This window comes from Triturus cristatus, chromosome 10 (assembly GCF_964204655.1).
Source record: "Triturus cristatus chromosome 10, aTriCri1.1, whole genome shotgun sequence".
Taxonomy (NCBI): Eukaryota; Metazoa; Chordata; class Amphibia; order Caudata; family Salamandridae; genus Triturus; species Triturus cristatus.
The window spans coordinates 836,351,239-836,423,327 of record NC_140593.1 but is presented as its reverse complement, the minus strand read 5'-3'; the positions used below and the strand labels follow the sequence as shown (position 1 = coordinate 836,423,327).

Sequence of the window (72,089 nt, the reverse complement as noted above, 5' to 3'; positions counted from 1 at the left end):
CGAAGTCCCGATGTCCAGAGGGTCCGATGTCCGCAGTCGTCGAGTCCAGTCCATTCTCCGAGGCCTTCCGTTTCAAGGAGCTACCCGGTGAGTACCATCGCCGGGGAGGCGTGTTGACGCGCACATAGGTTGTGCCGGTCAAGACGGATTTGGGTACACAAATCCGGTCTGCACTGTTTAGCAGTGTATATGTACTGTTTAGCAGTATATCAAGTATTCCGAAGTATTCAGTTATTGTCAAGAATTCAGCTTGGTGATTAGTTATGCAGACTGTCATCATCGTCGGTCATTTTTAAAATGTTTAATGTTTAATGTTTAAAGTGTTCAAATGTCTTGCATATTGTGGTATGAATGATTGTTCATTGTTCACCGTTCATTATTGTGTTTTCCGTATTAAGTGAATTCAAGAGTAAGTATCAAATCAGTTGTCGAGATGCCGCTCTTCTCGAAGTTAAGACAGATTACTACCAGAAAAGGGGTGCTCGAAGAAGCAGTTCCTATTCCTCCTAGGGACACCCCAGGGCATTTTATGTATCACAAGCATGGCTTAGATGCCATATTGTTTCTTGATCTATGGGTAGATTATACCAAGGGATTGCCGGAAAGTCAAAGGTGGCCCGCAGCGGGAACCTGGGATGCAGAGTGCATCATGAAAGTGGAAGAAGAGTTATGGAAAAGAAAAGTCAGACAGTCACAGAAAGACGCCGTTGAATTATGGCGTAAAGAATCTCATAGACGTACAGAAAAAGCACGTAGACAAAAGGAGAGGAGTAAAGAGAGTTCAAAGGAAGTTCAAGAAAATATATTAATTGAGGAAGGTATCCGAGTGAAATCAGAACAAGTAGATAGACAAAGAAACGCTCTTATGAGTGGTATGTACCCCCTCCTAGCCGAAGGACTACCTAAGGCTGTTCCAGAGATGCCAAAAGACTTGCCACCCCCATTATTTCCAATTAAGGTACATCCAAAAGGGCATCCCAGAACCGCAGAAGATGTTTTTCTTTCCTCATATCTAGATGACGCAGCTCCCGAGTATGCTAACCCCACACCACATAGACCGTCTGGCGGAGGGGTTCAACGTCAGGATCAGGTATCTGTCCCCGTGCAACAACAAGTCCCGACACGAGCTCCGGCAAGCACATCTGTTTCCGCATCTGTCCCCGCAATCGATTCTACAGTGGTATCGACACCTATAGTTGCTGTATCACGTTCAACGAATCCATTCACACCCGACGCCCCTGAAGGGGCCACGGGAGGTGCAAGCAATACTTTTACGCCACCTAGAATAAATAAACTTGTTTTTCAAGAATCAGCGCATTCACGTACACCCAAATTCGTAAGTGAACGTACGCTTAAGGAACTCCTTATAGATTGTAGATATGACCCGGTGGTCGGTAAAGAGGACGAAATGGTCCTGGCATCCTTACGTATCAGACGAGCTGCAGAGTATTTAGCAAGGTTACCAGGAATGATTACGCATCTAGATAAAATATATCATTTTGTCCAAACAGGGCGAGACCCAGAATGTATTAACAGAGCTATGGAATTCCAGAAAGTAGAGATACAGGGGGAACTGTTACGTTTCCTCATAAACTGTGTGATCAGAAATCAAGACCGACCGGGGGTAGACCCGAATACAATGCTTACTCTTACAAGATGGAGCCAGAATATATCAGAAGGGAGACACGATAAGAAAAACTGTATAATAGCCATGTGCCGAAAAATCCGTAGAGAAATAGAACGTATTCACGAAGAAAGATTGGAAACAGACGAGTTCGAGCAAGATGAAGTATCCGAATCAGGGAATTCCACAAGACAGTCAGAAACCATAGCATACGTAGGCAGAGGAAGATCCTGTGATAATACTAGATGTTTTTCTGATCCCATACACTCAGAATGTCCAAACAATAGCAGAACGTATCCGACGCCTGTAATAAATTTAAAGTCTCCTGAACATTTGTTCCAAGCCGCAGATAAAATACTACGAGGACGAAGGGGTTACCATCTCCTCGATTCCCTGGATGAGCAAGAATTAGCCAAATCAGCCGTTCACTGGATTGACAGTCCTGAAAAATACGGTGATGAGACCGTAGCACACACGTTTTTTAACCTTAGTGCAGATGAACAACGTCTAGCTGGAATCTATATGATTCAGCAACTCCTTATACTGTATAAAAGCCAACATGCTGACCCTGGTCCTTTACCTGATATATTAACGGAACTACTCACGAACAGATGGAGAGGTTCTAGTAACAAGTTAATTAAAGAAATATTAGTGTCACGTAAACAGTATGTCCTTTTTGTAAGTCCGGATTCTTTCTCGCTGCCCCGCAGAGAAAGAACGCCGTATTATATGGATAGACAAAATCCCTTACGAGAAGTGCACCCAATAAAAGGCGAAGACAATGAGTTTCACCGTGTATTTGTATACACACCCATATCAAAAATTGAATTGTTAGAAATGAAGAAAGTAGTACCAAGTCATGACAAAGACCCAGCGGGTTTCCACCGAGAAATTAAGGACATGTTGCTGATGGGAGAGTATACCTATCCTGATATTATGACGATATTAAAGGTGCTCTTACCTGCTGGCATTTATGAAAAACTGAAAGAAAAAGAGTGGGAAGTGGGAGACCAAAAGATAGATTGGACAGCATTAGAAACGGAAGAAAAGGCCCGAGCTGCAGGTTCAGGGCTCGGGGATAAAGTCAAAGCATTACCAGGTTTACTAGTACAAGTACTGCCACGTTTATTAACTACGAAAAAGGAAGATTGGGGTGCAATCACGGCCTGTAAACAAAAGCATGATGAAGACACAAGTGACTATTATGCCCGATTTGAAAAATGTTTTGGAATAAATAGTGGTATAAAAACAAGTAGTGAGTCGTATCCACATTTATTTGTGACAAAATTAGTAGAAAATGCTTTACCTCCAGTAAAGAATAGAATATTGAAATTCGAGAGTACCTGGCAAAGTAACACTCCGTCACAAATGCTACAAATGTTACAGTATCATCACAATAGAATTAGAGATGAAGAACACGAACAAAGACGTATGAAAGATACAAAAATGAAAATGCTAGTGTCTCAGACAGTACCGGCTGAAGGACATAAAAAGGGTATGACACAGTCCGATTCAGCAGGACCGGTAAAAGGAACATGCAATTATTGCAAAAAGCCAGGTCATTACGTACACGATTGTCCAGTTTTAAAACATAATATCGCCATAGGTAAAACACAAGAAAGATCACGGCCACACAGACAAGATCAGAATGAACAAGGAGCTATGCCGCATTCCCAGGCCATGCCAGCCGCACAACAGCCAATACAGTTTGTGCCAGCTGCACCACCGTTGCCTGTTACTGCCACACAAACCACAACACGACAAATGTATCAGACTGCACAGTATGAATATCCTGAGTATCAGCGTTACGCATGAACCAGCCTAGAGAGGGAAGTTGACTTACCGCTTATCGAGATTCCTGTAGATCAAGAAGGACCTTATGTACATAGTGAATTATTAGGTCAAGATAGAAAATTCTTACTCGATACAGGGGCAAGTCGAACAACTATAAAACGTAGTGAAGTTCCAGGGGCACCCCTCTCAGGCTCTCAAAATGTTTCCCTTGGTTTTTCAGGAAAACCTATTGTTAATGAAGTATCACAGCCTCTTCCACTTACGATAGGACCTTTGACACGAACCACAGATTTATTGCTTACTAAATCATGCCCAGAAAATCTGTTAGGAATTAAAACTCTGAAAGCCCTAGGAGCCATAATATGTTGTTCTCCGGAAGGAGTAAGATTGTTTTTACGTGATTTTAAAGGTCACTATGTATCTAGAGACATGGATCCCCGACTACAGACTTTACCAGCACATCTATGGGCACAAGGCCCTACTGATGTTGGTTGCATGAACATTACACCATACCGAGTTACACTCAAGGCAGGAGTGGTATTACCACGAATGCGACAATACAAGTTACCGCAAGATGCTGTAGTGGCTTTGTTGAAAATCATTGATGAGCTAATTGCCCAAGGAGTAGTTGTAGAAACAGACTCCAATGTATGTAATTCGCCGATAATTCCGATTCTTAAACGAACTGACCCTACTGCTCCGCCAGTATACCGATTGGTTATTGATTTGCGTGAACTAAACAAGTGCATTGTGCCACAATTTCCTGTGGTCCCCGATATATCATCATTATTGACAGCAATTGATTCCGAAGCAACATTCTTTACTGTAATTGATCTCAAGAATGCCTTCTTCAGCGTCCCAATAGATCCGGAAAGCCAATATTTGTTCGGATTCAGTTTAAATGGGCGCAGCTTTAAATTCTCACGCGCTCCCCAAGGATTCACAGAAAGCCCCAGCATCTACAGCCAAGCACTGAAACGAGAACTTGACAGTATCCACATGCCAGTCAACACTGCACTGTTTCAATATGTCGATGATCTGCTGATCACCGCCCGAAGCGAACCTGAATGTGAAAAGGCTTCTCTGACAGTTTTACATTTTCTAGCCGACAAGGGGCACAAAGTGTCTCCTTCTAAGCTGCAATTCTGTGTCCAGCGAGTTATTTATCTTGGTCACTCGCTGTCCAAGGAGGGAAGGCAGCTTACACCAGATCGCATCCAGTTAATTGCTAACATGTCAATACCCCAGACACAAAAGGAGGTGCGGGCTTTCATAGGCCTCACTTCATATTGTAGGCAGTGGATCCCTCAGTACGCATTTCTAGCAAAACCTCTCATTCAGTTAACCACACAGGAGGCAGCCACATCGACTGTTCTCCCTTGGACTCAGGAACATACACAAGCTTTTGAAAGCCTAAAGGAAGCTTTATGCCAAGCACCTGTTTTAGCAACACCATGTTATAGCAAACATTTCACACTCTTCGTTACAGAACGCGAAGGTACTGCTTTGTCAGTACTCACTCAGGATCAAGCAGGATCACACAAACCATGTGCTTATTTTTCCAGTACATTAGATCCCGTAGCTCAGGCTTTGCCCGCGTGCCTGAAATCAGTGGCAGCAACAGCTTTAGCAATCAGACAAAGCGATGCCATAGTGTTAGGACATCCATTGACAGTACAAGTACCACATGCAGTAGAAGTTCTTGTGAACCGAACACAAACACAACACTTGACCATAGCAAGACTTACCGGTTATGAACTGACATTGTTTCAGCCACACATAGAGATCCGACGGTGTAACACATTGAATCCTGCTACACTATTACCTGTAATTGGAACAGACCCACTAGCTCATGATTGTGTTGAAATTATTGAAATAAAGACGAAACCTAGACAAGACTTGACAGACGTTCCATTGTTAGATCCAGACCTGACGTTGTATGTAGACGGATCATGCATGAGAGCAAGTACAGGAGACTTAGTGGCCGCGTATGCAGTCACAACAGACACTGAAGTTATTGAGACAAATTGTATAGATACTTTGTCAGCCCAAGCAGCAGAACTTATTGCTCTAACACAAGCCTGTATTCAAGCCACAAATAAGAAAGTTAATGTATACACTGACTCACGTTATGCATTCGGAGTTGTACACGACTTCGGCGTGCTGTGGCGAGAGAGAGGTTATTTAACCTCCCATGGTACCCACATTCAGCACGGAACCCTCATTCATGCCTTGTTAGACGCAATACATCTACCAACTGCCATATCGATTATGAAATGTAAAGCACACACGAAGGTTACTGATATCATTTCTCAAGGCAATGATTTAGCTGACAGAACAGCTAAACAGACTGCTCAGAATCGCACATTAGACATGACAAAGCCAATAGTTCAGACACCAACACAGTGTATGACAATTAAGGATCCCGCACTTGACGTGATTGACATACAGACACATGCTACTGCAGAAGAATTAAAGAAATGGACTGAACTAGGAGGGATCCAGACAGATCAGGGATGGATGACGAAGGAGAAATCTGTATGGTTTCTTCCTGACTCTATGGTCCAAGCCATTATAGGTACAATTCACAGCCCAGCGCATTTAGGAGAGAAAGCTATGCTAGATAGCATTCAACACATTTGGTTCAACAAACATTTACGAGCAGCAGCTAAACAAAAAGTCCGTACCTGTATGATATGTTGTCAGTTCAACCCAGGAAAAAGTGTTCCCGTAGAACAGGGTGGATTCCAGACTCCTGATCATCCTTTTGAAGTGCTCCAAATGGATTATATCCAGATGGAACGATGTCGAGGATTCAAATATGTTCTGGTAGTTGTCTGCGCTCTCTCCCGATGGACTGAGGCGTACCCAGTATCAGATTACACGGCCCCGACTACTGCCAAACAGTTAGTTCGAGAATTCTTCCCGCGGTACGGTTTACCACGTGTTGTATATTCAGATAACGGCCAGCCTTTCTCATCCGAATTAATGAAACATGTCTCACTTTTGTTGGGATATCAGTGGAAATTCCACTGTGTCCGACACCCCGAGGCAGCAGGTCTCGTGGAACGACATAACCAAATTTTGAAAATCAGATTGTCTAAAATATGTAAGGAGAAAGGTGTTGACTGGATAGTAGCATTACCAGTTGCACTATTTTACATAAGAATGGTAGCACACTCTCGAACAGGGCTATCCCCGTATGAGGTGATCTTCGGAAGGCCACCAAATATGTGGGGGACGCCTATACCACGTAAAATAACTGATGTTAATTGTAATATGCTGACAGATTATTTGGCTTCCTTGATGTCTGCACTACAATCTTGTCGTTCACAGGTAGCTGCAGCTTTTCCTGACAACACTGAGGTGAAACCCCATGACGTTGCTCCGGGGGATCTGGTGTTTATAAGAAATTTTGATCGGAAGACCCAGTTGGAGCCCAGGTGGAAAGCACCGAAGCTAGTCCTGCTGACCACAAGAACAGCCGTGAAAGTTGAGGGCCGCAAGGGCTGGATACATTCCAGCCATATTAAGAAATTTCATGGACTATCCTCGGATATAGACACTGTGCCCTGCACTCCCTCACAGACTGATTCAAAACTTCCTTTTGTTGAACAGAATGACTCTCAGTGCTATAAATTAAAGCTTAGGCCCAAACAGTCGAGCAATTTGATTGTTTAAGTCCTCTCCAAGGTGAAGCGGTTGAATTGTCTCCGACATGTATCCCTTGGACCTGAGTAGAGAAAATACCCGAGAAATGTTGAAACGACAGGCGTATTGTAAATCACTGCGTAGCTACTGTATGAGGACATTATTAATTTTGTTTTTATTGAGTGTTTTAATAATTATTACGAGTGTGATTTTGCACATATATCATCCTATCTCTAGACATGTTTATAATGTTGCTGCAGAACATTCTTTTAGTGACCTACCGCCACATGAATTATCTTATAGACTTGCGCTGCGCAATAACACTTTCATTAGTATGTTACATCATTCCCATCAGACTAGTAATGCCACCAATTGTTGGGTGTGTGGCCGACTCCCTCCCTATCAGAATAACAAAGGAGTTCTGCCTTTCTTTCCACATCCGTTCACACACAATGGCTCCTGTGGAGCATGGTTTAGTTTACTAAATTCCATAGACCCAGACACAGCAGTTTATCAACAACATTGGATATGGGGAAATCTGAATCTAGTTTTATTCAAAGTCTGTCATCCTAATAAGGAGGGTCGCCCCAGTAGAACAGGAACTGATCTAGAAAATGAAGTGTATAAATTAGGTAATTTTACACCTAATCTTATGATTCTGAATGTCAAATCCGAAGTTGAACTAATTCTGCCCACTATGTCAGTATTTCCAGTTAAGGGTGAATTATGTGTAAGAAAAGTTGGTTCCATACATATGGGCCATAGCCAATGCGTTACTACAATAGAATATAGTGATCAAGGTAAATCGTCATTTAGAGCTTCTCGCCATTCTTACTTTATATGTGGTCAGACGGCATATATGCGTCTGCCTCTAGATTGGGATGGTACCTGTTACATAGCATTCCTTCTGCCACCTGTTTTCCTAGCTCCCCCTGATTATTATCGGAATGTTCATTTAGTACACAATAGAGAGCGAAGAGATCTCCCAGTTGTCGATTATACTGAGACGGCATGGGACAAGTATGTAGATTTCAATAAAGGCATCTTTCCCTATATAGGTACAATATCAAATAGTAAGCTGATACGTAGACTAACCAAGACTCTCGAAGCTGTAGTAAACGAGACTATAGCCGCCCTAGGCAATCTGACAGAGGAACAATCAGTGATGAGAATTGTTGTTCTCCAGAATCGTCTTGTCCTTGACGTCATCCTGGCCGATAGGGGCGGAGCTTGCAGGGTCATCGGATCCAGCTGCTGCATATTCATACCAGAAAATTCGCCATCTGTATATAAAGCTATAACACGCCTTCATAAGATTGTGAGCCAGATACACGAAAATCCAGGCACTTGGACGTGGTCCGGGTGGTTTTGGAGTGTGATATCAGCCTGGGGATGGAGAGTTCTATCCTTCCTAGGTATTGGCCTTCTTATGCTCTTCAGTTGTTGTTTATGCCTGCAATGTGGACCAGCGATTTGTGGTCTGTGTGCCACATCATGCATTCCATATCAAGGTTCTCGTTCAAAATGCCGGAAGAAGAAGGAAGAAGAAATGATGCTCCATGAGCAAATCGATGGAATGATGAAGATTGATATCTCGTGAAGGGCAAGTAGGGGACAAGGAGGGAATGTGGAAATGTGGATTTTCCTGATCAGTTATGTCCCCTATCTTGGACCCCAACGGTTCTATGTGCATGTCACAAGTACATGTATGTTCTCTCCAGTTCCAGTTTCCAAAACGCAAACATATGTGCGTCCACCGTCAACATGTTCTCTGTCAGATCCGCCATCAATGGGCTGGATATTCGATTCCTAAGTATGAAAGGCCACCGACTTTATATGGCTAAGTTACTCTATTTTTACAGTTCAGGCAAGTAGGCCCGATTCTGTCCTCAAAGCCTTCCCTGCTCTCTGTCTCTGACAGCTTCAGCTTGAGCTCGCATCTGTATCCATGAACTTTGTCCTACTCCCTGTGCAGCTAACGGTGCCTGCCTCGGCCAGTTTTGCCTGCCTGCCAAGAAGCTGTATTTCACCTTCGAATTATCTACTTTGCTCTTCAGCCGATGCATTCCTGTCCAGTGATTTAGGTAAACATTTCCTTTAACTCACAAGCAAAGGACTCGGCCTTTCCGTCCTCCTGCAAGTAATTCATAGCCCTGTTGCCGTGGAAAGTTTTCTGCCCCTCGCATCTCATATAGACACTTAGACGCTTGTACACGCACACAGTCAGTATAGAATAGATTCTGTCCGAGAGTCTCTTCTTGTGGATAACATAGTTCTCTAAACATAGGATGTTAGATATGATTTGGGATTAGGTTGACTTGACCCCCCAGACTTCTCGTCTCCACATGTAGAGCTAAATGTCAAGTCCCCTTCACCCCCTAGTTGCACGTCAATCACACGTCATGCTGCTGCGCGCGCATCTATGTTAAGTATTATCTTATAGATCCACCTATGTATTACATCATAGCCAATCATGTTCCTTTTTACTCATTATTACACCCATTTTCGGCTACGCACACCAAACGTCAATGTCCTTATCAATTGTTACGCCTACTGTATTCACTTCATTGTGATGTATGTATTATAAAAGTTACTGCTTGTCAATAAAGTATTGTACTTCACTTCCTGAACCCTCGTGGTGACGGAACCTGAAGGCCGCCACTCGAGTCGGCCATTTTGGAATAAAGCCCATTCAGAAAATCTCTTATACCACGGATTCTGCCTCTTGTTATTCTGAGCTATTTTACTTTACTTTAGATTCCGTATGAAATTCAGTCAAGGTAAAAAAGAATATTTACCACAGTGGGTGCAAGAGTCTCTGGGTCTGAGTGGGTGCAAGAGTCTCTGGGTCTGAGTGGGTGCAAGAGTCTCTGGGTCTGAGTGGGTGCAAGAGTCTCTGGGTCTGAGTGGGTGCAAGAGTCTCTGGGTCTGAGTGGGTGCAAGAGTCTCTGGGTCTGAGTGGGTGCAAGAGTCTCTGGGTCTGAGTGGGTGCAAGAGTCTCTGGGTCTGAGTGGGTGCAAGAGTCTCTGGGTCTGAGTGGGTGCAAGAGTCTCTGGGTCTGAGTGGGTGCAAGAGTCTGGGTCTGAGTGGGTGCAAGGGTCTGAGTGGGTGCAAGAGTCTGGGTCTGAGTGGGTGCAAGAGTCTGGGTCTGAGTGGGTGCAAGAGTCTGGGTCTGAGTGGGTGCAAGAGTCTGGGTCTGAGTGGGTGCAAGAGTCTGGGTCTGAGTGGGTGCAAGAGTCTGGGTCTGAGTGGGTGCAAGAGTCTGGGTCTGAGTGGGTGCAAGAGTCTGGGTCTGAGTGGGTGCAAGAGTCTGGGTCTGAGTGGGTGCAAGAGTCTCTGGGTCTGAGTGGGTGCAAGAGTCTCTGGGTCTGAGTGGGTGCAAGAGTCTCTGGGTCTGAGTGGGTGCAAGAGTCTCTGGGTCTGAGTGGGTGCAAGAGTCTCTGGGTCTGAGTGGGTGCAAGAGTCTCTGGGTCTGAGTGGGTGCAAGAGAGTCTGGGTCTGAGTGGGTGCAAGAGTCTCTGGGTCTGAGTGGGTGCAAGAGTCTCTGGGTCTGAGTGGGTGCAAGAGTCTCTGGGTCTGAGTGGGTGCAAGAGTCTCTGGGTCTGAGTGGGTGCAAGAGTCTCTGGGTCTGAGTGGGTGCAAGAGTCTCTGGGTCTGAGTGGGTGCAAGAGTCTCTGGGTCTGAGTGGGTGCAAGAGTCTCTGGGTCTGAGTGGGTGCAAGAGTCTCTGGGTCTGAGTGGGTGCAAGAGTCTCTGGGTCTGAGTGGGTGCAAGAGTCTCTGGGTCTGAGTGGGTGCAAGAGTCTCTGGGTCTGAGTGGGTGCAAGAGTCTCTGGGTCTGAGTGGGTGCAAGAGTCTCTGGGTCTGAGTGGGTGCAAGAGTCTCTGGGTCTGAGTGGGTGCAAGAGTCTCTGGGTCTGAGTGGGTGCAAGAGTCTCTGGGTCTGAGTGGGTGCAAGAGTCTCTGGGTCTGAGTGGGTGCAAGAGTCTCTGGGTCTGAGTGGGTGCAAGAGTCTCTGGGTCTGAGTGGGTGCAAGAGTCTCTGGGTCTGAGTGGGTGCAAGAGTCTCTGGGTCTGAGTGGGTGCAAGAGTCTCTGGGTCTGAGTGGGTGCAAGAGTCTCTGGGTCTGAGAGTGAGTGTATGTGCATGTGTGTATGTATGTATGGGGGTGCGTGTGAGTGGGTACATGTGTGGGTGCATGCGTGTCTCAGTGTGGGTCTGCCAGTGGGTGCGTGAAAAAAAAAAAAATAGGGGATGGGGTCACAAGGGAGCAGGTCCTCGTGCCAGCTACCCCGTGACGGTCCTCCTGTCCAGCTTGCCCGCAGTCCACTACCCTCTGCTGCCTTCGGTTTTGTGCCTCCTCTGCTCGTTTTCAACTTGTTTTTCTGCCTCCTCTCTACTCACTCATGTCCTCTATTTTTCTCATTCTGCCCGCAATTGTGCCTCTTCCCGATAGATCCTTACTATTTTCTGCCCCTAGCTGCTGGTTTCTGGCCTCTGTTTCGCCTCCTTCTGCTAGTTTCTCACTTTTATTTCACCTCTTTCTGCTTCTCACATTTATTTTGACCCTTTCTGCTCGTTTCTCACCTTAATTTTCGGGGCTGCGTGGTAAACTCAGCTCTGCAAGCGCCAAGAGGACTTAATCCCCCAACCAGTAATGCCAGGAGGTGCGTTTGCAGAGTGGTTAATAAAGGGGGCAGGGCCTCTGACGAGGTCTCAGCAATCTCATTGTGTGGGACTTACTGGTCGTAACAGTAGGGATTCTTGGCGCCATATGACCGTCAGCAGCCAAGGGGACTTGATCCCCCAACCGGTAGTGCGCCAGGAGGCCCATTTGCAGAGAGGCAGAGAAAGAGGGTGGGGCCTCTGATGAGGTCTCAGCAGTCCCGCCGTGTGTGACTTACTGATGTAACAATAGGGGCTATAGGTCCCCAATGACCCGCAGCATCCAAGAGGACTTCTTACCCTAGCGAGTAGCACTTTTTGCCGCAAATTTGCGGCTGAATGTATTTTTATTTTGCCCTGCCGGGATGCCTCTGGAACCCCAGGAGCAAAGCTAGGGGGTTAGGGTATTCATACCCTGCCCCCTTTTCTTTTATGTTTTTTTTTTTTTTGGAGCTCGGCTGAAGCATAGTCCTAAGACGGCTACCAACACTTTCTGGTTTGAATGTTGGCAGCCAATTAGAACTCTGCATTTCCCTGCATGAGCTTGCTATTATTTTTGAAGTAGCGCAATCCCAGATATCGTTATTCCCACCCCCCCGTAAATTTCTCAACAACTACTGTACGGCTTTATACCAGTTAACTTAAAGTGGGATCTGCGAACCAAAATCTACCTTCCTGACGAATTTGGTGTAATTCTGTCCAGCGGTTCAGGCTGCAGGAGTGTCTAAAGACTATGGGAATTCGCATGGGAAACACTTGTTTTACCCCCATTTTTTTTTCTTCTCAGCCCAGCTGGACAGATCACCCTGAAACTTTCCATGAAGCACTAGATTAACCAAGGCACTTTCTTTTGGGAACACTGAAGATTCATCATATGGCTCCAAAGATATAGGCAAGTCAAAAACCGCTCATCCTATTGAAACGTGGTCCTAACTAGAACTACCTACTGCCGGCCGCCAGTAAGTAATATATTTTCTGTGAATGCAAATCCCTTGGCAATTATATAAAGCCAAATATCATGGGACACTTTTAGACAGAGTGCTTTGTCCCAGCCAGTTTCAGTAGGAAAACATTGTGGTGGCCTGAAAAGATGTGCCCTGGTGCATTCGTACCATTTGCAACACACTTCTGTGCAGAAGCTGCAGAAATATTTGCTATCAGTACACCTTCAGATAATACATGTGCCTCTAGTCAGATTAATAAAGCGTCCGTTGTAAAGTACATCTGCGAGGTAACTGTGTGAAGGTCCTCCATTGTGACACTAACAGATGTGAGATCTTTGTGGCATTCGACTTGAGAATCCCTTTCTTTCTGCCCATCTTCTAGTTGAAGCCGCCTTTCTCAAGGCACGCATTTTGTTAATACCCTTGCTGGCTTTGGCAAGACAAACGGTAAAACTAAGGATCATATTTCACCTACCATATTACAGAGTTACTACACAGGATGTGCAAGTACTTCAAACATGGTTAAGATGTGGTAATGCAAGAGGGGATTTAATGAAGTAATATCCTTTAGAACTGCTGTCTTTCACCCATTGGTTGAGGGCTGGGGAATCACATTGGATGCATTAACCAGGAGTTACTTTGTCCCTTATACATGTGTGACGTCATCTGTAATCATGTAAATGGAAAATAGCTTAATATTCCCCCAACTGGGCAAAGGGAACATATAGTTCTCGCTGAAGCATCAATTACTTGCTAGGAAAGGAAGCACGTCACAGTAACATGTCGCGATACTCCATTACTAGTGATATTTTAACTGCCTGCTCAACAATAAGGGCCGCACTATATTCACCTGTAATAACCCGGGTGCAGCACCTCTAAACTACATGAAATCTCAGCCTGGAGCGCTTGTTCGAAAACAGACGAGGGAAGCGGTAACTTTCTCTGGAGTGTGTTGCGGACACAGGCTCAGGCGAGATGTACATTTCTTGGTCCGTGTCTGCAAGATTTCATAACTGCACGCCCACTGTACTTTTGCGTCCTCATTTTCGTGTTCAAAGCCTGTTCACTTCCAGCGTGGTTTCCCAGAGTCTTCCCTTCGCTAACTTATTACTTCTTAAACGTAAGGGGAGCTTTACATCTCGGACAGTCCCACGACAACAGCATTGTCTGGTGCTTGCTTGGAGAAGGAGGCTGGACAGGATGTATGGCCTGTCTCTGTTGTGGTTTAAGTTGCGTGCTCTGTATTGTTTCTAGAATTGTACAATAGTACAGGCTCCTTCTCCGTTAATCGAGTTTAGTCTTAAAACTTTGCAGCCGCTCTTATAAACTGTTGGCTAGATCCTTCTTAACCAAGCTACGGTTGCATAGCTCTCTTTTCAAGTCTTTAAAGTAGGTGACTGGTCCATAGCGTTCAGTGGCATTAGCGTTTGCAGCATTTGCTCCACGGCCTTTTTTATGGTTTTTGAGATAGCTTTGCTACCCTCCTGTGCAACAATTAATTTGCGTTTTGTGATTGGCCTTCCATAAACCTTCTCTGGTTATAAAGACATCCTGCCAGGAACACAATCTCCACCCCCACTCACTGCACATTGCCTGACTGCAGGCCACAATACTTCCTTTCCACGTTTAATGCTTTATTAGCCATAACTTTAGCAAGAAATTGTAAAAGGATAGCCTTTACTACATTGGATGTTTTGAGGCCAGCACCACCCTGCAATTGTAGAGATAACACTCCTAACAGAAAACTTGACCAAGAGGTCAACTAATGGACATCTTCCAAACAATAAAGCAGCAAAGCTAGTGCTGGGCAGGTTACCTTCGTCATTTCCTGTACAAGTCTCTTACAGCAATATGTCAAAATAGGTTGATGATCATAAATTAAGCTGGCCACTCAAGTGTCTTGAAGACCTCCCACCACCAAAAGAAACCCACATACCCTCATGACGAGCAGCAAGCAGCATGCAAACTGTTGAACACTCATCGGCCAGTGAGACAGGGGTGTGTGGTCGAGGGACACCAAGAAAGCACACATACTAATGCTACAAAACTTTGTTCTGGTTTAGCAGTTCTTAACCAGGGGTCCACAATAACTGTTCTGGGGATCCGTGGCTGTCCAGAAAATTAAAAATTCCCAGATTACTAAAATATATACATAAAAGAGCAAAATGTAAAGCTGAAAACGTTAAGAGGTGGCTAAAAATTAAGTGGATATCCTTAGCTTGATTTGTAGGAGCAGTGCAAGTACAGCAAAGAGAATATAGTATGGATGATTGGTGGCCTTAATTGAAATATTGGAACGTGCCAACAAAAAGAGCATGCGTTAAAAGCAAACGGCTGATTTGCAACAGAATTCTGAAAGGTTAAGACTTGATGTTCTAGGTCGCCTACAAGGTTTCTTCTACTCTACGCGAGACAACTTGGGCAGATTCTGCAATGCCCAAACATTCCCTCTCTGAGCTCTTCAAATGAGCATTCAAACAGAAGATGCCTCTAGAGTACAATAAGACAAAGCGATAACTTGTTTTTTCAAAATGTGTGTCTTCATGCACAATAAACTAGCATTACTGTCATCCAGGGATAGCTGGCCTGGACGGGATTCGAAGCAGACTTGGAGGAAACTGTAGACGTCAACACCAAGTCTTCAACTCGTGGCGCCGTCTTAGTGGCTGCAGACGAGGGCTTCATGTTGGCTAAACCGGTGACTCTAAGAGGACCATACGAGTAAGAATACTGCACACCCGCAGCAACAGAAGGTAAATGTAGGTATTCTTGAGAAGATCAAGATGAACCTTGCAACTCCTTTGCCTAAATTGGCAGCTGCTCCAAGCTTAACAGATACTTACTTTGCCCATTGGATGAGGCCATGGTCTGTCCATCGGCAGCAGTTATCACAAATGACCATCAAGGACACCAGGCATAAGCGCTCCCAACCAATGGCGGAGCATGATGGTTTGGCAGGGGCCTCTTACCGCAGCAAGTTGGCAGTGGCTTTGACAGTGCGCTCTCTTTTTCCCTTCAAGGTAAGAGCACTGCTCGACTGGTAAACCACACAGCTCCAACAACTTTAAAATCTCGAAGCTGGCTGCCACTCCAAAAAGGCAACTTGCACTAAATCAATTCATAGCACACCAGCGAAGTTCTAAAAAACAAAGTACAAACTTTATTTTGTTTCTTTACAAAGGCACCAAGGCCTCACTGGTATTTTTTTGTTTGTTTGTCACTTTCTTTACAAAATATAACAGCTCCTTAATACAGACCAGACTTTGAAAAATCGTAAAAAAACAGAAATTAAACAGAACAAGAGACAAATTGTGGATGTGAATGGGAGCTTGCCGAAGGCAGGCACTGCGCACACTTCAGACCAGGGACCAAACAGAGGGAGTGGAACAGATGATGGGCAGGGAGGGCAGGATGGGGGTTGTTGACGGGAACGGATGGAGGTTAGGACCACAGGACACCAAACGCCATTTTCCAAACCTACATAATACCCCACAAAGAACGGTTTAAGTGCTTAAGAGGACAACAGTGGGGTAGAGGTAGGGATGAGGAGGGTGGATAACATGTTGGGGGAATTTATAGTTCCTATTTTATTTGGAAATGCCACTTTCCGAGCTTTGCTTTCCTGCCACCGTACTAGTGTTAGCATCATGTAGGACACTGTACGAAAGCAGCCTTAAAAATTCAGCTCGTCACCATCTGGAGTTCCAGCAAGTCCCTCCCCTTATTGTGCGTTTTCACCCACAGCAGGCAACGCCGGTTGGCGCACTTTCTCCCTTGACTTACAGTATTGGTCAGGTCATAAAAGAGACCCAAAATCTTACGGATTTTGTTTTCAAATGTTCGGCATATGAGATGTGTGAGGGGTGGAGAGCAGGAGAGTTTCCGCCCGTCCCTAGCTCCACGGTCTCCCACGCAGTGCGTCATCCTGCTGTCAGGGGAGCTCGCCATCCCCAAATGCATCATCCTTGCTATGTTCTGCATCGCTGTCGTCACACTCTGTGTCGGAGGCGGTGTCAGTGTCAGCAACATTCTCCGAACATGGCCAGCTAGGGTTAACGATGACTGCCCGGCGTTGCTCCTCCTCCAGCTGCTGGCTCTCCTGTGTTCCTTCTATGTGCTGGATCGCCTGAGTAAAAACAATGGTAACATGCTCACTTCCGCTGAACAAGATTTGAAACATCTTTCAAATGTACACAATGGATAAGAAAGGCCGCAGAAAGCAAGAATTATTTTCCCAAGATCGGTATAGTCTACTAGGTAGGACTCGACTCTTCTTAAACGGTGGGAGCTTCCCATACCAACATAAACTGCAGACCCATCCTCCCACTCTTAATCCACAAGCTTGACTAAGCCAACAGACTATACCTTGGTGCACCCGCAATCATCACATGCAACATTCAAAATGCCAGTGCAAGGAGTATTGTCTTTCACCCAAGAGAACACATGACTCCTGTCCTGTAATCGCTACACTGGTTACCTATAGCTAGAAGGACAATGTTCGAGGCCCTCTGCGTTGTCCCCAGAGCCTACAAGTCAAATTCAAGCAATACAAAAGGAAACCTAACACTATGTTCCAGGCTTAAATCACTTATCCCACTTTACCATAAGAAATCTGTAGGCGGCATTACTTTCTCATTACAAGCCACCAGGCTCTGGAAACTCACTACCAGCAAGTACTAGAAGCACCCAGAGGATATACACTTCGGAAGACATTTGAAAATATGGGTATTTCTTAGATAACTGAACCACCCCACATCCCTGCAACAGAGCCCAGAAAGGCAGTCGTACCCTTGAATGCAGTAATCAGCTTACAACCCACAGAGTGGAACAACCCAGCCAGTAAACTGCTTTCGATATACAGGTAAGTTAAGAAGGGCTGCAGCAATATATAGTTATTTGTTTGTTTGAGCTTTATTTCGACTAATATAGCCATAAAAGCAAGAAGTACATAAAAAGACATTTCCAGCAATTGTATACAAATACCACAGACCAAATATTCAAGTTAATGCATACAGTGGGGCGAACAAACAATTAATCTACATCAACGATCGTGCAATTACTGCATTAAAAATCTAAAACATACTTTATAAATTAATTAAAAAAGCCAGATTTTAAAACTTTTTTTTAAAAAAAACACGTTAAAAGAAGGAATCAGTGCATTTTATACTAACTATACAGGGCTAAGGGAGGCTGCAGACCACAACAGTACATTACAACTTACAACCAATCTGTTTCCTAATGAGGTACACGTTGAATAAAAACCTACTTGTACAAAACACTACCAGTTGCGAGGTATTTGACTTTATACGTTCTGCCTCTTTGTAAGACCTAACCCCCATGTTTTTGCATAAGGGTTTGATCCAACGGTCCCTAAATTTTGTATAGACTGGACAAAAGAACAATAGATGGACATCATCTTCTTTTGCCTTTAGAGAGCAGAGGGTACACAAACCACTGTCATTTTTACCCCCCCACCTGCAAGTATTTGTGGTAGTCTGTAGGACCCCATATCTGAATTGCAGCTATAACGTTTTTGCTAGTGGTGGTCCTATCTCATTCATGAATTGTTCAAATTCAGGATTATCCTTTATAGTCAAAAATGTGAGTCAATGTGTCAATCGATGAGCTATGAATTAATTCACCATTGACATAAGACCAGAAAGTAGACTTTACGAGCTTTTTGAAGGGCGGCGTCATGTTCGGAGGTTCTTCCCATAAGTGGGAGAGCCCTAACCTGGGTATTTCCTAGATAACTGAACCACCCCACATCCCTGCAACAGAGCCCAGAAAGGCAGTCGTACCCTTGAATGCAGTAATCAGCTTACAACCCACAGAGTGGAACAACCCAGCCAGTAAACTGCTTTAGATATACAGGTAAGTTAAGAAGGGCTGCAGCAATATACAGTTATTTAATTTCATATGTCACATTTAAGGCCCACAATAAAAATACCATCATATGCAGCGGTGAACAGCAAATAGTAATTTATACCTCTAAGTTTCAAATAAGATATCTGTTTAAAGGGTTGTAAAGCAACACTAATGTAGAGCAAAAAAAAAAAAAAAAAAAAAACCACTGATATCTCCAAATTAACATGCATGAAATAACTGTAGAGATCTGTCACACACTGCTGGATAATTCGGAGGAGTACTCCATCACTGCAGGTCCCTAATATCAGTACAATCGGACCACTTTACACCTACGCGCTGCATCCCAGAACAACATAAATGCACCTCTGGGTCATCACGGGTGACATGGAAACACTTCCCACAAAGGATCAAAACAGAGACAACATCTTTCCAACCACATACTCTACACAGTGTAGGCATGGGCTTCAGTGGTCCACATAGGGGTAAATAAGCACTATATAACTTCAGCAATCTAATCCAAAAGGAAAGGCGTATATTATCCAATCCAATAAAAACCGATGTAGCCAGATATGTAGGCCCCCCACGCCACCTCCATGTCAAATGCTCCCCAATAAGCAGAATGTGCAACTGACCTTCTGCTCAGGAAGCTCTTGCACTGTGCTGAACATTAGCTACTGGCCAGCATATACACCGATGTGCCACTTGTCCTGATCGGATTGACAGGGAAGTGCTGACATATAACCTTCAAGATCTTCTCCAAGGTCAGCTAAGCAGAATGCGGTTTCACCCTCCTCTGCCCTCATCATGCCCAAGATAGGAAAACTGACAGGAAATAAGATCTAGCAGCTCTCTCACCTATAATTAGGGCCACTGGAATTATGTGGCAGAAGAGGGCTAAATTATGCAGGAGGGTTGAGAAATTATTCGCCAAGAAAAGGCAAATTATGCGGCATAATGCAGCTCATTTTGTAATAGTATTGCTAAATTATTTAATCCTTTTAAAACTTAGTAACACTGTGGGAATTGTTTGCACCTAATTAGTACCAATATAACATTCAAAATATAGCAATAGAGCTACAGCAAGGCAATTAGTCCAGCTTTGCAAAGGGCCTTCCACTGTGCAGCAACATGTGTTGTGGCACTTTTATTAACTTTTGAACCGTTTGAACTAGAAACTATATATTTTTTTTAGTAAAATCTGGAAGTAATGCAGCAGATAATAGATTTAGAGGCAAATGCAGCAAATCTATAATTATGCGAAAAATGTCACACAGTCGTATAGTGGCCTTGCTTATAATCAGCATTTTTTACTGTACACAGCAGCTCAGCATGTAAACTGAAAGCAAACGGCATCCAATGAGAAACAACCTATGTTACTGTATGTTCTTGATAACCAGCACTACACTAAAGAGTTTGGGTAATGCCACTAATGCAACTGCCGTGTGTCACGCACTGCGATTAAGACACTGAATTAGTTTCAGAGCCTGGTATTTTGAAAATATTTATGGGAACACAACCAGGGGACATGCAGAATACGCCATCTAAAAGGTCCTTTTATCACACCGTTACCAATTACAATGCAGTGCTGGGTCAACAAACTTGGGGGCATGCAGCCAAACCACCAGTATTCGGTCACCAGAGCTACAACGCGTCACTGAGGGGGAAGCTACCTTCAGGGCCATTCTAACAACAGGACCATTCAACAAATGTGGAAAACTAACACGGAATCAACCAAGGAGCCAGATTGGTCACCCTCATCTGCCTGCGCCAAGCAGCATCAAGCAGAAAAAGTTCCTCTAGATGGCTCAAAAGTTCAGTCGCAGCAGACATCTGAATATTGGTTCATCATGCACTGGGTATGAATGGGTTTATAGTACTGAATTTAATTAACAGAGCTTGGGAAAGGAAGTGAGGCATGAGGCACTATGTAAACAAAGTTACTATTTAGGATTGTTGAGAAAAGTAAATTCCAGAGTCGCCACACTTCCTGGCCTGGATGCCCTCACAGATCAATGGGGTGCACTTTCTTCAGGTCCGTTTGCCCCATCAGGTTGTAATTGTCCAGATTTGAAAGCTCCCATGAGTTAACCAGTTCCCAAGGCACATTGGTAAAGCTTGATCCACCACCCACGAAAACTTGATCACTACGTTATGGCCGGTGCGACTACAACGGGCGGTTCCGGGCACCTACTTCCGCCCGTGAACAGGGCACTGGTTCTTGGCGTATGCAACAGCTCCGATGATGGGGGACGGAGTGGTGTACGCTGCTCTAGCAAGTAATTAACCTGGGCATTTAACAGCAATGTCTCAGAGATAAGAGGTGTATGTTTATTGGATTTATATAGCACTTACTAACCCGAAGCAGCATTGAACTGCTATGGCGCCCAGCATGCTACTCCAGAACCCAAAGTTAGTGGTTAATCCAGAGACTGGTTACTGGGTGAGACGTGTGCTCCTGAGAAATCCCCCCCCTAGTTTCCTCTAGTGTACATCTGGCGATGGTTCACTGTGCCAGGATGTCGGTGTTGGGGCAATCACGCTTTACAAGTATTCGCAACACCGAGGTCTATGTCACACAGTTTTAGGCCTTTGCACCAACGCCGAGGTGAGCTTATAGAGGTGTGCTCTTGACAGTGCCCTGTAGTAGTGAGCACAGCAGACGGCGTTTCAGTTCAAGCTTGAAGGCTCAAAGCAGAGATGACAACATCCACGTTACGTACACGCTGTGGTGCTAGCTGGCTGGCAAAAGCAGACTGCTACACTTCTGCAAGGAGTTCAGAAACCAAAGCCTCGTCATGTGATGCAGCATGGCCTGCTGCCCGCCACCGAGAGTGGAGGGAAGATGCGCAGAGCTGCTATGGCTGCTTGTATCTAGCAGACCAGAGTAGCGAGCACAGCCTGGGAAGGCTCCTTATGAAGGGGTGGAACAACAAGAGGTCAGATCTATATTCCTTGCTACCCCAGTGCTTAGTAGAAAGCATGCGTATTTTTGAGCAAGTACATATCCAAGTTACTATACCTGCGCTTTACAAGAAACTTGATTGATTAAATCTAAACAGTCAGATATTGCTTGTCCATGGATATAGTGTGGCTGAGCAGTGGAGTCTGGGTACCTACAGCCCTGCGTCTCGAGCGTTCCGCCGCCAAGTTCGACTTCTGGTTGCTCGAGATGGACAATTGGTAGTGTGGGTGTGAACAATATGTTCCTTTTGTATGTACATTTAGTCCAAATGTGTTATAGTGGTTGGTGGCACCTGGTAACATCTACAACTATGTACACTTACGAAGAGGTGCCCTGTGGCAATCACCCCCCATGTGCACCTCTAGCCAGGTGGTGAAGCGCAAGCCAGCAGAGCAGTGTCCATCTCAAGCGAGGAGCCCAGTGGACGAGTGGCTAATGGGCACGCCTTTAATTGTGCACACCACCAACTGAGCCTCAAAGTGCTGAGCGAGGGCTGGCCGTCAGAGCTGGCGTGCAACGGCAAGTCAGAAATCAGAGCCCAGTGCTCTGCACTGGGACGGGCGTGTGCACCTCAAGCGAGGCATTCTGTGGCAAGTACACGTGTGCATCTCTAGAAATGCACCAGAGACTAGGTGGCACGTCTCTGAATGTGGCATCACTGGTTCAGCTGCGGTTTAAACACCGAGAGAGATGAGTACAGCGGCCCCCGAGAGAGTTTAGTACAGTGGCATATTCCATGATTAACAAAGAACATAATTCATTGCAAAGAGTTGCCCCAATCGGAATTCAGCAGGGGGGGGGGGGCTACATTTAAGTTTGTCCTAAGATTTTAAAAACGCTGTCCTCCCACAAATTGATCAGACACTGCTAACCTATTCACGTTTTCACACCAAAACGGCCTCCGTCTCCTCCACAGCTTTACCTCACCCATGCACTTCCGGTGCTCACCTGCACGATGGTGTCCAGGTTGTGCCTGGACGTGGACACAGTGTTGATCACAGACGGAGGCCCCATGGTGACCACGTTGACATGATGCGAAGGCAGGGACAGAGCGGGGGCTGGAACTATCACCGTCGGGTGATGGGTGGGGGCAGGTGGAATGTTCACCGACAGAAGCTGCAAGAGGAAAAAAAAAAAAAACCTGTTAAAGATCAGTGGTTCCTTTTTCACAAGCAAGCACTTGCTCAAACAACCAATATTAATCCATTCACTAGCACATATACACCTAGTACATGAGCTGTTACTTTAAGTAAACTGAGCTGCAGAAAAGAGCCCTAGAAAATCAGATTCTCAGCCTGGGTCCAGTCTAGTTTGGCACTTACAGGGCAGCCCCACTGTGCCAATCCCATTCCGCCCCCGTTCCACCAGAACTAAAATTCCATTTCTGAGCTTTTACAAATCCGGAGTTTTAACTCCAACGGGCCTGGTTCTGCAGTGCATCTAGCAGAGAAACTTGCAGGGCGTCATAAGAAAGGACTCTGGGAGAAGAGAAGGCCACTCGGCGTGGACTCAGAGCTTCTCTCCTGCGGAGGGCTCTTTCTTACTCCTACACAATTATGGCTCATACTGTGGGGGGAAACACAGGTCCCTCATCTGCAAGGGGGTCCACCGCTCTTCAAGAGGTTCTGCTGGGGCATTTGAAATTACAGAAAGGGCTTTGCTGTTATTTTAATATCACATAACTCCAAAGGATGCATACATTTAGAGAAAATCAATAAAAAAGTAATGCATCTGCGCTTGGAGTACTTTAATTGTAGGTCTGTCTCCATTTTAGAGCAATATTATTAAGGCAAGCAGCAAGCAGAGAAACAAATTCAGTGTTGGAGAGGCGAGATCACCTCAATACAGCTAGACACCGTAGAGGCGAGGGGGTCCTTTTCACCAGCCAACCCCCCCAAAAAATGATGTCCATTTAGATCACTTGTGATTGGCCAGGGGCAGAAAGAACACATTTGCACTGCAGAAGACATTCAAGAACCTAGAAACACTCCCAGAGGACAGCCTCAAAGGAGCCAGTGATCACTTCGATCTACGCGTGGCAAGGAAGCATGCAAAGCCAGCCACATTCTGCACCAAACTTCAAACAAGCAGAAATTGTTTAAGTGGTTGTTAAACTCTCCCTGACTTCATATCACGTGGCAAATACCAAACCTTTCTATGACGTTCTTGAGGTTCACACTTCAGCAAACAGCCCAAAATTACCTCGCCCAGCTGAACTAGAGAGAGAACTGTAAACATCTGCCTAAAATGAGGGGGGAATTCTAAAAACACTACCCCGAAGGCCTCTATGAAACTGAGGCTGAGGATTCATCTAAAAGAACAACAGAATCAAGGAACATCTGAAGGCATAAACGACACTAAAGTGATGTGGCCTCTCAGGCCAGAGGCGGACCCGTCTCAGCAGAGCACACCAGCAGGCGAAGCTGAAAACCCGCGCAGAGCTTGCTTCAAGGGGGTGTGTAGAGAGGCTTCTGGCGTGGAGCACAAGGCGGAGATGAACCACTCTCACCTTTCTTGCTAACACGCACCTTTTTCTTTGCATCTCTACATTCCTGCAAACAAGGGGTCCGGGTGCTCACTTGTCGACCTGGCAGAAAGACGTGCAACATTCACCGCCTGCCTCTGCCAGCATGTGGGAGGCTGCAGCCTCCCCTTGGACTGAAGGAAGGGGTATTGACGGCTTACGTCCTCTCAGGCCAGGCAGTTGGTACAGGGACCGAGGATGGTGGTTAGGCGCCTGCAGGCTTCGGTCTTCTCACTGCATTTGGCTAAAGCTTCCATGGTTGCCCCGTTCATTGCACCGGTCCAGCAAGAGCCGCCTCCAGAGCGCGCCAGTAAACACTTCTTGAGACCAACTGACCGGAACCACCATTAGCAAACTTTTGGGGTATGGACGTCATGGAATGTTTCGATGTGAGCGAAGACGGGAAAGGGGGTGCACCCTTATGAATACAAGCTCTGTATTTTGAAAACAAGAATACTCTGACTACCACGAAGGAATCTTTGACTTCTACCAGACAGCAGGAGACCTCTTAGCGTGGAAGAGCAGAACACAGTCACCCAAGCCTCAACACAACAAGAAACCCTCCACTCCAGATAGAATGTAATTTGATGCTGAGCACATCTGATTATTTGTGTACGACAGGCCAGCAGGAAGTCCTGCATGCTGGAGAAGAGGGACAACGTCACTCTGAAAGGTGATGTGTGACGAAGAGAACCCTCTACCACCCGGCAGGCCGGCAAGGTATCCTCGAACTGACAGGGACACAGGTTCACCTGCCAAGGATCTGTCACTTCTACCACGTGTTCACACACTCCCTCGTGCATCCTTAAGAACAAAACCCAGCAGCCCAGAAGCATACTAATTCACCAAACACAGGAATGGCCACTACTGCCAAGGGTGTATAATACAAATAGACTAGCAGCCCTGAACAAGAAACAGAACCCTGTCGCACAGCTTGGGACGGTGTGATCCAGTCAGTGCAAACGAGCGGGCCATAGAAGTGTGCAACAAAACAAACAGATAAACTAAAACACAGGTTACATCGTCGAGGGGAGTGGAGTGGACCAAAGCAACATTTTCTGGCCCCCCTATCCATGCTCATATTTCCCCATCATACACGTCTAGCTCAAGTTCTAGAAGTAGCTTGGGTACGTTTAACACCAAATTGTATACATTCACGCGTGTAAACAGTGCCACCTCGCGGTGAGTTCTGAAAATTGCCCTTATAATCTGGTATTTACGTCCACCGACAGACGGCCTTAATCTGAACGCAGATAAATCAACTGGGGAACAGAGGTGAGAAAATACTCTGGCCAAGTCTGACCGCATTAAACACTAATGACAATTTAAGAAGAAGAAAGAAAAAAGAAAAAGAAAGAAAGAAAAAGAAATCAAGCGAAGCAATAAATCTTTTTAAAAGACGAAAAAGCAGATTCAATACTTCTGGGCTCCAATGAGAAATGCTGCGTGGGCAACGGCTTTCATTAAGCACAAGAGGGCGCAGGTTGTGTTACACGTCTGGACTGTAAACCATCCTTGCCATTTAGGGTGCGGGGAGAATTTTAATGGAGCCTCCTTAGAATCGGTCATATGGAAAAACTACATTTATGTTGGTTACCCAGCCTAGGTTAATAATTTAGAACCCACAGAATGATTCTGTATATGCGGTTCCACGTACCTCATTTGTGAGACTCATCATATCCACTTCATCACAAGGATTTAAGTTCGCAGACGTGTAGGAAGCTTGCTTTTTACATAGTGATGCACAAGTAAGGCACACCATGCAATAAGTCCAGGCCACGCTCCTGTGGTTTACAGGGCATACTTTAATAATCCCAAGCGCTCTATTTGTGGTAGTGTGGTCCAGCAGTTTAGGCTTATCAGAGGGGCGAGTTAAGCATTTGTAGCACACAGTCGAATGGTTCACACCAGTGCTTAATTTGTAAAATAAGTTCCAGGGCCCTCGTCAGTAGGACACTGCTGCTTGCAAGTGTAACCCTTTCGACTACTCGAGGCCACCAAAGCTATAAAAATAGCTTAGGAAGCAGGCATGAGTAATGTTTGGAGTATGTTGAAATTGATAAACAACTGGTATAATGCTCTCTAAACTACACAAACCGTGCCAACATGTGCCAGACTGCCATTAGTGCCAGTGTTGCCAATGAAGTGTCAGTGTCAAGCACCGGTTCTCACACACTCAGTAAGAAATCCAAGACCAGTGTATGAAAATAAAGCAGATTTTTATAAGAAATTTGACACCAAGATCTTCAGAATAATTTTGAGTACAAGTGGAGCTATTGATTTTAGAAGGAAATAGAAAAATAGCTCGCATAACGGTATTTGAGGCATGCACCTTGAACACTACAAGGTTATCCTATGGGAGAAAACCACATACAGCAACAAGGTACTTGCTAGTGGAATTCAAAGGTGCCCTTGGGACTTGAGGTGTTGGGGGGGGGGGGCAAGATCCAAAGTACCATCAGCAGTTTCACTCTACCTGCCCTGGTGTGTCCGGATGCAGAGTGGCTATTAGGGATGGTAGCCTCGAACGCTACACCATTAAAGTCAATGGGACCTGAAATGGAGGTGGTGGGGGTGACAAGTCAAGGTGAACCCAAAAGGTGGGGGGCACTCATGTTGTGAGGACCCCCTAGGCTAAGGGGATGCAGTCAGTAGTTGTGTACCCAGACTGTGGAGCGCGGGTGCAGAGGTGCGTGGCTGGCTGGCCACTTGAGTTTGAGGCTCTCATGGTTGTCAGTATACCTGCAGAGGGGAGAAAAACAAGGCAGGAGCCACTCTGGTCGTGGGTGTAATCTATCCTTGATGTGCAGGAAGGCTTCCAAGGCGGTGGGGTCCAGGCTGGAGGCAAAACAAGCCTGGGCTAGTACAAGTGCACTGGTACTCCATGTATTTATGCTGGTGGGCTCCTGGAGGGTCAAGCGCCTTGAAACTTAGCTGAGAGACAGGGCTGACCTCCTACCGCCACAGAGACCTCCTTCTGCAGTGGAGCTCCCTCGGTGGAGCCGATGGCCAGCAACACGGTGAACCAGGCAGATGAGGTCTGTGGCTGCTGATGCAGGGGGATGGTTCCTCCACAAGGGAGATGACGGCTGGTTGTCGAAGTGCGGGACAGTCCTCAAGTGTTGAAGAGGATGCACAGCCCCAGGAAGAGTTGTGTCTTTGCAATGGTTAAGGAGCAACCAGCAAGACCGGGTTTGGTGCCAGGTCTTGGTTCTCGTGGTGTGGTCTCTTCTTTGTCCTTCAGTTCCCAAGAAGTCAAATATATAAACCTGGTGTGGGTGGGGGGGCTTAAATATTCAATTTAGGGGCTTTAGGAGAGTAGGAGGTAGCAACCAATGGGCCGCCTACCCCTAGGTTGGCTACACCCCCTATACGACCACTTCCTGTGAGGTGTGGGCATGATCCTGAACCAGAAGTCCCCATTTCACTAAAAACAAGATGGTGAAACCCTTCTCAGACTGTTCACTTCAGGTAGGCCACCTTAAAAGTGAGGCTAGGCTGTGGGTGAAACAAGTCTTCTGCATAACTAATTTCCTGCCTGCTCTGGTGCCAAATGGGCCCCAGGGCAGGGGGTGGCATTATCCAGGATCGGAGGTGAAAGCCATGGTTGCGTGTCAAAGGCTTTGAAAACTCTGGCCTCGTTATGCTAAATCGCCAGCAATCCTGCTGGAGGAGGCCTTGTGCGTGAACTCTGTAAGCACAGGCTCTCCCTTGCAGGGGGGCTGAAACTAGTGTGTGGAGGCAGGCCGGAATATATAAGTCAGCCAACACACCAAGAGACTAGTAGGGCTACAGAGTGTCACTCCTAAGGTTCCCTCTGTGTACATGTCCTAATAAATCTGATACTGGCATCATTACAGATTTAATAAGACACGATGATAGACAAAAAATACCATTACTCTCAGTGAAGCCATTATGTAGCTGGGTAACTCTGAATGATCAGTGCCCAGTTAATGTACTCAAAATGGCTTAATGAGCACTTGCAATGCCTATCAATGGAACAAGGCATCAAAGGGGCACATCTGCTTGTGCATAAGTACCCTCACATGTAATATAGTGCACCCTGCCTCAGGGTTCTAAAGGCCTGCTGTAGGGGTGACTCACATATAGTACATGGGCATTGCACACAGGGAATGGGAAATGTCGCATTATCAAAATGGCTTGCACCAATGGCAGTCTGCCTGCAGTGTGGATACCTTTGGGCGGCAGAATACATGCTGCAGCCCTTAGGGGGCCCTCTTTAGTACCCATGCCATGGATATCATTTACCAGGGTTTTACAATGGTGCTTAAGTCCTTGCCATTTGGGTTCCAATTAACATTTGTACCGTTTTTAGGGGATGAGCACTGGCACTGGAGCCTGGTTAGCAGGGTCCCAGTACTCTTCCAATCAAAAGCATCAGTACCAGTGGGCAAATAGTGGGAGTGACAAGGTCTTTCCTACAGGATGTGATCGGTTAAAAAGGTGGTACTCCTTCGAATCTGGGCGAGGTGGATGGCGTAGGGAGAAGGACAGAAAAAGAAGTCAGGTTAGTCTACTCTAGGTATGTTTTAGCAGCCCCAGAGAAGCATTTGTAGGCTAGACAGGGTGCCTCAGTACATTGGCTCTTGCCAAAAACATCTGGAGAGGGATACGGTACAGCAGAAGGCTCCCAATAATCCTAGAGACATAGTTCTGCACCTTAACGGGACATCAAATTCTTCAATATTTTTCTGGAAAGCCATGAGATAGCTTCTACACCTTTATCAGTGGGACCACCACAGCAGCTTGAAGATGTGATGTGCATACAGAAGGGTGTATTGCAGCAGCCAGCAGGGAAGCTGTACCCTCCTGCACAGTGCAAGCAAAGGACTGGAAAAAGAGGGTAGGGGAGGCAAGGTGTTGGAAGATATGGCAAGGGTCCTTTGTTAAAATGGGATTCAATTCCCCCATCTAGTCCCTCAAGTTGTCAACTGACTACATTCTTCGGCTGACACTCTAGGCGAAGAGGTGACAACCACAGTGAGCACTATAGCCGCATAAAAACTAAATATGCATGTTACCCTTAGGAAGCATTCTACCTTTTAAAGCATTTGTGCAAGTACAATCTGGTACATCTGATCAGTTTTTAGGTTAGGCTGACGATCTTAGCAACTCAACTTTGGGGGCTTCAGCGAGTTCCCTGGCACAGGATCGCTCCTCTACCCGGTTCGGCACCTGCCATATGGTGTTATCATTAGAGCGCATCCCTCCCCTCAAGTACCTGCAGGTGGCTTTTCTTCACATTAATTGATCAGGCATTTCTCGATGAAAGCACTATATATATATATATATATATATATATATATATATATATATATATATATATAGACAACGGTCATCCTTTTGAAAAAGATCCGGCACTACTTGTGCATTAAATTCGAAGCACCCTGATCGAAAATTACAGGCTTAATTTTATCGTAAAATACATACACCACTGAGCTGGGTACCGTTTTCGTACCCAGCCCACATAGTTTACAGATAGTTGGGAGAGTGACATTTCGTGAGTTGCAGAACATGGCTGTCATTGGCATACACTGTTGAGATTAGTTTTGCACCCATTCTCTTGAAAAATGCAGCATTTTTGCCTGGTTTCCAGGTCAGTTATACCCGCTGAACAGGAGTGACGATAATTGGGATTGACGAGTAATGGGAGGTAGAGTGAAGGGAAATGGGTGCATTTTTGAAGAGGGCGTCACTCCTCCTGGGTCCGGCAGGTTTTTATGGCTCGTAATTTGTTAAGTAGTAGCTGGATTCTGGTTTCCGGGTTTATAGTTCAGTTTGATCCCAATCAGCTTTGATAAGGGAGCTCGCCCTCCTTCCGATGGGGCGACTTGCGTCATGAATGGGTTGCATTCACAACTAAATTTCCTTCATGACTATGGATCATTCTTTTATACCCACTAACACCAGGGGGCATGTAGGCGCTTTATATCAAACTACACTGTCAAACCTACTTAAGATATTACTGCTCTTTCCATGTGTGTGCGCGGTCTTCTCCAAACATGCATCAGCCATGCATGGGTTAACCATTTCCACTTCACAGGCGCCATTCATATCCCGATTTCCAGCCACTATGTAGAGCAAGGATCAGCTATCATTGTTTTTTTGCTTTTGAAAACTTCAAGGTTTACAAAACTGTAAAAGTGTGGGCCTCAACCGTGAGCAGCAATGGTGTCAGACACACCTGGAGAGGCACTATGTTATTGCACCCTCTTTGTCCTTCTACTGCAGCAGCATGGCCTAACCCGGCTCAATGCACTGTAACGTCAAGTAGTGGCTATGGGAGAATCCAACTCATGAATCTTAGGTTATGTCGGATGGCTAGCCTTTTTGCTTTTCAATTATAGGGATAAGTAATCAAGAGCAGAACCTTTAACTCAGCTCAGTTCCCAGCTAAAGAAGTTTCCCTCTACCGGTGTGCACCTTGGGCATCTTGGTCCGTTCTCTACAAGCTAGAATCTCTGAGTGGTGTGGGGAGTCACGGCCTGGACCAGGCACCCACCATTCTTTCAGAGGCTCTAGGTTAGAGTGCAGTCTGAGAAACCACCCGTTTAGATTCTCCAACCGAGACTTCTGGGAACAGTGTGTCGTCTGCGCCCTCTCTGCCCTCTACCGGATCTACAGAGTCTATGCCCAGGACTTCTATCACAAGTTCTAGTTCTGTGTGCTCCACCGATCCATTATGTTCAACATCAAAGCTGGACCACAGCATCCTCTCAATGCTTGATGAAGAAGCGGTGTCAATTTTATTTGGCATATGGTGGCAAAGCACATACTTGTTGCTCAGGTCTTCACAACTTTACTCCCACCACCACATCTAATGTTCCAACACTCATTAGCTAGCACGAGACCCATTAGTACAATGTACTTATCTTAGAAGAAGGCTAGGTTTTAGCTCAATAAGTTACTTAATTGTAAACAATTTTTATTAACTGTTGGAGCACCATTTGAAACACCAGGCGAACAGAACATGCTTTGAAATACTTGTCCCAAAATTGGCAACCTGCAGACTGGCTTGCGAGGCAAATTTGAGATTTTGAAGCTATACCGTTCTTTATGGCTGCACTGTGATTAGCTGAAATCACATCACTGGTTTCCAACTTTCAGAGCATGGTTCATATCGGCAACCACAAAATCAACAATATTTAGCCTGTTAGTTCCAAAGCAGCATAAAAAACCCCATCTATTTTGAAGCAGGATTTCACTTTGCAGCATCAATGTCAACAATGCAAGATAACATAATATTTCTCAAAAATAAACTGCAATGCTACGCCACACAAGCTTTTGAAACATTTATAGAATTAGAGGTAAAATGGAAAACATACTTTCTGAAAAGCTTGTGTATGTGTAGGTGAGGCTGATCTATAGGCGCTCCACGCGTGTTAGCATATCACATCAGTCGGATACACTAGAAATAGAAATTACTTTCCGAAGAGAGGCCACCTGAGATGCCAGGTACTGAAGCCAGAAATGCAGGAGCAGCCTTTCATTTACCACTCATGAACCACAGAGATACTGGAATGGACTAAACCAGAAAGGCGTAGCTGGCACCATCTCAAGGTTAGACCATGACAAAATCTAGAATTTAATTTCTGGAAGTGCCGAGTCAAATTGCGGGAGGCTTACTGAATCCAAAAGTCTTCTTTAAGAGAAACGGAGCCTCACCTGTGTGTGGATCTCCTGCCCGGGATCTGCCGTCTCCTGGTGCAGTAGTCGCACAGGCTGCTCTTCCTCCATCTTGACTTCCTGGGCTATCTCCTTCAGCTTCTCAGGGTACATGTGAGCATCCAGGAAGCGCACCTGCCAGCCAGCCAGAGAAAGAGAGAAGCCCACACCATTGGTCTCCAGAAAGAACTAATTCTGTGCCAGCATAAGGTGTCAAAGATGGGGGCGGGATCATGCACGAGTGTGGACCAACAATACACAGATGAGGCAAAGTGACTGAACACAGCCATGGGGATGACACAGCCATGGGCACTACTGAAGACAGTGAGCACAGATTGCAAAAAGTGACAACTTGGAAATCTGATAGGAAGAGTTAGTCAAAGTTCACAGCACCAAGAGGATTATATCCTGTCTCTGACAGATGAACGAGTCGTCAGAAAGTGGCTCGCCACAACCAAAGAGTGCCAAGAAAGAATACGCAGCAGCGAATCCCCTTTATTTTCCATTCCTGAAATCAATATTAGACCCAGCAGAACACAAGACGTTGGCAGTGTCTAAGCAGAGAGAGAGAGAACCAAAATCTAAGCTCCTAATCGAACTCAGTCTCTTCTTTTCTGCCATCGGCCAGGCACATGCAACAAAGTCTGCAACTGAGATACGGGCGGCGCAGCCTATACAGAGCAAAAGCAAAAGGTATCATGTCAGAGACATAAGATGGTTTTAAATGATCCAGTCTTCAACATACGAATGAAGTGGTCTTTCAAACAAACACGATTTTAACCTCCAGATGCTGTAAAATAATGAAGCTCAAATGGAGAGCGGCTGTGGACCCTGTTCCAACTCGAGACATACAATACTTTATCAAACAACTGACGCCCTATTTTCCAACAGTTCCCCTCCCACCTGTACTATGAATTACAGGCATCCAAGACAGACCTCAGGCTGGTCAAACAATAAATATCGGCACATCAGACGCATGCAGCGTTTGTTTTCCAGTGTGATCGATTACTTGCAGGTAATCTTCAATACCACAGGCTCTCCTCACACTGAGAACAGTCCTCATCCACACTGGCACGGAGATACCACTAAAAGGTATTTAAGACACATTTTCTTTACCTGTTGGCTCCTTTACACTCATCCCTATGCAGACCCAGCATGGAGAACTTCTAATACAGAGCCAATATTTGCAACTCTTAGGAAGAGAGATCAAGACAATAACAAAACCAAGACTTCGTGTAATAAAGATACCCAAGGCGATAGTAGGACTGTGCCCCGGGGTCACAAGAAGCATTCGCACCCGTTTTGTCACCCGACACCTGTAGCATACATATTACAGCAGAGGCTGCACAGGTGCATAGTTTGCACTCACAATTGCAAGGGAGTTGTTCCCTCATATCAGTGGGGTTGTGACCCCCATGCTAACAGAACACCAGTGCCCAAGTAATATTACTGACATAGGCACAGGGGCACACAGGCAGTCAAAATGTGCACCTCTTGCGCACCACACAGAAGAGGATGAATGAGACCACCACTTCCACCAATGGGGCTGCTTGTGAGAGGAACAAGAGTTCTAGGGATTTACCAACTTAAAGTATGCCACTGCAGGTAGGCAGTGCCTTACACACTACACCTACATGCTCCTTCAACTCCTGCCACACTCTCTGCATTGAAAGCAGGTGGTCAGTTTCAAAACACTGGTCTGTCTTTCAATGCTGTTCTCTCAGGTTTGCAGGCCCAGGTTCAGGGATTGACTAGGGAAGTACTGTGCACTTTCCAGCAGCACCATTTTGCATAACATGGCCCCCTGGTTGGCATTCAAAACATTACTAGAGTACCTGTCAAGTTATTTCACTAAAATGTCTTCTGTTCGGCCAACTTGCTAAGAAAGTTAGTCAGTCTTCAAGAGCGTTTGCGGACACCGTGCTCCAATTCAGTCCCATTAACGAGGAATAACAAGGTCGACATCGTACCAACAGCTAACGCTCTTGAAGGTGCAGATGAAAGCCACCTTTATTTTTTTTTATAAAACTGTGCAGTTTTGATGGGTTCCAAAGGCTGGTTTTAAGACAGATTCCAGATCAATGGACACACCCACACAAATAAATAAAGTGTAGAGGCATATATACAAACCGAGATCTGGTTATCTTTGAAACGTCTTCGTTCGGACGTCTTACCCTCCGCCACAACTTCCCAGGATGCTGGATCAACATTTGGTCGTGGTCTTATGATTTTTAAAAGAACCTTCTTCGCAATTAGGGGAGTGGATTTGGGTAATAATCAAATCTGGTGGGGGTCAATCGCACAACCCTGGGAGCCCACCTTAGTAGATTAGGTTATATGTTCTGGTCCTGATAAGTTGCCGCTGAACCTTAAGTGGGCACACGTGGCAAGAAACACATTGACCCGGTCAGGAACTCCAGGTATCAGTCTTACTTTAGGTGTTCACTTCTGTTTAACCCTTAACAAGAGCATCCACCAAGAACAAAGGTGATTGGGGTGCCCTTAGTTTAAAATCATGCACTTCGGTCCAATCTACTACTAGAAGTTGCCCCTGCAATGCAAAGGGCGACTCCGAGTGGTAAGGTGATCCCCTGACCACGGTCAGAGAATGGATCTCCGAAAAATAGCTCCTTCACTGGGCCTATTGGGCACTGCAGCACACACCCAATGAGGAGCTGACCCAATAATGAGGGTGTACATATCCTATGGAGGGGTCTCCGTCAATCTGGGATTAGCCCTAAAACTAGCATTTGGAGCCTAGAACATACACAACAGAACTGCTCACGCTTTTGTTAAATATCATCAACCGGGAGGACGTGCGCTAGACCAGAACAATTCCTCTCACCCAACCTTTCCCTTCTTTCCCATATGAAACCAGTTTTTTCCTCATTACAGCGGAGGTGAAACTGTACTGCATCACTACCCAACTTTTGTTTTCATATCTACCTAGAAAGAGGTGCGTTACTGTGCATCTTTAACGTGTTAGCAAAATTAACGTTCCAGACACATAAAAGTAAAGGCGCACTAGCTAACCCTCGAAGACTGCTAGTACCAAGGGCAGAATCAAGCACTGGGGCAGTCAGCCATGTGCGGGGATAATCACTTTAGCACAAGTAGCTGAGTTCAGAAGCTGTGGGAAGAGATAACGGTGTCTCCCAGCCACTGAACAGGTGGCGCACCCTCCACTGCAGGTAGAGAAAAGCCAATCAAAGCCAATCAAAGGCATCCAGTTGGAAGCTGCCAAGTGTGCAAACTCCGACTACTTTGCAAGCTCATTTTTTGGTTCAACAAGGGGAGAATCAGAACGATGGCGACAGGAACAGCAAGCACGTGCCACACAAACCTCCCTACATGAGGCGATGCGCCCCCCCCCCCCCCAATATGACAACACTTGGAGCCCTCACCTGTTCCTCCAGCATCATGCGCACCGACCGCTCCTTGTCCAGCTTCTGCCGCAGTTCGAACATTTCCCTCCTCAAATCTTCTGCCTTCTCATCCTCCCAGATGTCAGGAGACCCAATGCCCTCATCCTTGTCTTCTGCTCGCCGCCTCTTTGGTGACGAGCCGCTGAACTCTTGCTAAAATCAAGAAACGGACAAGTCAGCTCAGCGGTGAGCACAATAAATTGCCAGCTAGGTTAGTCCCCAGACGTACACATGCATAATCATTAAAACAGCGTGAAGATCAAATAATTTGCTACTAAGTGGCCACAAGGTGGCGAGAGAGGGCACCTAAATTTGACATTTGAATCTGTAGGGGGTGTGCATTAGTTTCATGAAATTACGGTTTTGACAATTTTCAATATCGGACAGCAGAAAGCTCAATATACGGTTAGATATATGTCAAGGACAGGAAAAGCTGCTAGAGTAGGGACGAGGCCAGAGCCGCTCAAAATAAAATAAAAAAAGTGAATAAAAACACATATACATGAAACAGAACAGGAATCTCAAGGATAAGGAAACAGCAGACAAAACAAAATGCAGGTGAAGGGAGTGGGACATTTTCCAATGACATGAAAACACAAGGGAACTCAGGTGTGAAACGTGTGGACGACCAACAGGACACAGCGGAGGCAGGGGTGAAGCAGGTGGCAGAGCAGTCAGTCAATGTACCTGGATAAATCTCTTGAGCTGCGTGTTCTGCTGCAATAACCGTGTCTTCTCCTGCTCCAGTGAGAAGATGTATTCAGCTGTCTGTTGAAGAATCGCCGCCTGTGAAAAGCCAGAGAACATCATGTCACCACTAAGAGCCTCATCTGGAGAGTCCCAGATTTTTTCCTAGTAACACCGCGCCGTCTCCACCATGCCGGGTTACTGATCCTAGGGTATACAAGTTGGGACCCTGAGGTTCCACTGAGAAAGGAGGAATTTCCAGGAATACTGTGCCAGATCCGCTAGTAATTCCTTGTTCTCCCCTGGAGTTTCCCTCAAGAGATGGACTGCTTTCAGCATCTGGATCCCACGGGTAAAACTTAACAATTCAGAAATACTATGGGGTAGGTTATGCAAATTACCAGCACCTCTGGAAGCTCGCAACAAGGGCCTACATTGTAGCAAAGAGCCCCGGCTGCTCTCGCTTGAGATGGTTCTCTGACAAAAGGCGGCCAACCCCCATTGAAGATGAAGCATGGAACAACACTGCAGATCCCTACATGCCACTCTCCCAGTTTGCTTCCTAAACACACCATGCCAGCCATTTTCCTCCCCCTCCCAGAAATAGAGCAACTACTCTGGTATGAAGACTTCACCAACACCCCCATTCTGCCAAATACAGCCAAAGACTCCATTCTCTCACAAATGCTCCTCATGCCAAACAAGAGGATCTGGCTTCTCAAGAATTAGAAAAGGGCAGCTTAGGGTGACAACACTGCAGGCAAACGGTGTCCTTTGCTTTGGAACTGGGTAGGGTTGAACCTGCACCTCTGAATACTGCTAGGCCCCAGCAGCATTCATGGACTAAAGAACTATTCTGAGATTGTAGCCATTCCCATCCTCCTGTGCAACTTGCTAAGCCTTTTACTAAGTTCCAGGACTCTCTTCCTCATATTCACCCTAACCTACTAGCCCTGCTAAAGTTAGTCCTAAATATTACCTTCTGCACCTGCTTTGCTCCCCGTCCAGGTGCAGTTTTTTAAGTCCCTGCAAACCAGAGCCCTTACCTTGCTGAGCTTCTCTCCGTCTGTGTGTGGAATGAGTGTTTTCAGAGACTGGAAACCCGCGTTGATGCTCTGCATGCGCCGCCGCTCGTTGCTGTTGGCAATCTCCCGCCTTATCCGGCGCTCCTGGTCCCGCTGGGTTTCTGGCGTCAGTGGGATGTTGGCGAGGCTGAGAGAGAACAGGATGCAAGAGACGCGGGTTAGTTAGGCATTGATGAATAATGCTTACACGTTCACGCAAGACACAAACCGTACGAAGTCACAAAGCATTCCTTTCCCTAAAGACATGAACTAATGGTAAGGTGTGAGGAAACAAACTTGGTTGAAGCAGGAGATTTTGCAGGTTAAGGACACATTCCGATTGCAGCAAGGGAAAGTAACACCATGTGAAAATAGTAGTCTTCATGGTGCCAGTAAAAGCGGACCAGCCTCAATGAGAGGCATAATAAAAAAAAATAAGCTCAGGCATTGGAGCGTGATTTCTAAGCGCCAACTACAACGGCTGGAAAACCCCGATGGGAGTAGACCGAGTAACCCAGGACTGTGGGGCTATCACTTCAAGAGCAGACAGAGGGCACCGAGGATGTTGTATTAGTGAAGGAGTTAATGGGCATCACGTGCGGCCCCCAAAATAACCAAATCTCAAGTGCGATTTTCAGTAAGGCAAGCACCGCCCTTCTAAAATACAGCAAGAGTAACACATGCCAAATGGCCCCATGGCATCGGTATCACCCCCAGAAATTCCTAGCCTTCAAGTCAGCCGCACTCTGCATCCAAGAATTTTTAGGCTATAATGTGCTCATGTGAAAAGCAAAAGTGACAAGGCCCCGAAAGCAACACGCCCTGCCCTGGAGTCCCCTACTGCCCCCCCCCCCCCCCCCCCACCCCCACCCAAAGAAAAGACGTCCCTCCCACCCAAAATAAACACACACACACTTCACCTACATCAAATTAGGGGACTGCAAATAAAACCGAGGCAAAACTGAGGAATTACAAATGTTCGCTGGGGTAAAACCCCGCTGTATTTCCCCAAAGATTCCAAGGAAACGCTCACGATATAGTTATGTAGAATTCATCTCGACGATTAAGTTATTGCTCCCTAAATAAACCGCAGATTCTGCAGTGCACAAAAAGTCCACAAGATGTCACCCGTGTGCTGCAACCGTACGTATTTACTCCAAACACTAAGCCTTACACGTTTGAGGACAAAGCAGGTCTGATATGTACGTACACTACAGCCTCCAAGGCTAGTTAACTTCAGGTGGTGGGTGGGGGGCGGGAGATATAGTGCGCGCGAAGAGGAACCAAATAAGTTTCGAAACTTTTAAATATTGCACATAAAAAAAAAAGCTAAGTGCAAAATTAAACTATATAAATGGCATTTTATGTTTAAGTTGTTTTAGCGTACATCGCCAATAACAAGAACCTTTCAAGTAAAGGACTGCTCGGCAAAAAGCATTTACATTCCGACACTACCTTTTTTTCTTAAATTCTGTTAAATTTCCCAAGTAAAAATATTTCAAAAATAAACCAGGCAATTTTTAAAGACTGAAAACAGTGAATTCATTGTTCAGTAGGAAATAAAAGTAAGATATGCGTTTGCTTTGCTTCCAGTATTTTGATATTTTTTTTTAGCAACAAATACATAGACCGGCGGTGCCAATGGCTCAGCACTCACTTAAGACAAGTGAGACCTACTGGCTTTGCCAAAGCTTAATTTAGGAAACGCCAGTTTGCAGTTTCTCTACTTACCAAGGCCAGTAATGCACAATGGAGACTTTAATGTATAGGTATCTTGAAGACCCTATCCTTAGCCTCTTCAACTTAGTAAACATTATTGTACACTTCGCATCCCCAATGACAAAGTGACAACAAAAAAAAAAAAGAGCAGCAGACAACTTCAGAACGTTTTGTGCAGAGTGGTCGAGACGAATAACATTGTAACTCTTCATTCTGAACTGTCCAATGGAATGCCTACTAGGGGCCCGGTTAAGAGTTTGGCCACGTGGGAGCGGGCCGCCTCCAAACCACCAAATAGTTCCGCCATCTGCCAGATTACGAGTATTATTGTGGTCTGGCGGGCAGTGTGGCGGTCCCGAGGCAGTGTAGTTTAAAGGCGCATAAGAGCCTTAAACTGCACTGCCGCAGGGCCGCCATTGCACGTTCCTGCATGGCATGGACTGTGTAGTCCATGCAGTGCAGGAATGGGTTGCATGCACAGAGGGGGGCACAACCCTATGCACAGGGCCAAGAGAGGGCCTTGTAGGGCCCCCAATCTTTCCTCACCACTAGCAGTTTAAAGAGTAAGAACCTCCATGAGACCGCTGGCGGTGAGGAAAGTCGTAATAAGCTTGGCTTTGCCACAGGGCACCATGAAGCAAATTACAGCCCTCAGACCGCTACGCCACAGCCAATCCTGGTGCCATGGCAGGCCAACCGCCCAAGTTGTAATCTGGCAGTTGGACTGCCAGTGCAACAGTGGTCTGGCCACCACCGCTGCACCACAGTGAGTTGGTCAGTCCTCAGACCACCAAACTTGCAATTCGGCCCATAATGCGTTCAGCGCATTCCAGTGCTGTATTTGCACTAATATGGCACTTCATTCCACGCATGAAGCGCAGATGAGCTACTCACTGGGTGCGCCTGGCTGGAGGAGAGTTGGTTTCAGATGTGGCCTCGTTGGCAAGTGACCAGAGGTGTGCTCTGTGAGCGTGCACCTCACTCACTTAGTCCCTTCCATCAAGGAGACTGCACAACAGGCAGCCTTTCTCTCCAGCAAGTGCGGTTTTAAAGATTACAAAAGTATAATATTAATAAAATGCACAAACTATTCACCCACAAGAAGAGTTACGTACTGACTTAAAAAAAAGATCACTATCCAACACAATAGGTTTGCTTTTATTGAGCATGGCCAGGTGGCAATCTCCTTCGACCAACCATGCTGGGAATTAAACGCAACACATATATAAAGACTAGCAAGAAAAAAAGCACATTAATGTTGCATGATGTAAAGTAAAAAAATAAAAAAAGTAATTGGACCTATTATGACTGCTGCAGCATTTGTATAGCATGCCGGACGTTTAGTCACAGCGGACCAAAATGGTATCCCTTGGCAATAAAACAAGTTATAGGCAAAACACACAGGACATTTGTATGAAGTGGGGACTGGATGTGTGCACGGTGTACAAAGCGCCAAATGTTCTTATTTTGCCAGCATGCACAGGCCAATCAAAAGCATCTGAAACAAATGGATGCTACAGGACCTATAAATACAGTTAAAAAAAGCATTTTCTTTCATTGCAGCCCACCAATCTGTCAACACATAAATGCAGCAGCCATCCTGGAACAGTAAAATGTTGGGATATGCACCACACAGTTTCAAGAAGGGTGCTATGTTGATAATCAACAAGTAGTGCAGCACCATGGGGGGGTGGGACGACACATTTCAAAAGAAGCCCTTTTCTGCAGCATCAGCGTCCACTCTGCAGTGCTACCAGCCCTCTCGTGAATGGATTTTATATGAAAAATGGTCCCTTATGTGTTCTAAATCAGCAGAGCACACCCATCAGGCAACCGAAAAACGATTATGCTAAAAAGCTCCTGTAGGCTGGGCTGATTCTAGATGTGATTGACAAGGTCTCAAGCCAATGGCTTAAGGGGGATGACCCAAAGGCAGTTACAGTAAGCATGGAACATTATGTTGGCTGTGAATCACACACGTGGTATACAGATTAAGACTAAAAAGCACCACAAATGAGTTGCTCAATAGGAGCGGTTATGCCTAAAAACAATTCAGCTATGTTGTACAAGTGATCAATATTATTATAATCTCCCTGATCCAAGGCCCAAGCATCTACAGTGATACAAGTCTTGACAAACTAGAGACAGTCCCTTCCGCCCAGGAAAAGGATTACGATAACCCCTCTTTCTTGACATCTATTTTGTTTCAATAGACTGGTGCATCAATATCCTATTGGAAAAGCACCTTTTCACGGTCTTGGGATGTATCCATCCAAAGTTTTCATATTAGGTTACGGGATATGGACTAAAAAACCCAAATAGAGATTGATTTTCTCCCGCTCACCCTCGCCAGTAGTAACAAGAGGCCGAAGATAACAGATGATGGCAGTGACTCCAGCACACAATAGATGCGGTCAGGACAGATCGCATAGCACATAACCTGCTCATTTTAGGTGGCGGGGCTGCCGCATAGAGAGCAATAGAAACAAATTCACAGCAGATTGGAGCAAGGCAAGCCCTCATCATGGCTAAAGATCTTGTGCCAAATCATTCCGCGAAGGGTTCCCGAGACACACTCTATTGACATGCAGCAGAGGGACGATTAAGAGATGGAAAGCATTTTGAAATTGCTTTTAAGCGACCACTTTATGTAAAGCAAAAGACAAATCACTGGTATCCAGTGTGAACCTACTGAGAAGGAGGGGTGCTTCAATCCAAAAGAAGAACCCAAAGCATCATATCACGGTGGTGCATTTTTAGATATGGACTTAGTGTACAGCTGCGTTTCTAGACTTTGACCTCCTCTGAGGAGCAAATAATTGCAATTCTGTGATTTTCAGTCCTGGATCATCACTACATGTGAATCACTTATCTTCAATGATTTTAGGGTAATCCCACGGCTGGCCACGTTGCGTTTCAGAGATGTTCCCGTGTTTGGACCATTTTTTGGGTGGGGGTGTACGGCTTACAGCCAGCTGCTCACTAGCCTAATGGAATAAAACATTTTTGTAATGGAACTACTTAGAAGGGTGATGTGCCACGCTTCTTTATCCATTGATCTATTCCACTGTCACATTTGCTTCCATCTGCCACAGCTCACTTCGGCCATTGGCTCTACTGCACTTGCGAGCGACCATTTCTTGATCACATGTGTACATCTGAGTAAAAAGAGCACTTCCATTTTCCCGCCTTGTGCATTTGTAATAGGTCTTCGTTTTATACCTGGAATACATTTTCTTTGCACCAACACATCCTTTTAATGTCATGTGCATTAAAATACAGCATTTCTACACCTGTGCCAAATCTTGTTGCCTTCCGGGAAGCACCAGTTGCACACAATGAAACGTATGCGTGATGGATAGTTTATTTTTATATTTAAAAATGGAAGTGCTCGCATACGGCGGTCATGTTTAGGGAGCTGGTTTCCTTTATTTCCCTTTTTAGTTTTGTGGCAATTGCGCCCAATAAAAATTAAAAGGAATATTACCCGTGTACCAGCTTGCAAAGGCTTGACCTATTAGCACTGCCAATGCTTGTTTTCAAGGCTGTCAACCTGAGTGACTGACAATATAAACACTAAACTGTCAATGAAGCAATGCATCTTAACATTTCCAAATAGTTTTTAAGAGAGCCCACCTCGGAGAATATACATGATCTTTTATGATCAATACTTTTCAGGCATGTACTGCTACAGTGGTCTCGATTTCCTTGGATAAAATGCTGTGAATGTGTGTAAATCGGTTGCCACTAAACCCATTAGCACCAAAGCGGCCAAATGTCATATACAACTCCTTTCAGCCAGTCATGGCGTTGTGCCCATATGCATGTAGATTTTACTCCATCCTTAAAAAAGCGATGTTACATGAGCCAAAATACTACATGTTGGTTAAAATCCCAGGACTTCCTGAAGGTGACCAACCAGGAGCAGCTTGGGAATCAATGCACCAATCAAAGGCTGTCACTAACCAACCAGAAACAGGACCATTATTACAAGGAGCATTTAAAAGTATATATCTTTTTTTTTTAACACAACTGAAAGGCCAAGTTACGCTTTTAACACCGTAAGCATATGTAAATAAATGCCTACATTAATTGTGCAGGTGGTTAATGGTCGGAAGAGGCAGAAAAGTAACGTCACATGGGGTGCACCTAGTAATTGAGTTTGAAGTTTCGACTATTCAATGTGGCACAATCATTTTTCTCTACCCATGGACACCTGCGTCTTGCCAAACATCCATGTTCCATCGGAAGTTCGAGCTAAGGTCATAGTATTTTTAGTGCGCCACAAAAACATGGACATGTGCCACGATGGCCTTAGGAAGTGGATGTAATTAAGTCGTTGCGCATGCAAGAACGAGACCAGTCTTTGACTCCAGGTCCTCAACCGCAGTCTGCCAGCACTTCTGCAAACTACGACTGCACTGCTCGTCTCGGACATGTACTTCGCCGACCTGCGATGAACACAAGGCCTCTAGTGGCATGCTCAGCACAGACGCCACCGGCCCCTGGGCCTGGCCCGCGCCCCCGCTAATGTCTGGCTACAGGAGGCAGCCCTGGGGCGTGGGGTGCTGTGCGTGCTCTCCCCCCCCCCCCCCCTCCTCCCTTTAAACCTCCTGACTGGAGGAAGCGGATCAGAGACATTCCTCGGCCCCCTCCCTGCGCTAATGGCTTCCAGATGAGAATGCAGGGAAGGGCGGCAGGCCCCACCCTGCTCGCAGGCCTCGCCCCTGCTTCCGGACTTACTGGCCCCCTCCGTTCCCAGATGAGCTGGCAGCTCCGGAGCAGGCATTCCAAGGAGAGGGAGCAGGCCGCGGGGAAAGGGGCCGAGGCGAGAGGGAATGTCGCACTCTTTGTTCTGCGCGCGGAGGGGCCTCGCACGTGCACCGCCCAGCGTCGGGCAACTACTGTGCAGCAAACAAAGGGGGTTTAAAGAGCTGCAGTGACGCTGCTCCTTAGAATTGTGCACAGCTGTCCTACTTCAACTTCAACATATGCGACAGCTGTTCAACTCTCCATTTTCACCAAATGTTTAGTATCTTTTTAAACTTACTGTCCTCCTACTCAATCTGCTGGAACCCAACACCCCGCCCCCTCCATCTCACTCTTGGGATTTACAGGATAGTGCTGTACATGGATTTAAGTAACAACACTTCCCAGGAGAAAACACTCATATTTAAGCACGGGTATGGAGCCCTGTAAGTAAAACGGGCCTGCTCAAACAAACACTGGCAACGCCTTTCGAACCTATTGGCTTTGCCACTGATATTGGAAACATGTAACTGAATATACATAGCATGTTTTACACGAGTATAGACTGTTTAACGATTTGCTTAAAATGCAATGCAATTTACTGAAGGGCGAGTTCTGGTTGCGGGAGGGAGTTCTTATTGGGGCACAATTGAGAGCACTGAAGGCACCAGGGTCAGTAATGGGCCAAGAACTGTCCCACCTTTACTTGCTGACAGTGTTAAACTGTCCAGCCCAGTCCCACAGGCCTGCTCAGCAGCGTTCAGACCAGTCCGCATTCGATACAGACACCAGCTGACGCGTGCTGGGGAGGGGGGGGGGGGGGGTGAATAAAGAGAGAATCAGGATGCAATCCCCCAGCTATGCGTTTAAAGGATAACTCAAGCTTTGAAAATTCGTATTAGTGGGAACTAATTAGTATATGCAGGATGTGATGTCTCAACCACTGAAGTCAGTGCAAAGAAAGTAACTTCAGCAAACATATTAAAAATAAATGTAAAATGAACAGAACGCCAAGACCTCACTACTGTAGCCTCATAATTTACACAAAAAAGTTGAAGAGCAGTTGTTATGTGCCCAAAACAGCTCATCTATTAAATGTAGGTGTCTGTAGGAGGGCTTTCCTAAGGTGGTATCACTTCGGTCCAAAGATCCGACACTGGCACACACAGACACGTTCTGAAAAGAGCTGCGTTTAGAGGGCATTTCTAGTCCTTCCCATCAGGTGTGACAACCTGCTTTAATCGAGATCTCTAAGACAACTAAATGTCCGATTTTCACTCGGGGACTTATTTTTTATGCACCCCAAAGAGATGGGGATTTAAATTATGTTTGATATTACGGTTTCCTTTTGGCCCCTCCGTCCACCTCCATTCCCTGTTTACTCACTAAACTAGTAAACTTGTGTATTTAAGCCACTCTGTGAAGAATGATTACCGCTTGCTTTAAAATGTTTTTATTCTGATTTTAGATTTTACTGCACTTCATTAGTTTATAGATGCACTATGCACTTTAAATGCGGTTCGTTTTAAATGACTTTATGTGCTGTAGTTTTATTTTGTTGAGCAGTAGCTATTCTGCTTTATGGTTATTAGATCATTTATCTTATAGCTTGTGGCAGTTTATCTAGTATAGCAATCCAGGATAACGTACGTGAGGTTCCTGATTGTTATGCTGGGATAAATACAAAATAATTGGGAGAATGCATTTCTCACATTGACTTCTGTAAAAATATACCCAATTTCAGATGGGAGACAGCTAAAATAAAGGGACTTATAGCTTCGAAAAATAGGAGCCTCCCGCCTGAAGCAGGTCTATTAACATGTTTGGGATGGTAACAGAGGAGTTGGTAGCTACTTCTCACGATCTGGGTTTTCTCACCAAAATGGCTTATAATTAGCACACAAGATACTGTCTTCACCCAAGAGCCAGTCAAGTACATTTCTGGCAAGATTAGAGGACTTCCTTTCACCTGACGGTCAGACTTGCTGAACAAGTTAGGACTCATTTGTCAACGAGCTTTCAGAGGAGGCTTGTGCAGACCACACACCTGTGTCCTAGCCACGCATGGAGCAATGCTTTGGTCAGTTTCACTGGTTGGTTTAAAGAAGTTGTAGAAGTTAACAGTTTTCACTTGAAGGGTGAATTATAGAAGCGAATCAAACATGGAGTCCATATTCTCAATAATGTGTACGGACTCTGCCATAGATTTGGATATTATGCAAGAGCAACTGGAGGTTAGTAAGGGGGTTGTTCCATCTATTTGATCTCTCAGCACCAGGATTTCCATTCTGTTAACACTTTAGTAAAGATGTTTTGCTTCAAGCATTTATCAGTATAGAAAAAGGCACTAAAAGGATTAGTTTAGCAGGCTTGTCATACAGCCGGACACAGCAGGCACAACAAGAGGATGGACGGAGTGCTGATACTTTTCAACCACTCACCCCAGGTCAAGAGATCTGGGTTTAATCTACTGTTCTTTTGACACTTTGCCATCCCAGTTTGGACCAGCCATATGCAAATCAGTCTTGACTCTGCTCCGCATGGGAACAGTCCAGCCCGAACTACTAGGCCAGGTCCTCCCTGGATCATAAACAAGCATCCTGGGACCGGTTTCAGGGTATCACCCCTCAGCCAGGCTAGCTTTAATACAGTGGCACAGCCCGCAAGGGACACACGACTGGGCATACCCATGGACACTTAGGGCGAGTGGGAAGGGTATGCCCAGACAATGGTCTCGTGCTCGCTATGCCACCAGATTTGAGCTAGCCTGGCTGATGAGGGGTGATACCCCGAACCCGGTCCCAGGAAGCTTGTTTCTGGTCCAGGGAGGACCTGACCTGGCAGTTCGGGCCAGACTGTTCCCATGGGGAGCAGGGTCAAGACCGATTTGCATATGTGTGGGTCTAAACTGGAATGGCATGGCATGCAAAAAAAAAAACAAAAAAACAATGGATTTAACCCAGATCTGAGACTGGGGGCGAGAGTTTGATTTGGTCAGCATTAGGTCTATCATCTGTTCTTTTTGCATTGGTCATACAGCCGGAGCATGAGGTGCTATCCAGATTTACTTCAAAGCATACATACATTGAAGCTCTGTAATCTGTGATAACCACTCATGTGGATATTAAAAGCAACCCATCACCTGCATCCTAGGGAAACAAGGCAGGTGAAGCCTAAACATTACAATGGAGAACCGTCTCCCATTTACCAAGAAACTAAAAGGCCTTTGAAAAATTCTGGTACTGTGCCCTCTACAGTGGGTTATGCCCAAGAACAGCGCAGCATAAAATATAATGCGTTTGTTGAGAAAAGCTGCACCATTAACATTTAACCTGCCTATTGAGAGGTATTAGCAGGGTGTGAGTGCATCAATCCAAAATATGGCTGGCTATAGGAAACAGAAGAAGGAAACAAAACCGATATTAGGAGGGCGATATTTGGTCTTAAATGGGGCAGAACTTTACTTCAAAAAACAAAAATTGTACCAGTTTACACGTCGTAAAAACGCCAGTGCACGCTCCCTTTCTTACATGTTTAGTGCCATCTGTGAAAAGCCTTTCAATAATTACACCATGGAGCCCAACAGCATTTAATATGGTATCACGCTGCACAGCAATGCATTGCCTTTTGGAAGCAAATGCAGAAACCTGCTGGCGCGTAGAGGAGGCAGGGCTCCAATCAGTGTACGCTACGTTTGCTGATCACGTTGCACAGGCTCTTCTTATTGCTTAACTGACGCCAGACCTTTTTTCCTACTTTTGGTTTCATTCTAACTCAGAGGAGAACTGGTAATGTAACAAAGATTGGCCTTTTCACACAGGACTTCTTGCAAGATTGGGACTTGCTTTGTGCAAACGCACAGACTACTATGTTTGTGAGATGGTGTCTGTTGCATGCACGGTGGCTGCCAGAATTGCGGAGGTTATGTGCGTGTACCAAACTGCCTACTGAAAAAAAATATATACAACTACTGTCGCTTAGTATGCTGACATCATAGAACTCTTCTTCACAAGTGCAATGTTTGTGCGGTTTCTTCTAATAAAGTGCCAACTGGACCCGGCATCCTCGCTACTGGACTGCCTCGGACAAACCTTGAAACGAAACATTAGCCTCAGTGACCAATGTATTCACACCTGCTCTCCAGGGGGAAACTTATCTATGGAATTAAGTCATCGCTACTTTCAACCACTGGCCTCTGCCTAACAACTATTGCATGTGCTCAGGAGCACAAGCCACCAAAAAGAACCTCATTATGTGAGACTTACAACCAGTTAGCGCCTACCATGTGATGGACCTAACCCCTCTCCTACAGTCTGGGTATAGATATGACCTTCGCACACACTCCATTTAATAGATTTGCACAAGATTCCTCTTCTATAATCTGCCTATGTTCAACCACAAATCAATAGTAGTGCGTTGACAGTATGGATGTGAGAGAAATGCGTTATTCCAAAAGCAATATCTCAACAGCGTCATAGGATTTAATGTTAGACAAACAGCCAATCCGATCAATGACTTCAGCAACAAACTGGAGAATGCAGAGGGTTGTGTGGGGGGCGGGGTGGGATGGGGAAGAGGAACAACGATAATCAATCGTGGTTGATTCCTTACGTATTATAGAATTCCAACCCGCACCAAAGACACATTGTTATTGACTCAGTTTGCCCAATTTATTAAAACAAATCCACCAAAAATATCTGTAGATCACCACTCGCAAATAATGTTACTCTACAAATGTATATAATTACTTGCTCCAAAACCATCTTCTCAAAGAATCATTAGTTAAACTTTAATATGATTTCAAAGAGTTGTTTTGGTTACTAAGGTGAATTTGCATTTCTTAAGGAAAACATGCTGGTTCTTCCTCGAACCTCCTTAAACCATGCAACAGAAGAGAAAGTCATGATTAAGCAGTCAGCACCAATAGGAGCTAAACTATACTTCCGGATTAAGGGCTACCCCACCCGTACAGCAGAGGATGGCTACCTGCCCTAACCCATCTTAAACTAGTCTCCTTGCTTGGATGAGCGAGTCAGCTTATGAATTCCAGGGGATCATATAGTCCAGATACTTGAAACTGGATATCTGACAGCCCTGAAAGATCTGAACTTTTGTTCACCGAGTTACTAAGATATTAACAGCATTTTAGAGACGATATAAATGTTGGTGCCAACAGAGACCTAACCAGAATGCAAATCTGTCCTGGCCACAACAACGTCGGGCCAGAGGAGGAGTGGTGGCTGCACTTTAAGTGAACATAACATTTTGGGCGGCCAAACCGCCATGTGCATGTTTTCCACAGGCTGTATCATACAGCCTTAGCGGAGAACATGCCCAGCCTCCCAGTCCCCGTCTGAGCGATGTGGTTGGTCAGGTGAGTCTGGGAGCTTCCTGCTTAGAAGAGAGGCGGCGGCGATCACCAAGTAAGTTTACTTTTTGTTGTAATCTTCTCTATGTTAAGTTCTCTCCTAGCATGGAGTGTGGAGCACTGTGTCTAGTGTATTCCATGTTCCACCTGGGAGTAGAGGATTCTGAACTAGGCAGTTGATGACTGGCTGGCCTAGGATGAGCATCGCTTTCCACGCAGGCTACTAACTTGAATAAAGAACTACATTACTTCATTACCTGTGTTCCTCTGGTGATTGGAGTTACCATCTTAACACTTTTCTTTCCTAATCACCCCCGCCACTGATCCCTACCCTACCCTACCAGCGCCACTGGGTTTAGGTCCTAATCTCAGTTTCTTTAATTTGCAACCTGGTGCGCTTTGATAGAATACAGGTGTGCAGGGGGTATGCTATTGAGTTTGCCGCTTGAAGCAGGTGCATAGGCGATTGGCAGAGAAGCTGCCATTGTTTACCAAAGTTTATTGTCAGCAGCAGTTCAGGCTTAAAGGGGACAGGTAGGATTTATTCGGTTTAATTCCGATCCACATGCGCCAAGATAAACTGGCCCAAACTGGAGCTTCAAAAAATTTAAAAGTTCATGCAGTATTCTAAATTGAGCTGAAACAGCCTGATCAAACTACGTTTCTCATGTTAGTGAATCCGACAGCCACACAGCAAAGGGTAGTAGAAACATAAGTTTATTGTATTCATCAAAAGATTACAATAAAAAGGCATAAAACTTCATGATCTGCACGAGTATCGAGAGACCGGTAAAAAAGATTCTAAGGTAATAGCATTGTAAAAATCAAGGCATAAAACAACGATCTACTTGCATCTGAACTCAGATACAATTCAAAGTATATGTCATATATTTAAATCACATCAAAGTGTAGGCCAGGACATGCGGTATATCACCGATGTCCCCAGTGAACAAAGCTTAGACACACATGGGCCGTATTCTATCCAAAACTAATCATCAATAACATATCAAAGTAATTTAGACTGTGTTTGGGTCAAAACGACCATGCTCCACAAATGAACCCAAGTTTAATGTGCAGGGGGGGGGGGGAGAGAAGCATAACAGTTCAAGGATTACTGGACACTGGCAAACAAATTTTGCTCATGCTTTGCCGAACCCTGTTGTGGCATTACTGGACTACTTTACCTCACCATCTGCACATGCCACCTTCAGCGAGAGAGTGCTCTAATTCACATGAGGCACTGAAGGTAAGCCAACTCTTTCTTGCAAAATTTGGCCCACAAATGAAAACCACAACCTTATCTTATGTAGCAAAAAATGTCTTTTGTACAGCATTTCAGTTTGAAATACTACTAATAAATGAAAACTTTAAAAAGATCCGTCCAACCTTTGTTGCTTTTCTTTCACTGCAAACGTATCTGCCTTGTGTTGCTACTGGTTGCTTTCTCCTTATGGCAACAGGCATAAGAAACAGTACGTGTCACTGTTCAAAATTATTGAAAAGCATACATTTATATAGTTTTGTGTGTGATACAGAACAAACCACCCGCTTTGTAAAGCATTATAGTAGGAGACTTTTAGTGTGCAATTGATTACACTTTGTTCAAGTTCTTACAAGTACTATTTTTGATCAATGTTGGTCCAGAGTGACCCTTTCTTAAGTTGATGCCTTTTTTATGCTGTCCGTCTAGTACTAGCTCATGTTTTTCTTTTTTAACGTTGCATGATTTACGCATGATTGAATCAAACGATTCTAACTGGAAGCGACTCACTAAAAAGTGACTAATTTGCAGCCGCAACACGCAGAATTTGATGTTCAACAATAAACGATTTTCCATCCCCTCGGCCCGTTCCCACCTCTACTCTTGACCCAAACACTACATGGCACCTTGAATATATATATATATATATATACACACACACATACATACACACATAGCAAAATTTGGCCCACAAATTAAAACCACAAACTCATCTTATGTGGCACCCATGGGTGATACTGCTCACCCAACTGTGTTGTTGCACTAAAAAAATGTCTTCCAAGTCTTGCCGTCATACCTTCACTCCAAACGTTCGATCATGTGTCGGGTGTCCTTTAAGTCACTACTCACCTACTACAGAAATAAACAGCAAATCACTAATGGTGTTTAGATGTTTACATGTGCTCCGATAGAAACTGCGGTTTACAACACGCGTGCTGGTTGTATTCCTCTATTAAAGATTTGATCTCCGAAACCCCACAAGACGCAGTACACAAGGCCTGAATGGCGATGCAAACAGCCACAGTGCACATTGCAGTAAATTAAGCACTCACTGATAAGAGGTTTAAATCTGGTAAGGTTGCTTCAGTTTTCCAAGAACCATTTAGCGAGTAAAGTTGAAAATAGACAAAAATCCGATGTGCTCCAAAACCGATGCTATGTAGGGATATAAATAAAGTATTGTGATAAACGATTGGTTAGACCACTACCTCTGCTTCCAACACGCCTCTAACTGCCCCGTCCCAAACAGCCTTGCCGCATAGTTAGTTCAGAGTCTGTGTGCTGTGCGACTGTGCTACTTCTGGAAATGCCAACTCCCAGGGCACTCCCTGCTTTTCCAAAACAACACGCGCAGCACACACTTTCGCTTACTACAGACAGGTGTTTAACGACTTAGAACACGCCCGCACCCTGCAAACAATGACTGGCGGCGTGAATGAACCGCCAGGTGCAGCCAGCGCGGGCACACAACACCTGCACAGGGCACCGAGGTGGTGAGGGCGCACAGCGCGGATACTCTGTCCCACCCATCTATAAACTGCTTAAGAGGGTTCATTTTTACTGTGTTTTAATCAAACCATGGTATTTTTGATGAGTCGGGGCGGTTTATACCACTACAAATAAAAATCACTTCCTCTTAAAAGCCCAGGAAAAACGCGTGGGCTCACCCACTCGCCCTACACAAGTCGCAAATCTACGTCTGACAATTGTGCAGCCAGTTTCAGGAAGAAACTAGACAAGTCTTCAGCGTTATCCACTTCAGAAAGCTTTGCAGGACAGGATAAGGGAGGCACTGCAGGAAGACCCTTCCAGAATTTGTGTGCCCTCTGGGACACAGAGCAGCAGCTTGCCAGGCCGATGCGCTACCTAAAGAAGCGGTCGGTTCAAGGGCGGGCATGTGACCAGCTCGCTCTTCGATGGTACAAGGCAGTTTGCCCAACATGGCCTGCTGAAGAAAACAAACCTGTATGTGAGCAGCAATTTTGCCCAGAGGGCTGGGGGAGGGGAAAGTGTTGTGATGAAGGTGTACCCATTAAGGGGGATTTGGGGGCAGCCGTCCATAAGGAGGTCTGCCTCCAAGGTGTTTTGGGAAGTAGAGCAATCAGCCACCGTTTTGTATGGGGACACGGTGGCTGGTACCTAGATTTGTTGCCCCTACCTCCTGCCCTCAGGTTTTGAGTCTAGGCAGGGGCAGCTCCTCCGCTAAGGCATAAGAGAGTTGTCCCACTGCTTTAAAACAGTGCAAAGAAAAAATAAAATGGCAATAACGGAACGTCTGTTATTTTATTTTTCGTACTGCAGTGCAGCCACTTTCAGGGAAGGCTCCCCAGACGTCGAGGCCGGAGGAGGAGTGGTGGCTGCACTTTAAGTGAACATAACATTTTGGGCGGCCAAACCGCCATGCGCACTGGGCATGTTTTCCACAGGCTGTATCATACAGCCTTAGCGGAGAACATGCCCAGCCTCCCAGTCCCCGTCTGAGCGATGTGGTTGGTCAGGTGAGTCTGGGAGCATCCTGCTCAGAAGAGAGGCGGCGGCGATCACCAAGTAAGTTTACTTTTTGTTGTAATCTTCTCTATGTTAAGTTCTCTCCAAGCATGGAGTGTGTAGCACTGTGTCTAGTGTATTCCACGTTCCACCTGGGAGTAGAGGATTCTGAACTAGGCAGTTGATGACTGGCTGGCCTAGGATGAGCATCGCTTTCCACACAGGCTACTAACTTGAATAAAGAACTACATTACTTCATTACCTGTGTTCCTCTGGTGATTGGAGTTACCATCTTAACACTTTTCTTTCCTAATCACCCCCGCCACTGATCCCTACCCTACCAGCGCCACTGGGTTTAGGTCCTAATCTCAGTTTCTTTAATTTGCAACCTGGTGCGCTTTGATAGAATACAGGTGTGCAGGGGGTATGCTATTGAGTTTGCCGCTTGAAGCAGGTGCATAGGCGATTGGCAGAGAAGCTGCCATTGTTTACCAAAGTTTATTGTCAGCAGCAGTTCAGGCTAAAAGGGGACAGGTAGGAACGTTCATGCCTGGGAGTCAGGTAGTTTAAGGTTCTGTGGGAAGTTGAATGGGTTAAGAGATTTATACAGGTAGGAAAGAGGGAAGATGTTTTAGAGGTCTCACCTGCAGCTCATCAGCCCTGGAGTACATACACTATTGGTGCATTAATTGGTTATGGGAGGGGGGGAATCTTAGGGTGAATGGTACCTTAACATAGGGGAGTAACTTTGTATAGTGGGGTTGTAATTTTGTAAGGAGAAGGCCAAGGTGGTTATATGTGATGGGCGTCTGTTTTAATAAAGTAGCCTTTTTCAATCATACCTGGTGTCAGTGGTCTGTGCTGCTCCCCTCAAATAAACGTTTTGAAAAGTGAAAGTTTTTATGTTTTACATTCAAAGTCAGCTGTTTCTACTATGGTTTTCCATTAACTTTACCACTGTAGTGCCTATTACGGACTAAAACATGCCTCCGATCTGATTTTAAAGCTTGCATTGCAGATACTCGCTGGTTGCCAAAGGCATGAAATAAGCCTCAGACCCCAGCTGCGACTTAATATATCAAGTTAGTGGGGCGACACCACGCTACTTTGAAAACCCCAGGACTTGCAATGGGGGAGGAAGAGAAACTCAAGTTCTATGTGGTATGGAGTCTTTCTCAAGGAGCGCCTTGCAACTATTGCTTTTTGACCTCACACCGTGGTAAATTGTAGTTTACATATGCAACGTGCTGTTGTGCAATGCACCCTGCAAGAGGGAGAGAATGCATACTTCCCCAACTACACTTAACAATGATGACAATGTGTACATGGTTTGGTATACCAATCAACTGATCTACACTGGCCCAACTCCCATTCTCTAAAACCTTTGGATGCATGAGCTCAAACATATTTCAGATAGCCACCAATTAGATGCTTAACTTTTGCCAGTCCAGCTGTCATCAAATGCCAAAAGCAAGACCCTCCTACATTTGCCCATTACAAGCACCTCACATCCAGGTTACCCTTATCTGACCCCACTATGCATCTTATCAGCAATTAACACTAACATGGAACAGTGCAGAAGCTGCCTCAAGTAGTGGCATGCAAAATCTTATCACACTCCACGCCCACCCCCTACATATTTCCTGGTTCATTCTAGGTTATCCTCATCTACAATCTCCCTGGAAAACAACCCCCATTAGCTTCCATCGGGATGACAGTGATATCGTTCTCTATGCCTTCATTGACAGCCCTTTTCCAATTGATGATGCAAAGTCCAACGTTATTATCCCTAAATCTAAATACACTGCGAGCCCCTTGCCTACAGGGTCCCAACTGCCATGTTACACCGGAGAACGAGTACCCTGGCCCAGCCTGAAAGATCAGCATGCAGTTCAGAACCACCACTACCAGAGTCAAACTGCAAAATAATCAACACTCTGTAGCACATGCTCCAGAACAAGACTGAGTAAGCATGACTACGCCAACAGCTGACCCAGCATTGCCTTCATTTCAGTAGTCTCAAAAACAAATGTGCAAGTATTTCATTGGAGTGCCCCACCAGGTCACCTCCTCACATTGCAAGATCAGCACAACCACAAGGCCCAACGCTTACCCCACGAAGAAAAAAAAACACCATACCTGCCATTGCGCTAGCCTATCATCAACCAGCCTCGAGTCCAATGCAGTCTGCTATCTAAATGGGGAATGTTCGTATTATGTACCATTTGCAGACAATAACTAGCCATTGGTAGTTCAATCATGTACACCAAGCTCTTTGCAAGTACCATTTGCAGTCTCTCATAACTGCTTCCCAATTGCTTTGCTACTTCTTTACTATGAATGGGTGCATGAAGCCCATTCCCTTGCTCCTCTGTCACTGTTGTGTATACCTAGAGTAGAACCTGTCTCTGAAGCACACCTAACTCCCACTCCCCAACAAGGTTTGCTCCCGGGCACTTTCAAGGCCTATTTTGAGAATGGGTTAGAGGATATGACACAGAGCAATCCAAAAAACAAAAAACGGGTAGGTATGTACCCCCAAGCACAGCTGCTTTTAAAGTCACTTTTCTTCTACACCTATACATAGCCACGGCTACACTTTTGCTGCAGTACAGTCTAACAGTATCTGTCATACAATGCATGACACCTACACTTCCCACCCAGGCCACACAGTTGTGCTATACTTCCACAACGGCACACTGGGCAGTACGTTCTTCTGCACCATGGAAATGCACAGTATGCACTTAAATATCTCTTTGCTCAATGCACATGGACTTTATATTCAAAACCGGGGGGGGGGCCTCAAGGCTCCTCTCGTCCTAAGTCAACGGAAGATAGAAGTGGGGTTTTCGACGCACAGAAACATATTTATCCCAGAAACTTCCTCATCAGAGATACCGAGTTATACATGTTCATAAAAACACTGATACTTTAAAAATAGTAATCTAAATAAGTCACTGACTAAAGCAATTTGGGGAGCAAACAATCAAAATTTAGATATGTGCCGTTCATATAAAGCCTATATTTGACAAGTCATAGGAGTAGGATTCGTTTTGGCTTAGTCTCGATGGGGAAATTGCAAAGTCATCTATGCTACATCGCTGACTATTGGAGATGAGATAAAAAAAAAAAAAATGCAACACTTGGGCATAAAATAATGTCTTCCAAATGGGTCGGGGCTTCCTTAACCCCATGTGAAATACTCCACTGAAATATGTTTTTCCTCAGCGTTGTGCCCCCATAGGAGGTGTGGATACAGGAGCTCTAATTAATGGAGCCATGTCCTGTGTGATCCGCTCGCAAGAAGCGTGCACAACCCACTGCCATGTGCTTGAAACAGGAGGAGCTCGGTGCGGCCACATGTGCAGCCGGTGAACTGACAGGGTGCTACATATAAAACTCCGATCAGGGCCGTGAAGGGAGGAGAGACCCTAGGTGAGAGGCTCAATTCATTGCAGTCCGCGTGAAGGGAGGGGGGTATACGGGAATCACGAGAGGTATGCTTCGTCCTCTTCCCGGCAGCAGCCTGCAGCACGCCGCTTTGTGAGCTGTGGAAAGCATGGCCGCAGCTGGCCTACACTTCCCAGAATCCGCCCGGTAGAACTACAATCCCCGGCAGCCAGCCGGACTCCCAGGAGGCTGCAGAGTCACGGCGAGGCCCAGCTGGGAACACACCCCCTTTGCACAAAAAAACAGAAAGCACCCTTTTAAACTCGCGCCCACCCCCTAGAAACATACCCGCAACCCTCACGCGCGATACCTCATCCACATGAGGTCACCGCCGCAAGGGAAAATCGATAGTAAGAGAAAAAGTCAAATAAAAACAAATGTTTTTAAAAATAAAAAAGGGAGTGGGGTAGGGGCAGCTCGACCCCAAGGAGGGTTAAATCCAAGCATACTACCCACCTCGCATCCCTCCACCAGCATCCCCATGTCCCCCGTGCGGGGTTTTGCAAGAACAGGAGAGGGGGCGGGGTGCGCTGCAGCAGCAAAAAGCATGGCCGGGCTGCAGGAACCGTAGCACGTGGGTCTGTTTGCAGACGGCGCCCTTCGGGGTGGCCGCGCAACAGAGGCGGGCGCTGCACCGCTCCACGAGGCCTGACCGTCGGGGCCGCCTTCCATCCCGCCCCAGCCAGGGGGCGGGCTACGCGGAGCAAGGTCGCGCCGCTGGATGGAACGCAGCGGACAATGCCTCGTGGAACGGTGAGCCACCTGCAGCTCGCGCCCAGCACCTCTGCGGAGGGCGCCCCTGGTACGCAGCCGGGACACGTGCACATCAGGGAGACGCCGCTGCGGGGAGGCAATAGTGAGCTTGTAAGCGGGGTTGAGGGGGAAGAGTCTCGCACCTGCACAGGCCGCCGATGACCTCCTTCTCCGTCTTCCTGAAGTGCTGCAGCGAGGACACCTTTTGGGCCGGAACCATGAAGTACTCCATGCCTGGGAAGGCAGCAGCTGGCACCCCGGGGGGTCGGAGGGATTGAGCAGGGCGCGTGCTGGCCTTGCAGGGGGCGGCTACCCGGCTCTCTCTCTTTCCCTGTGTGTTTGCAGCTGATCAGATGTCTGCTTCAAGGCGGGAAACAGCTGGTGGAAGCCGCAGCACCGTCCGCCCCCTCCGCCGAGTAAGGCACTGCATGTAAACAAAGGACTATTTTTCATCAGAGGAGGGGGCTGCGGCTAAGGCAGGGTAAAGGGAGAAGCACGGGGCTAAGCAGACCGCTTGAGGGACTAACTCGACAGTGGTGAAGTAGTAGAGCGTTTACGAGGAGGGCAGGGTGTTGTGTGAATGGAGGTGTGTGTACAACAGATAAATCCGCCACTATGAGTGAGGTGGCTTCATCAGCTGACTGGGAGGCGAGAAACAACGGGAGAACAGAGTAGCAACGCACTGACCGTACTGCAATAATAGGAGTGGAACGAAGTGAAATTAGAGTGTCATACTGCAACCGCAGCAGAGGAAAGTTTCGAGTATGCTTGGGCAGAAGTAGCGTGTTGAAAGGAGAGAAGCTACATTAGCCGCTGGAGCAAAATATACTCCATCGACGCAGCAACAAAAGCGGAGTTACGCGAGCTAAGTGTGCAGTGAACACATTGAAAGAGTAGTGATATCTAGCTAACTGGCTGCCCTGAAAAGTGGCCCGTCTAGCATCGAAATGGTGGTCCAGGTTTAAATTCGTATGAATATAAGCACATTTCTTTACAACACAACAAGAACCAAGCCATTTTGACTGAGAAAAATGCAAAATAATAGCGCGACTCCCAAAACTAACGCCTCTTGAAAATGCACATTTGTTTTCTTATTAAACATGTTTTATAGTTTTTACTAGTTTTATACCAATATTGCTTCACTGCGATCAGTACTTAACATGTTTATACATTTCTATTAGTTACAGCCCGTTCAATATTCGCACGTTCACACATCTTGATGAGGTTCTCAGATCCCCTGCAAAAGGTTAAAGAATAGTAATTTTAAATGGTTCAAACGAAAGTGTCGCTGGCATCACTACTTTAGCGTTTAAAGCAGATATATAGGTAAGATATCAACAGTAACAACAAACCATAACCCCTGGAGAGACAATGCAACATTTCCTTTTTTTTTGTATCACAATTCAATTTCAATTTCAAATAATCTTTATTCGGATATTAAAAAATAGCCATAAAAGATACATATTATACAATAGGGCCTTCAACTAATACAAGATATTTCATACATTAATAAATAATTCATGATAAAACAAGCATATTAAAAACTAACCATCGATGTCATCATTAAACGGAAAACCTAGACAGTGGTGCTCTATTCATTTCTGGATTTTGGTTCTTTCATTTCTACTCCTTATAACAAGGGCGGCCTGATTAATCCTCTGCCATGGTCTTTCTCAGTTTAACTGCCAAACGCAGGAAATGTATCATACTGAATAGTGTAAAAGAGTCAGAGGCAAGCTTGAGAAATAAAAGGGCCGCTTTGGCCTGTCCTATATTTGCACGTTTGAGGATTGTTTTTAAAAACAGTGATCGTGGATAAGCAAAGAAGGCACAAATTAAGACGAAGTGAAGAGTGTCTTGCGGAGATCTAAGATCGCAGCCGCAACACCCTTTTAAGCTCACGTCATGTACAAAACCCGCTGGGACGGACAGGATATGGTGCAGCAAATCCAATCTAAATCTGAACATTAGAAATCTGTCCTGTCTGTTATACATATTGGCAAGATAGTATTCCATGCCCGGATTAACTTTAATGAGCTGGTAAGACCTTACTGTGCTTTTAAGCCCTTCTATTGCCTCTCTGGTCCTAACCAGATGCTGTCTACAATCTTTCTTTATAATACCCTTGTCTCTACTGACCAACGTGCATGGTTCATTAAAGAAGTTTTCATGGCCCAGACTGGTCAGTACATCCCTTACATATTTTAGCCATGGTATTCGGGGCCACTTATCCCCTTTCATACACTCCTCTAAAATCAATCTACTCAAGCTTGCCTCTGGATTGGTCCAAATTTTTATCCAGCAGAAGATTGGGTTAAGGAGGCCTTATCAGTAAGATAATCTATACCCATCTCCTCGTGTGCAATAAACGAGGAGATGCATGTTGGCACTTGCAAAAGCCTTTTTAAGAATTTGTCTTCTTCTCGTTGGATGTTCCCCGTATCTGAAAAACCCCAGACCTCACTCCCATATAGGATCTTTGGGCAACATACCGAGATATATAATTGGGCAATTTCGTGCGGGGACCAGCAACCCAGTCTCGTCGCATAATTCATAAGGGACCCCGCAGCGCTGGGATGTTGACTACATTTGAGTCTTACTAAGGGCTTAAAATTGAGATCTTGGTCGAAGACGATCCCCAGATAATTGAAAGTTTTTACTTTTTCCAGTATGTGGGTTCCTATGGTAAAACTATAGTTCTTGGCTGGCTTTTTACCCACTTCCATGATGTATGATTTGGATAAGTTGGGGACTAGGTCTAAATCCGCCATGAACCTGACGAACCCATTAATGAGTGCCTGTAGACTCCTTCCTGTACGGGCCAAAAGGACTGTGATAGAGATCAGGGTGCATATAATATACCTACTTCCACAGATAGAGTAATCTCACAGTTACACAGACATACATTCTTCATACACTAGGGCCCATTTCACTAACATACACTCAAATACTCTACCAGCAATAACCTGTGGAAAGAAAAACTCCTAAACACCCTGCATCTATATCGGGGTCGATAAGATCTGGTTATTGAGACTGCCCTTAAACATAATCTAAACAATCCATACAATAATAATCAAAATAGGATACTCAATAATTGACAAGAAATAATAACCAACACCATATTCAAAGTATATTGCTTTATCTAAAATTAGTCAAAGAAAATCAATCAGAATAAATCATTTTTCTCATAGTTACCTATTCTAGCTAAATGTCAGAACGGGTCAGGACAAGTCTCTCGGTAAAGTCTCTCAAGACGAAGTCCTCTCAGCAACGATCCTCACCAACGTAGATTCGGAACGCGGCAAAAGGCAAAATGGCAAGTGGCAAAGCCCTCTCTAGGCTAACAATTCTTATAGCAAGTCGAACAAAGAAAAACATAATTTGTAATTAACTTCTTCCGACAAACCTCTGAGCAAAGCGAGAAGGAAAGGATGTAGCATCGCTACATTTAAAAATCTCCGCTCAGGAAAAATCACAAAATAAACATAACGGAACAGGAACCAAAAAATACATTTGTATCTTATAACTTCCACGTCTCCTCGGCATGAGATCACAGTTCAGAGTCTTTCTTTAAAGCTCCTTTGTTTCCCAAAGCTGCCAAGGACGCTTCATTTCATTTGGAGATCGCCCAAAACTGCTGCTGTCCTCACGGAAAATTTCAATCAGGCAAAGCAAGGACTGTGGTCAGCTGACTTCAGGACCATGTTCAGCAAGGCTCTCTCTCGTCACAAATTCTACTCGAGGCCAGGCTTTACGTATCGGCCATCTTTGTTTAGGCCACAATAGGCCACAATAGACCATCTTAATTAAAAGAGACAAAACAACGTTACCACAGCATAGTGATTGAACAGTGTTAACCCCACTAATACCCTTATGTGTATGCAATTATCTAGCTCTTGCAACATAGAAAAGCATTAATTCGAAAAGCGTTTCGTGCTTAAAAATAAACAGCACTCAGCAACGTTTAAACATGAAAACATGCACATTATTGTTAAACAGCACACTCATGCATTCCCACGTGTAATTCTCTCTTGTTAAAGCAAACGAGTTGATTAGTAAGTATAAACACTTACACAAGACAAATAATTAATAATTAGTAAATTAATATAACAAATAGACATACCAGAGCTTCAAAACCCAGTTATTTTCAAACTGAAAACTCTGCTCTAGCAATCCCCCCTTTGGTGAATTTATCACCAAATAAACCCAAAAAAAAATTAGTGAAAATTTAGTCCCATTTTAGGAGAAATCGGAAATGTCTTTTTTCTCATTACACAACACTACACACCAGTCACTCTTTCATCATCCCTCTTTGTTTCTAAATAAACACTCTCCCTCAATTCTTCTAATTCAATTTCTTGTGGTTCTCTTTTCAACCTTTTGTTTTTCTTCTCTTTATTCAGTTTCTTCCCTCCCCTGTTTTTACAACACACACACACTAATCTCAGTATCAGTAAAGCAATAATTATGCAAGTTAAAGGAAACAATATTCTACCTATAATAGTACTACCTATTTTTGCAATAAAATCTTTAACAGCTATCACTTTATTAGCTATTTTAGTCCATAAACTCTCAGCTTCAAGTGGTACTAATTCTTCATGCAAATCAGTAATATTTTTGATATAGACCTTCAGGTCTTTGCTTTCGTCTGGAATGTAAGTGCAACAATGTTGAACTTTCAGCATTCCGCAAACTCCACCCTCCTTGGCCAATAAAATATCAAGGGCAAGTCGATTTTGCATTGACATGGCACGTATGGCACTTAATTCCGTATTCACTAAAAGAAACCCTCCAGCGGTATTTGTCGATAAGCGATCCACCACTGTTGACAGTTTCCGAATTCCATAAGCATTTAAAGAAATTCCCACTGCTGGAATTAAAACCCCAAAAATATCACCCACAATTTCAGACCAGGTTTCTCTCTTGAAACGCATTAGTAAATTAATATGTTCTACATCTGTTATTTTATCTATATGAAAAATCTTTGGAAAGACCAAACCCACATAACACGTGCCATACCAATGGTCAGGCAACTTGTAATAAGCCTTGTTCCCACAAACATAATATACTCCTGGGAAAACTGTATCTTCTCCACCTCTGAAACCCCAACCTGTTGCAATGAAGTATGTATCATGGCACTCACTAGTCCCAACAAAATATGTATCATATTGGGATTTCCTTCTTGTAATGCATAGTTTACCCTTTTGTGGTACATCTAGAGCTAAAGTTGGACTAGCCCCATTTCTCAATTCTTTTCCCATCTCAATGTCCCAAATTGTCTCACTCACTTCATATTTCCCTGCTTTCTCATGCATGTTCAATCTCCTTTCCTCTACCATATCCAGGAAAGCTTTCTCCTCTTCTTTCAGACTGCAAGTTAAATTATTCTTAAAAATGTAATCTAATGTTAATCCTTTTTCTTCAATAAAAATTTCACCAAAAGTGTTAGCTTCTTTAGCTGGATTCAGCTCTTTGTTCATTGGCAAATGCCCAAAAATACTATCTCTGTTAGACATCTTATAATCTACTTTCCCTAACAAATAAAAAACACTACTTAATATACTACATGAAATACCATATGTAGCTGGCAAATGATGATAAGTAACACCCTCTGAAACGGATGCAGGTAATTGCATACAAACGTAGCAATCCCTTACTTCCATTGTTTTCACATATTCGTACAACAACTTCGAAAAAACATTACTAGAAAAATTATTTATTGACCTATCTTTGTGTATGTAAGTATTACTAATTCTATTCAAAACTATTTTTTTCGAATTCTTCTCTATATTTGTCATATTTTCTGTATGCATCTCAAATGTAACTTTAAAAGTAACTAATAAAACTAAAACTCCCCATAGTAGCATTAATAATCCAGTACAGCAGCAGCACATTCTACACCATCTTTTAAAGAAGGCACATCTACTTTGATTATCCTCTATGTTAGCCATTTTATTACTTTGACCATGTCTTTTGACTTAGCCTCTACTACTCCACTACTATTATGCTTTGGATTACTTCAGACAACTGAATTTCAGACTTTCTCTTTTCACTTTTCCTCCAAGTGATTTTTCAGTTCACTCAATTTGGATATTCATCAGTTTTCACTCCTTCTTCTTCAGCAACATCAAATTGTATCAGATCATCAACAACATCTTGTGCATCTGACTCTTCTCCAATGTCAGTCAGAATAACTTTTAAGATTCCTTCTTTTTCCTCAACCACTTTTCTCAAGATCCCCTCCGGATTATCTCGAGTCACTGTTTCTTCTTCTCCTTCTTCAGACAGTGCCACATAAGACCATTCCGGTGATCTGTACTTTTGGTTGGGTCTTCTTATTCTTTTTATTTCCTCAGGTTCTCCTGACTCTTCTTGCTCCTTTCTTTTTACTTCATTTTGACTCGATACTTCATTCACTTGCTCAGCATTTGATGTATTTGCTCTTATTACTCTGTATCTCAATCTCTTTACTCTGTTGTTAGGCCAACGATCTCCTTTTATCACCTTCTTCGGCCTAATTTCTTTATTGTTTCTTTCTCCAATCCAAGTTCTCTTTCTCAGAACTCGACCCTCTGTTTGTTCATTCTCATCCAATTCTGTTTCAAGTGCCTTCTGTTTTCGTTTTCTAGCAGTTTTCTTTTCCTCCACAGTTTCTTTCACCACTATTTGAGACTTCCCTACTCCTGTCCCTCCTCGGGTCTCCGACACGCAATCTTCTTGCTGTCTACTTGTCCCTTCACCTAGCTTATTAGAAGAGTTCCCTACACCTCCTCGGGGGTCTTCCGCAATCTGTCCCTCTCTATCTTCTTCTGACCCTGCTTCTTCAAGTATAATCTCAAGTGGTTCTTCAGTCTCCTCCTCTTCTGATTCAGGAGTAATCTCTGTGGAATTGCTCTTTTCTTTTCTTTTTTCTTCACTGCTTTTTGAAATTTCCGGCTCTCTTACAGAATCTGATCTCCTTTCTGAGACTCCCAATGTTTCTCTTGGAGTTTTTTCTGCTTCTTTTCTCACTGGTTCTGGGTCTTCATCATCACTGGAATCTGATTCTTCAAAATACTCTTTACCAGTTCCCTCTTTTGGGTTTGGAACTCTCAGAGTATGACTCGCATGCACCCAGTTTTTCACACCAGCACACTTCACTGCAGTTGTCGTTGTTAGAATGACTTGTCTCGGTCTTCCCCACCTTGGAACTAAGCAATTTCTTCTTCTGTGCACCTTAATCCTCACCCAGTCTCCTGGACTCAGATCATGAGCTTGCTTCTTCTCAAGTGTGGTAGCTTCTTCTCCAACCTGGTGAAACACAGAATGAACTGCATCAGCCAGGCCTTTACAGTAATCCAAAATCATGTAATCAGTTATTGTCATCAACTTATTGACAGGTACAAATGCATGGCGCATTGCACGTCCCATGATTATCTTGTGCGGACTTAAACCAGTAGTTCTATCTGGAGTAGATCTAATAGTCATTAGCACTAGAGGCAAGACGTCCGGCCATTTCATGCCAGTGGCTAAGCACATTTTACCAATCCTGTTCTTGATTGTGCCGTTTATCTGCTCAACCACACCAGAAGCCTCTGGTCTGTATGCACAATGTAGCTTCTGCTGTATGCTTAATGCTTCACAAATCAAACTCATGAGTTCATTATAGAAGTGTCCACCTCTATCAGACTCAATCGTCACTGGAAACCCGTACCTAGGAATCAACTCCCTTAACAGTAATTTTGCCACTGTCACTCCATCATTTCTCCTAGTCGGATAGGCCTCAACCCATCTTGAAAACAAACAGACTACAACTAGTACATATCTCAGTCTGTTCACTTGGGGCATTTCAATGAAATCAATCTGCATTCTTGTAAAAGGACCTCCTTCTCTGCCTATTGTTCCCAGACTCACCACTGTCTTTTTCCCAGTGTTAAATTTCTGACAAATCAAACACCTTTGACAGATGCTCTCTGCAATTGTCCTGAACTTTGCATTGTACCAGGTCTGCTTGAACGACCTTATCATCGCATCCCTCCCCAAATGTCCCTGGCCATGATACATCCTTGCCATTGACGACAAAATGGAGTTGGGCATTACTGGTCTGCCATCCCTATAGACCCAAACATGGTCTTTTTCTCTTGGGGCACATCCTGCCTTAATCCAATCTTTTTTCTCTTCCTCTCCTGCCTCATCCTGCAACTGCTTCACTTCATCCCATGTCTCTAAGGCATTAGTAAACATCACAGAGCAAAAAGACATTTCCCCCTCTCGTTCCCTATTAATTGACTGATTCGATTTTGCACAGTATTGAGCAATGTCATTTGCATACCGGTTTCCAACCGTGATAAAATCCTCCCCTTGTCCATGGGCAGCACGCTTTACAACTGCTAACTCCTTAGGCAGCTGTATCGCCTCAAGTAATTTCCCAATTGCTTCAGCATTCTTTATTGGAGTTCCACTCGATGTCAAGAAACCTCTTTGTAGCCAAAGCTGGCCAAAATCATGCACCACTCCAAATCCATACTGACTATCAGTCATTACAGTCGTCCTCAAATCTTTCCCAATTTCACAAGCTTTTGTCAATGCCACCAATTCAGCAACCTGTGCAGATTTTACTCCTTTCAATGGTGATGCTTCCATAACCTCTGAAACTTTGCACACCGCATATGCTGCACATAGCACACCATCATCATTTCTCAGGCATGAACCATCCACAAACAACACATGATCACTTTCATGTAAGGGAAGATCCCTTATGTCTGGTCTCGGTTTTGTACAGTACTCAAGCACATCTAAACAATCATGATCATCTTCTGTTTTCACACCCACATTTTCAATATCCGGCAAAAGTGTCGCTGGATTCACATTTACACATCTCTCAAGAGTCACATTTGATGCTCCTAGAATCACTTTCTCATATTTAGTCAACCGACTATGTGACATATACTGAGTTCTGCTTCTTGTCAAAAGAATTGCCACATTGTGAGGTACGAATACCCTTACAGGATATCCCATTATGATTCCCTCACTCTGTTCCAGACTCCTGCATGTTGCAGCCACAGATTTTAGACAACCTGGTAAACCCACAGCTACAGGGTCAAGTGTCGATGAGAAGTACGCAATAGGCCTTCTCAGTAATCCATGCTTCTGAATTAACACTGAAAGTGCACATCCATTTCTCTCACTGCAGTACAATTCAAACTCCTTTTCGTAGTCAGGCATACCCAAAGCTGGAGCCTCACACATTTTATTTTTAAGCTCTTCAAATGCTGCCATTTGTTCCCCATCTAGTTCCAATGGGTCTGTCATCTCACTTTTTGTCAGTTTAATCAGTGGCTTTGCTATCAGCGAAAAATTAATTATCCACTGACGACAATAACCCACCATTCCCAGAAACATCCTCACTTCTCTCTGGGTCTTTGGAGCTTTCATTTCCCTGATGATTCTGATTCTGTCATCAGTCACTTTTCTCAGACCTTTTTCAATATTATGTCCAAGATAATGCACCTCTTTCTTGCAAAATTGCAATTTGGCTGGAGATACCTTTAACCCTCCATCTGCCAGATGATTCAGTAAAGCTATGGTATCTACTTCACAAGCTTCTCGTGTCTTTGATGCCACAAGTAGGTCATCAATATATTGCACTAGTACTGAACTTTCAGGCATGATCAAACTCTCCAACGATTTTTTCAACAACTGATTAAATATCGAAGGACTCTCTGTATACCCCTGTGGGATTCGACACCATGCTAAAATACGCTGGCCAAACCTAAATGCAAAAATCGGCTGGCTGTCATGATGCAATGGAATTGAAAAGAACGCATGACACAAATCAATCACTGTATACCACTCAGCATCATGTGGAATCTGATACAGGATCACTGATGGATTTGGCACAATAGGACAACATGCCACCACAATTTGATTAACTTTCCTCAGATCCTGTACGATCCTAAATTTCCCATTAGGCTTCTTTAGCCCCATTATCGGTGAATTACACGGACTACTCAGTAGTTCTCTCAGGACTCCCTGCTGAATCATTTTCTCAATTATAGGAGTTATTCCCTCAATTATTTCTGGTGTCATTTTGTACTGAGGAATGTTAGGATATGTAATTCCCTCTTTCACTGCAATTTTCACTGGATCTACATTATTCATCAATCCCACATCCTCTCCAGTAAAATCCCAAACTGTCCTTTTCACTGTGTCCCTCAGCTCTCGAGGCAAATCCTCTGGATCAAACACAGCAAATGCACCAATTAACTCACTTTCCCTGTTTTCTAGAGTCACTCGGTACAAAACATCCTCATCTGGTGTTTCAAAAGCTATTCCATCCGGTGTACAGAAAATTGTGCAATTCATCTTGCATAACAGATCCCTACCTAACAGGTTCACTGGACTCGTGTCACAGACAATAAATCTATGCATGTCTGAAAATTTCCCTATCTGTACTCTTACTGGTTCCGTAAGACGTGTTCTGATTTGTGTATTGGCTACACCAACTACTTGGATTGCTTCATCCGAGAGAGGAAGATTTCTAATATCTGTTGACCTGACAGTTGATCTTGTCGCACCTGTGTCTACTAAAAAAGTAACACCTTCTTCATTTATTTTCCCATCCACAAATGGTCCTGCCTGGTCTATTTCTAGAGTTGCACCAAGTATGCACTCTTCCTCCTCTCTTCGGCACCGTCAATAATCACCCTCAGATTCACTCCCTTCATTCTTTAACAAGTACTGTTGTACCTGATTAGAACGCCTTGGTTTGTTTACCTGCTCATCATTGTAGAATCCCGAATCCTGATTATACTTTTGTGCTCCTCTATTCTGCGGCAAGGGCGGTTTTGGCTCTTGACTCTGCTGTCTCACAACTTTCTGCTGTTGCTGCTGTTGATTATTTCCCTCGTTCTGCACCTGTTGATTCAAGGTTTTACCCTCATTATTCACTAATGGTGGATTCGTACAATCATTCCTCCAATGTCCCAATTGGCCACAGTTGTGACAAGGAAACTTTTTTTTCGCTTCCTCAAGATTCCCCTTTCCTTTCCCTGCATATCTAGGTCTATTCCCTGCATTATTTCCTGGATTATTGGCCTGTTCCATCAACTGTGCTTCCTGTCTTTCTGCAACTTTCACTTGTGCCCACATTGCTTTCTCTTTCAGCTTTCTTTGTTTTGCTTCAATTTCATCACTGAAGTATTTAGCATGTCTCAGAATTTCATCTATTTTCTTACTCTGCCAATCCACTGTATGCTCACGAATTCTCTCACCAATTTCAGGTCTGAGACCATATACAAATCTGTATACAAAATGACTCAAATCTTTGTCACCCAGGTGTTCATCTCCACTGAATTGTTTAAACACCAGTATCAGCCTCTCGTAAAAAGCATGAACTGATTCTTTTGCTTCCTGTTGTGTTCTATCTATTTTTACCCAATCTGTCTCTTTTGCAGGTACTTTACTCTTCAGGTATACCATCACCTGATCATACTTTCTCATTACCTCTGGATCTGGTGCTCCTGTTCTTGGATCTCTTGGATATTCCTCAGTAGGCCAACTCACAACTATTTTACACTCAGTCCACAAATCTGCTGGAACAATTATATCAAACAGACTATTCAGGTCAATCCACAGCACTTTTGACAATTTCACAAACCTATCTACCTGCCTATACCACTCGACGGGCTTTTCTCTCAATCGAGGAAAATCATTCGTAAATGATAAAATATCCTGTCTGGTCCATGGAACATGTACATATCCTCCTCCAGGTATTTCTCTCATAGGATAATTATCCACTGATTTCTCTTTTTCTCTCACTGGAAAAGCTGAATAAGTTGTTCTATCTTCAGATTCCTCTCTTTTCTTATACCACCTATCCTTCCATTTTTCTACATCTCCCCATCTTCGCAATAATGCAACCATTTCTTTAATCTGTCCTGTTCTACCAGTTGCATTCAAATTTTCAATGTCCTTTTCTGAAAAATCCATCCTGTAGGTTTTTTGCAAAGCTTTAACCTTATCAATGTCAACTCCCTGCTCATTCGCTATTGCTCTTAACCTGTCATGTGTATTTCTCGCTCTCCAGGTAATATTTTTACACATAAACATTAATTCACCATCATGATGACTTTTAAGAATTTCTGTTGGAACTGTCCCTGTAACAAGCTCTTCTAATTCTACCCGTAACCTAGCCACATCAATTGTTTGCGAATCTTTATCCTTTTTCTGAAGAACTTTCATCCAATCATTCAAATCTTCAGCTGTTATTGCAGTAGTTTTCCTCACTGGAACCACTCTCTTTTGCGGTTCTAAAATTGGCATCCCTGAACAACTAGCTTCACTAGCATCTAATATTTCACTACATGTATCATGTCTGGATTGTCTCAGGTCACTACTTTCTGTCCTTTTTCCTGAATCTCCTGAAGGACCAACTGAACTTATCAAATTATTCCCAACATATGGAATCACTAAACCATTTTCACCTATTCTCTGCTTGTCAAACACAGGCATAACCGGACCTATTGTTACAGGCACTGTAACAGCTTCTAGATTTTTCTTAACTCCCTAATCTTTTCAGTCAGCTCTGTTGTAGTTCTAGCTAATTCTCTTGCATTTTCGTCACCACTTCGATTTACTTTCTCCCTGAAAGAATTACCATTTCTTGATTCAGGTGTCACATTTTCTGTCTCAATGATACAAACTGTATCTCTTATTGGAGAAACAACTGGTGTACTCTCTTCTGGTTCTGGTCTATATGGAGGTGGTCTTTTGTAAATCATGTCATTCAAGACTTCATCTTCATACTCATTAACTCCATATCTTCTCATTTCTGACTCAGGAACCCTCTCTGCTCCTTCTTCAACTGTTCTCATTGGATATAATCCCTCTGACATACTAGCATCTCGCCACCTTTTCATTCGATCATGATGAGTCTCACGATCATGTCTCCTCCCAAACATGTACCTGTACTGTCCTCCAGATCTCTGTTTTTCTCGCTCATGTACTTCCTCTTCCCATTCCACTAAAGCCTCAAACTGTGTAGGTCTTGGTTTCGGGTCAAGACATAACATCTTTTCCCGTAAATTTCTCAACACGGCCAAATTAAATGAACCATGTTCTGGAAATGCTAGAACACCATCCTCTTTAGTATACCTAACCCAATTCTCCAACCATATACAGGTATGATACCCATATCTTGCAGCCATGTAGGATGCAGGTGTTTTCGGTGGAGGTAACAATTCACCCTCTCTCGTCTTAACATCTTTATCCTTGTTAAACCACTTTTTAATTTTTCCAAAGAATGTTTTCTTCTTTTTCTCTTCTTGGTAATACATTTTAGTTTTTACCAAAGCTCTCTACTCTTTTCCGTATTATAAATATATAATACAGATTTTCAACCAATAATAGCGCGACTCACACTAACGCACCAATCCTGGAGCGTCTACGTCACTAGAATAGCTCTTCCAATCCTTGCGCGGCTCACACCAACGCACCAATCCCAGCGCGAACACTATTCTGATCTATTATCCAATCAGAGCGCGGTCTTCCTGACGTCAGCAGTCGCTGCAGTCACTTGTCTCCTGTCTCCTGTCACTCGTCTACCCCTCCTTTACAAAATCTTTTCAGTAGACTTCGTGTCAAAATTTCTACAAAATCTATTAGTTACGACATATAAACATCTCCATTGTCTGCTTCGCTAACCACAGAATAGTAAAAGAAATCTATTTCACAAGAACCTCTCGTTGACACAGTAGCACTTCCCTCTACTCTGCCCTTCTAACATACATTCATTAACTGTTTCCTCTAGGACTTATCCAAAGAGTCTTACAATCAACTAAATGTATATGCATTCACGCACATTCATACAAGAAAATATAGTACATACACACAGAATCCTGCTTCCCGAGAACAGCAAACAATCTGCTCCACTACAGAATTATAACACACGTTAAACCAAACAGTTTAACCTGCCCAGTTCCTCAAACAAGCTCAGAGAATACCTATTACTCCTCCCGCGATAAGCTTTAACGGCAAACCTTACGGATCCCTGGGACTTAAGACCAGAGTTTCACAGATAACCTTCACTACCATACACACTCCTTTTATACCAGAAATATATTCTAATAGTAATATACAATAATGTCACTGATTCCGAACCCAGACAATGTGAATTTTCCTGCATACATACAGGACCAACAATCCCGTCTTTCCCGAGAGCAGCATATACTTCCCTCTGCCCTACTACGGAACTGCTACCAGCTTCCAAATTCCAGAAGCACTACATATAACTCAACATGACAACTCCAACATATAGTATTAGTACATATACCAACATCAATAATCAATAATCAATATGTAATCTAATCAGATCAAGACAATCATCAATAACCATCCTACTCTGCTACCAGGAAATTGATAGAGATCAGGGTGCATATAATATACCTACTTCCACAGATAGAGTAATCTCACAGTTACACGCACATACATTCTTCATACACTAGGGCCCATTTCACTAACATACACTCAAATACTCTACCAGCAATAACCTGTGGAAAGAAAAACTCCTAAACACCCTGCATCTATATCGGGGTCGATAAGATCTGGTTATTGAGACTGCCCTTAAACATAATCTAAACAATCCATACAATAATAATCAAAATAGGATACTCAATAATTGACAAGAAATAATAACCAACACCATATTCAAAGTATATTGCTTTATCTAAAATTAGTCAAAGAAAATCAATCAGAATAAATCATTTTTCTCATAGTTACCTATTCTAGCTAAATGTCAGAACGGGTCAGGACAAGTCTCTCGGTAAAGTCTCTCAAGACGAAGTCCTCTCAGCAACGATCCTCACCAACGTAGATTCGGAACGCGGCAAAAGGCAAAATGGCAAGTGGCAAAGCCCTCTCTAGGCTAACAATTCTTATAGCAAGTCGAACAAAGAAAAACATAATTTGTAATTAACTTCTTCCGACAAACCTCTGAGCAAAGCGAGAAGGAAAGGATGTAGCATCGCTACATTTAAAAATCTCCGCTCAGGAAAAATCACAAAATAAACATAACGGAACAGGAACCAAAAAATACATTTGTATCTTATAACTTCCACGTCTCCTCGGCAATGAGATCACAGTTCAGAGTCTTTCTTTAAAGCTCCTTTGTTTCCCAAAGCTGCCAAGGACGCTTCATTTCATTTGGAGATCGCCCAAAACTGCTGCTGTCCTCACGGAAAATTTCAATCAGGCAAAGCAAGGACTGTGGTCAGCTGACTTCAGGACCATATTCAGCAAGGCTCTCTCTCGTCACAAATTCTACTCTAGGCCAGGCTTTACGTATCGGCCATCTTTGTTTAGGCCACAATAGGCCACCATAGACCATCTTAATTAAAAGAGACAAAACAACGTTACCACAGCATAGTGATTGAAC

The 72,089-nt window shown here is 44.5% G+C and overlaps 1 protein-coding gene across 4 annotated transcripts; it reads right to left on the bottom strand.

The window, feature by feature from the left end:
• Nucleotides 1–15,811: 15,811 nt before the first annotated feature.
• TFAP4 (transcription factor AP-4) lies at nucleotides 15,812–57,255 on the bottom strand. Of its 4 annotated transcripts, none has more exons than XM_085628459.1 (7): nucleotides 56,821–57,067; nucleotides 36,873–37,038; nucleotides 35,827–35,925; nucleotides 35,119–35,292; nucleotides 31,715–31,849; nucleotides 22,453–22,620; nucleotides 15,812–16,800 (listed from the first exon to the last, which is right to left on the bottom strand). In XM_085628459.1, exons 1-7 carry the CDS (start codon nucleotides 56,907–56,909, stop codon nucleotides 16,606–16,608), a joined length of 1,026 nt encoding a protein of 341 aa, XP_085484585.1. In that variant the 5' UTR covers nucleotides 56,910–57,067; the 3' UTR covers nucleotides 15,812–16,605. The 4 variants fall into 4 exon arrangements, with proteins under 4 accessions (XP_085484585.1, XP_085484582.1, XP_085484586.1 ...); XM_085628456.1 differs by lacking the exon at nucleotides 56,821–57,067 and adding an exon at nucleotides 56,381–56,766; XM_085628460.1 differs by lacking the exon at nucleotides 31,715–31,849 and having other exon boundaries at nucleotides 56,821–57,255.
• Between the last annotated feature and the right edge of the window lie 14,834 nt (nucleotides 57,256–72,089).

Excerpts from the sequence above, each read along its gene's own strand:
- TFAP4 (XM_085628456.1), bottom strand. The coding sequence starts at position 56,751 with ATGTGCACGTGTCCCGGCTGCGTACCAGGGGCGCCCTCCGCAGAGGTG. Across the intron at positions 35,293-35,826 it reads AGCTCAAGAGATTTATCCAG|CAAGAGTTCAGCGGCTCGTC; the intron begins GTACATTGACTG and ends TCTTGATTTTAG. Across the intron at positions 22,621-31,714 it reads GGCAGGAGATCCACACACAG|CTTCTGTCGGTGAACATTCC; the intron begins GTGAGGCTCCGT and ends TTCCTCTTGCAG.